Source organism: Cnephaeus nilssonii (assembly GCF_951640355.1).
Source record: "Cnephaeus nilssonii genome assembly, chromosome: 19".
In the NCBI taxonomy this organism is placed as follows: Eukaryota; Metazoa; Chordata; class Mammalia; order Chiroptera; family Vespertilionidae; genus Cnephaeus; species Cnephaeus nilssonii.
The window spans coordinates 2,612,789-2,679,087 of record NC_137090.1 but is presented as its reverse complement, the minus strand read 5'-3'; the positions used below and the strand labels follow the sequence as shown (position 1 = coordinate 2,679,087).

Here is a 66,299-nt window from a genome sequence, read left to right as displayed (position 1 = left end):
CGGGCCTGGGAGCGGAGGCGGCCATGCTGGAGGTCCGCGTCCCGCAGGTGCGTGCAGCGGCACCCGCCCGAAGGCGCTCCGGCCCTTGGCGCCCTGGCTTAGGAGCGGTTCTCAGCCCACCGAGGAGCCGGGGGCGGCGGGGGCTGTGGGTCCGGCTTCCTGCCTTTAGGATGGACCACAGAGCGAAAGGTTTGGTGTGAAGCCTTTGGCATGTTACGTCTTTCAGGAAGGAATCTGGGGACCCTGCCAGGAGGGAGCTAATCCACTCCGATTGTTTCTTGCCAGGAAGTGGCATTTAAAAAAAAATACATTTTATTGATTTTTTACAGAGAGGAAGGGAGAGGGACAGAGAGTTAGAAACATCGATCAGTTGCCTCCTGCACACCCCCCACTGGGGATGTGCCCGCAACCAAGGTACATGCCCTTGACCGGAATCGAACCTCGGACCCTTCAGTCCGCAGGCTGACCCTATCCTCTGAGCCAAACCGGTTTCGGCAAAAGTGGCATTTTTAACACCTAATATTTTCTTTGATCTCGTTGAAGGGCTTCTTAACTAAGCTTCATCCGGGAACGGGAGCTCCAACCCTCACTGACCAAGTAAAGTTTGGGGGTTGGCACTCATTTCCTTTCAGCTCACGAATGTCCCCAAACTCAGTAATTGTACCTTATATGCGTCCGGTTTTTCAAAGCATTTTCACGTTGCAGTCTTTCATTTGGTTTTTAACAGCAGCCTGTGACGTAGTAACCGTTTAAAGATGAAACACAGCCCTGACCGGTTTGGCTCAATGGATAGAGCGTTGGCCTGCGGACTCAAGGGTCTAAGATTCAATTCTGGTCAAGGGCATGTACCTTGGTTGCGGGCACATCCCCAGTAGGGGGTGTGCAGGAGGCGGCTGATCAATATTTCTCTCTCATTGATGTTTCTAACTCTCTATCCCTCTCCCTTCCTCTCTGTAAAAAATCAATAAAATATATTTTTAAAAATAGATGAAACACAGCTTAAGTGGAACCCATTCTGACAGTTGCTAATGCCTTCACGTTGAAATACCCATTTGGATTTCTTCCCAATTTTAGGAAGTGAACATATTCCCTGTGAGAATAGAGGCCCCCTTTTTTATTTTTTAATAGATTTTTATTGATTTCAGAGAGGAAGGGAAAGGTAGAAACATCAATGATGAGAGAGAATCATTGATCGGCTGTGTCCTGCACGCCCTCTACTGGGGATCCAGCCCGCAACCTGGGCATGTGCCCTTCACCGGAATCGAACCCGTGACCCTTCAGTCCCAGGCCAATGCTCTATCCACTGAGCAACCCCGACCGGGGCAGGGCCCCTTTTCTTTACACCCAAATCTGCACAACTCTGGTCAGAAATCCCCCATTGTCCTCCTGGGTAAAGTCTCCCGGGCAGGCGTTTTTGCTCTCATTCACCCTGCAGCCCTACAGGTAGGACAGGATCTGGCATGTTTCAGGCACTCACGTTTGTGGAGTGGATTCTGTTCAGACCTTAGTTCCTTCACCTTTGTCACTTTTACTTCAGCCCCTTTCTACCACCCCACTAGGGGCACCCTCTGCTCTAGGAGACAGACCTGCGGTGTTGCAGTGTTTAACGATAGCTAACTTGGCTTCTTTTGTGCCTGGCACTGTACTAAGTAGTTGGCATTGAATCTTCCTATTAACCCAGTGAGATAGTATTGTGTAATTGAGGAACCTGACCACAGACTTAATAACTTGAGTGAGGTCACACAGCTGGTAAAGTCCAGATCTGGAGTTGGAACTCGGGCAGACTCATTTCAGAGTTGTGAGCTATGTTATCTTGCCTCTCTAAATACCACACTCGCACAATTCTCTGCTTTTTCAAAGGCTTTGTAAGCTGCCCGCCTTCCCAACTCCTTCGAGGGGATATAAAACTGCCACATGGTAAGCACTCTTCACACGTTTATTCATTCAACAAGCATTTATTCAGAGACTCGTGGCCACTCAAACCTCTTCAAGGCTGTCTTCCTAGGACCACATTGTTTCTCATTAGCACACCAAGTTATGCCTGTGCTTAGAACCCTCCAATACCTTCTTGCATTTAAAAAAAAAAAAAGGGGGGGGGGAGCTACACTTCCTGTGGCCTGTAAGAGGGCAGAGTTTGGTCCTGCCTCCCGGTGACCTCTGCTTGCACTGCACAACCCTGCCTCCAACCCCTCCGCCTGTGCTCTCTGTTGTCCAGCAAGAGGCGTTAGTTCCTGGTTCCCGGCCTTTGAATCACCCTCTCTCCCTATCTAGTGCAGCCACCTTGTGGTCATTGTCGTCCCCACCCCCACCCCCATTACTCACATCACCGAGTTTGTGTGTTGTGCTTATAGGATTATCATGAACCAAAAATATCTTTGCTTACTTGCTGCCTGTCTCTCCCTAGTAGGGTACATATGCTCCATGAGTTACATCCTCAGCCTAGAAGTCATTAAGCTACGAGTCTGAATAAATGCTTGTTGAATGAATGAATGAAGAGTGCTTACCACATGGTATAGCAGTTTTATCCCCCCTTCCCCCCCAATAGGATGTGAATTGGAGAGCAGGGAAATGTCAGTCAGGGACTCAGTAATTGCTGTTAAGTATTCCAGTAGATGAGTTATTTTGTACAAAAATTCTTTTCAGGTCCTGCATCTTCAGTATGGAATGTATGTTTGGCCCTGTGCTGTAGTCCTGGCCCAGTACCTGTGGTTTCATAGAAGATCCCTGCCAGGCAAGGCTATCTTAGAGGTACATGTGTCTTTGAGGTTTCAAGCACGCTGTGTTCAGATGCTATGTTCAGATTGAAGTCTACATGCTTGATATTTTGGCTTTTGTTAAATACAGGGTGGGGCAAAGTAGGTTTACAGCTGGATGAAAAGTTTCTTCTTGTATTATTTTCCATACTGCAAACCTACTTTTGCCCCAGTATTTTAAAATCGGGGTAACTTGGCCAGCTTTTAAGGCATGCGAGAATGATTTTTACATTTGTAAGACTGTGTTTAAAAAAATGTGGCCCACCAAGACTAAAACATTTACTGCCTGGCCCTTTAGTTGCTGTGGGCCCTTATTCCGTGAAGCCCTATGACTAATTTGGCACGGAAGCAGTCATTAAGGACATCTTCCTAGGGTGTCCCAACTGGGTCATTTGGGCTCTAACACACCCATCCTCAAACTGGGAATGGGAAGCTTTTATTTCAATCAACGGGAGTGCAAAGACATTCCTTGGCATTGCTCCTGCTTTAAAATGTCACCTTAAACCAATCAGAAAATCCCCTTTTGTAGGAAGCCACATTGTAGTCCTGTCAGGCTTTATTCACATGAAAACAATTAAAATCAGTAACAACTGGCTGTGGGTGTAGTCACCCTGGAGCTTCTAGAGGCAGCAATCCCTACAATTAACTCCTTTGAGAACTGAAAACGACAGAGAAGTGCCCCAAGACTACTTCTCTGGGCATGTTAAGCAATGAAATGGCCTCACACACACATTGACTTTGGAAGCACTGGGTCAGTTGCAGAATACAGGGCCCTGTATGGGACTATAACTGCAATTTGACCCAATTAAGAGGAATCACACAGGCTCTTGCCACAAATTCAAAGCCTAAGGTTTCTACAGGTTAAGGCAGTGTTTGAATTATGGTATGTTTTATAGACATAAGCTCAAATACACACTGCTCACAAGGACGAAATGGAACTGTCTGCTAAGATCCAAATTCTTTGCAGTTCTAGGCAGAAACTTTGAAATGTCATCTTTTTAAACTTACTAGATTGGAGCTGGAGTGAGCCTTCCAGGAATTGTAGCTGCAAAATGTGGTGCCGAGGTAATACTGTCCGACAGTTCAGAGCTGCCTCACTGCCTAGAAATCTGTCAGCAAAGCTGCCAAATGAATAACCTGCCACAGGTGCGTGTTGTAGGACTCACGTGGGGCCACCTGTCTCTGGACCTTCTGGCTTTGCCACCCCAAGACATTATTCTTGCAGCTGATGTGTTCTTTGAACCAGAAGGTAACTTTTTTTCCTTAATAGCCAATGTGGCCTGATACACAATGTAAGTAGAAAGTCTATAATATTAATAAGCCCTTTCTTCCTAGACTTTGAAGACATTTTAACTACAGTCTACTTTCTGATGCAGAAGAACCCCAAGGTCCAATTGTGGTCTACTTACCAGGTAAGAAGGTAAGCCAAGCTAATCCTGGTTTAATTAAGCCTTAGTAACCCAATGCCAAAGGATAACATGAAAAAACATCTGAAGCCAAACAGGAAAATAATTTTAGAAAGTTTATTTTTCAGTGCTGACTGGTCACTTGAAGCTTTGATCTACAAGTGGGATATGAAATGTGTCCACATTCCTCTGGTGTCTTTTGATGCAGACAAGGAAGATATAGCAGAATCTGCCCTTCCAGGAAGACATACTGTTGAAATGCTGGTTATCTCCTTTGCAAAGGACAGTCTGTGAGTTACACCTACAAGCTGTTTTGGGACAATGTCGATACCGATTAGCAACCTGGCATGCCCGTGAGGATCCAGACCACTTCAGCCTGAGAGTATAAGCAATGGGTGTAAAGATGGTCAGATCTATTGGCCTTAAGACTGATGTGTCATTTAGACAGTACTTGTGGGATACATAGCCATGGAAACAAAAATTAAAACACCTATTAAGGACTCAAGTTGTTCCTAAGTCATTAAAATAGGGCATCAATTAGGTCATGAGAAAGGAGTAGCCACAACCTCAGTGTGCTACCATAGAGCATCAATTTTAGGGATAGTTGAACTGGCATTTAAAAAAAAAAATCAGCTAAGCATTTCACTTTGATACTATACAGTAACGTTCACAAGAAAATGGCACAGGTCTTTCAAACAAAGGGAGGAAAAAAGACCGAGACATATTCTGAGAAAAGCTAACACCAAGAAAACATTTTTAATTAAACTATAGAAACAATGGTTATAGTACAGAATATTTATGAGCAAAAAAAAAAAAAGATACACCATGTTTTAAGTACTTACAAAGTTACAAACCATTTGCTTCCTTAACATTTTTCATATTTCAAGTTCATACATGAAGATGATCATTTTTACCATTTGGTGGAGTGGGGGGTAGAAAAAAAAAAAGGGTGTATTTATCATCAGCTAGATGTGCTCACTGTATGCTCCGTTATCTATATGCAAGGCCCGGGTGACTGGAAGTGCAGTTGTCAGGCATTTTAATAAACTGGACAGCCATTTGTTTCTGCACGACAAGGCATCTTTACACAGGAGCAATCGGGAGAAAACAGGAAACAGCCAAGCACTCTGCACTGCAACACGCCACCTTAACAGCTAACCAGCATTACTCAACTGCTACACAACTGCGCCTAGTGCACAAAAATACATAAGAGAAGAGATTAGAATTGTGTTTGGTAAACAATCCTTTCAAAAAATCAAGTCTTTTCACCTGAAAAGTCTTTATACAAGTTTAGGTTCAGATTACCATTTAGATCTGAAGGTAAATAACATGCACAAATTTACACCAACTTTTGTAGGTTTTTAATTCTAAGGAATGAAGGCAATGCTGAGTCAATCTCTTGACAGCTTTAGGCTGTGCGTAATGGCTGCACGTTTCCTTAAAAGTCAGGAGGCCACAAATTAGGTTACCAATCTGTTTAATTTCAAACAAAAAAAGTCAGCACTATATAAACAAAAAGGAAATTTTACCTCAAATATCCAAGCCAATAATGAAATCTGAAGTCGTTCACCTTACTAAATTACAAGAAATTTGAATAACAGCAACAAAATGGCACATAAAATGAAGTTTGCCACCTGAGGCAAAGCTTAAAACAAGTAAAAAGTTAGACAAAATGTCACAAAATAACCTTTTCAATAGCCAGTTGCTTGTTCCAAGGCAGGACTCTTTGATGGACTGAGCATGTGGTCCTTTTCCTCCAGGTTTTCTGTTATGTTGCTTGCCGACACATCTAGGTTTGAAAAGAAATTAAGTTCAGTTTACCTTCCATTACTGCGAAGTCACCCAAAGCGCACATGGTTTCAATTTCAGGCATGTACTCACTAAGGCTCTGGTGAAACAAGTAGGTTACAGAAAGGTTCCACCCAGCCATTCTCACAAATTTTTAAGGCCCAAATTAGGAATTTTTTATATCAGCATTTACAAATTTGTGCATTTTGGCCAAATGACCAAGGTGAAAAATTGTTAAGGGGGGAGGGGGGAGAAAAGAAAAGGGGGGGAGGAAGGGGGGCTGTATCCAAACAAAACAACTTGAAATCAGAAAAGTAACCTATATTTTGAGATAAATTTAGTTTTCAAACAAAACATTTGGCAATTGAGAATAAGGCTTTAATATCTGAGCTACTCAGGGCCCTTCCTTTTAAAAAACAGGACCAAACAATTTGAGAGTTAAAGACACACTATCCTTTCCCCACCCAGCGCAATACCTGTAAACTTTTTGGGTTCCAAAAGTTCATTGCTGCTTTTTGCAATTCGTTTGCCACATCCACTAGAATAGTGAGTCCCAGTCAGCACAACAATAGTTGAGCTGATCGCTTTCTCTACGAGGATAGTGCATCTTTAACATTTAAAGACAAACCTGCTCCAATACACGCCCACAGAAACTGGTCCCTGGAGGATCAGCCAAATCAGTTAAAATCTGCAATACTGGCCAATATTCTTTTATCAAACAGGAGACCGCAGCTTTAAAGGGGAAAATGCAGACGTTGGATAAAAACAGCAAGAAATAGTCATTTTCATTAATAGGTCTCAAACAGTTTACGAAACAGCCACCATCATCTACGCTCACACACATCCTTCCTGCAGACCCCTCACTTCCGCTCACTCCCGGCGCCGAGCGCAGAGCGGCTCCTAACGAACTCGGGAGTCGCCCTCCGGCGAGCGCGGACGGAACCCTACTCACACCCCACCGAGCCGGGTCATGTGCCTCGGACCCCGTGGGCATTACCGTTTGCTTAAGAGGACACGGCTCCCTCCTCTTCAGGAGACTTGGGGGGGCTCTTGGACCGCGACCTGGACTTGGACTCCCTCTTGGACACGGGCGGGGGACTCCTGGACCGTGACCTGGACCGAGACCGCGAGCGGGATCTGGACACGGAGGACGACTTGGACTTGGATCTTCGCGCCGACCTGGACTTGGAGGTGGACCGAGACCTCGAGCGAGTGCGAGACCGAGACTTGGAGCGGCTGTAGCGAGATCGACTGCGGGACCGGGACCGGCTCCGACTCCGGGATCGGCTGCGGCGGCGCCGCCTGGGGCTGAGGGCGGAAGCGAGAGGCGCGTCAGGCCCCGCGATCCGGCCGCGCCCCGCCCGCCCGCCATTATCTCAACGCGCCGCCATTTCCCGGTCGCGAGCCGGGGTCGCCCAGGCCCGGGGCCGCCCGCCACCACGTGCCCCCGCGCACCTTTGTGAGTCAGCCCGGGGCCCCTCCCCAATTACCTGCGGCTCCGGCGTCCGTAGCCACCACCCCCGTACCTGCGGGGTGGCGGTCCCCGGCGGCTGTGGTGCGAGTCCGGCGGACGGCCGTAGCGCGCCATCTGCACGCGCAGCTCGCGGCCGTCCAGCACGGCCCCGTCCATGGCGTCCATGGCGTCTTCGGCGTCGCGCTTGTCGTGGAAGCGGACGAAGGCGAAGCCGCGGGACTCCTTAGTGTAGCGGTCCCGCGGGATGTACACGTCGCCGACGCGCCCGTACTTCTCGAAGACGCGCCTCAGGGTGTCGGGCGAGGTGCGGTAGGTCAGGTTGTCCACCTTGAGGGAGGTCATGCCCTCCACATCGGGAGGCGGGCGGCCGTAACTCATGGCCCTGGAGCGTCGGCCAGGCCCTGCGACTGCGCGCCGAGAAACGAACGCCCTGGGCGGGCCCGCGCGTTCCGCAGGGGCGGCGGCGGCTTCCTCAGACTAGCTCGGCTCCACGCCGCGCCTCTCCTCCGGCAATTGGCTTCCGCGTGGGACCGTTTCTGAGAAGCCGACAGACGGACCGAGCAACCACCCTCCGAAGCACAGAAGCAACTGGGCGAGTATGCGGCCCCAGTGCCCATTTATATTCCGCCTCACAAAATGGCGCCCGCGCCACCCAGAAATGAGCCCTCTGATTGGCTGGTCCCGCAACGTCCCTGCCGCGTGCGCCGGCCCTGCCCGGCGCGCCTGCGCAGAGCCCGGAAAAGCGCGGAGTCACTGCAGCTGGGAGGGGGCGTGGCTTCGGCCGGCAGTTGGAAAGCCCGCGAAACGCTTCTTCCGGCGGGGCGCTCTGGGGCAGGAGGAAGGGGAGGTGCTCCCCCCTGGGCTCCGCCTCCCTCTCCGTGCCAGTATCCGAGTTCCTCGCGGCTTTCCGGCTTAGGCCTCAGCCCCGCCTCTGTCGGAGGGCCTCCTCCTTCCCCCATCAGCCGCCCCAGACCCCGCCATGTGGTCCCAGGTCCCCTCCCGCTGGGTTCCGCTTTCCGCCCCGCCTTAGCCGGCCGCCGCGGGCCCGGCCCCGCTCCCTTCAGCGGGGAGGGAGGTCTCGCGAGGCGCCTGCCGGTCCCGGGCGGCGCGGGACTACATTTCCCAGCTGGCGGCCGGCGCCACGGCTGCGGTCAGGTGACCGGGCCGCCTGACCCGCACTGAGTCTGGGCCCGGCGGGCGGGCGGGCGGGGCCGCGCCGGCTCTGCAGCTCGTCCTTGGCTCCTGATCCCCCCTGGCGGGCCCCTCCACCCGGGCGACAGCCTTCTGGGCGCTCCGCCGGGTGCCGGGCTCTCCCTCCTCGCGCCGCACCCTAGGAATGTGCTAACTGTGCCCGCGGGGAGCGCTTCGCCCTCAGCCGGGACTCGGATGCGCGGACTGGAGGGTGACAGCCTGGCTCCCGGCTCCGGACCCGCCTCCGCTCACCACCCCTTCACCCCCAGGATCGGCAGGGGGTGCGCCCCGAGGAGAGCCGACCGCCCGGGGCTGCCGCCGCCGCGGGCCTCCGGCAGAGTGGAGCCAAAATGTCCCCGGAATCTAAAAAGCTCTTCAACATCATCATCTTGGGAATTGCCTTTATGTTTATGTTCACCGCCTTCCAGACTTGTGGAAATGTGGCGGTGAGTTGGGGCTGCTGTCCCGCCTGGGATGGAGGGCCTCATGGCGCGTCCCAGAAATGAGAATGAACCTTAATCGTATCCAAGAGCGCGCTCCAATTGCGCCTTTTACTTTCTCAGCCTTCCTCGTTGTTTTTTAATGATTAGGATTGATTTCACGTATCCAACATTTCTTCTGGGCATAAGGGGATGTGAAACATGGCCGTCGGTTTCTCTGTGTGATTCGGGGTGTGTGTGTTACCTGTTTATCTTACTTTCTGTCCGTGTTAAAGTCTGCCTTGTACTTGGAGATAAGGCAGAGTTTCCGCAGGCCCCCTCCCCCACCGCGCTTCCCTGACTTTGGTTTATCTCTTGTTCTGTAATCCTTTTTCTTCTCTCCGTCACTTCCAGTGTTAAGTATTGGGCATCTCCCATTTTTACTTTATTCCCAGTGCTTGGAGACTTTCCAGGGGGGAGAGGGGTTGCAAAAACGTTTCGTGTTGTTGATTCGTTTTGTCTTCCACACAGCAAACTGTCATCCGGAGTTTAAATAGCACCGACTTTCACGGCAGTGGATACACCAGGTATGGTTCTGTACCGTCAGTTTTACTTTACATATTCGGGGGGGGGGGCGGTTTGCTTAAATCCACATCAGAATCACGGGCAGTCGCCGGCCCCTGGAGCCGGGTGAGCCCTGGGCCCCGGGTCCGGGCGAGGCCGCCGGCCCCTGGGGCCGGGTGACCCCTGGGCCCCGGGTCCGGGCGAGGCCGCCGGCCCCTGGATCCGGGTGAGCCCTGGGCCCCGGGTCCGGGCGAGGCCGCGGGCCCCTGGATCCTGGTGAAGCAGTGCCCCTGGGTCCAGCCGAGACCAAACCAGAGGGAGTCGGACCTGCATTACCACCATTTGTCCACCATCCAGAGCTGAGGGGTCAGTGCCGACATGTACTCATAGGGAACCGGTGGACATTGATATTGGGTCTCAAAAGAACTGTTGGTCCAGAAAGAAACTCACTACAGACTGATTCATTTGCCTGTCAGCATAACTATTATTGCTCGTCGCACATTCAATTCTTATAAGTATATCTATAGTGACACATGATTTCGCTCATCTAGGGGAAATGATGAACAACATAGACTGATGAACAAGAACAGAACCAGAAACAAGGAGGCATCGATCGGACTATCGGGCCTCAGAAGGAGGATAGGGGAGGGTGGGGGGAGGGGGGAGAGATCAACCAAAGGTCTTGTGTGCATGCATATGAGCCTAACCAATGCTTAAGTTCAACAGAGGGTTGGGGCATCCAAGGGGAGGGGTGTGGGATGGGATTGGGGGGATGAGGACAAATATGTGACACCTTAATCAATAAAGAAATTTAAAAAAAAAAAAAAAAGAATCACGGGCAGTAAAATACAGGGAGTTCTTAGTGACTGCTGTTTCCTTCTCTGTATCTAGACTTTTGGGGAGAACGTCGTTGAATAAAGGCGATGAGTTTAGGTTTCATGTAGAAATTAGACACCAGATCTGAACTCCCGGCTTCATAGCCGAATTGCTGCATTGCCTTCCGGGTTTCCTCGCTCAGCTAGCGCCTGCCGAGCGCCGGGCACAGGACCTGGCATTTCATAAGCACTCAAGTATTGTCACTTTACGTCTTCCCAACCTTAAAACAGAGGCCGTTTTATATGACTCTTGAAACACTTGGTCTTTCTGCTTTTGCAATTCCATGAGGATTCATAGGCTGTCATCAGGAGCGTTTAGGTTTTCATTAGGGTTTTGAGTCCCAGTCTTGCACATGGCAAAAAGACCTGCGTAAGTCCCTGGTACACTGTGCCTGGAGCCGGGAACATAACGTGCGCGTGTATCCACACACAGATTTCTCCATCCGTAGGTATTAGATTGTGGCCAATACCAGTCTTGCGGGTCACCTCTCCCCACCCCCACCCCGTCTTATTTGGTTGTCACCTATCCTAAGCCTGACCTGTATGTGATATTTGAGAGTAAAGGGATATTTATGCCCATTTTTCTAAAGGATTCCCACAACGTAGTGCTTTGTATTCACTCATATTCTACGGAACAAGGAAAAGGACATTTGGTATTTGAGAGATTTGTAAAAGCCAAAGAATAATTTACTGTGGGCTTGTAAATAGTAAGTAAATCCAGGACCTTTGAAATGGTTTTAGTCCCACTTTGTCCCAAGACATAACGTACCAGGTAAGGCTGGGTCTGTAGTCGCTGAATAATGTTCAGTGAGACCATTAGGTTGAGCTACGTGAACTCTGGCTTAAGCAGGCTATAACTCCGCCTGTTATTTATAGCAGCAAAGGCGCTCGCACTTGCCAGGGGTTGTAGGCTGAGTCTGGAGAGCAGACTGGTTGACGGGGGCCTCGGGAGTCAGATGACCAGGTACGGGGCCTGGGCAGGCGACTTAGCCCTCCCGTGTTTCAGTTTCCTTCTCTGAAACGAGGACGCTAACAATACCTTCTTCACAGAGCTGGTGGGCTTAAGAGCAAAAACATGTAGAAAGTGCTTGGCATAGTGCCTGTTGGCTGTGGTTACAATTTACCAGGACATCAAACACCATATCGTCCAGGGCACACTTCCTCAAAGGAACATCGGATAAGACTTCAATATTTGGTACACGTGAGACCTTGAATATGGCGTTCGGTTTAAGGATATAATTATAAATGCCGCCTAAAGGAGAGGAATGTTCACTGCAAAACGTCCACAGACTAAGTAACCTTGAAGAGGGAACTTTTAAGACAGCTCTGTGTTGTTCTGTTTTTGTGTGTTCCGTGTCCAGCATGGCCATCATTTATGGAGTGTTCTCTGCTTCAAACCTGATCACGCCGTCCGTGGTTGCCATCGTCGGACCTCAGCTCTCCATGTTCGCCAGCGGTCTGTTTTACAGGTGAGTCGGGTACTTGTCTTTCTTTCGTTTTACTGGGAACACCTTCAGCATCTTTCAGGCACACAGCGAACGTGTAACAGGAACCTGCTGACTTGGGCTGAATAGAATAGATCCGTGGTTGGCAAACCGCGGCTCGCAAGCCACATGCGGCTCTTTGCCCCTGGAGTGTGGCTCTTCCACAAAACACCACGGCCTGGGCGAGTCTATTTTGAAGAAGTGGCGTTAGAAGAAGTCTAAGTTTAAAAAATTTGGCTCTCAAAAGAAATTTCAGTCGTTGTCCTGTTGATATTTGGCTCTGTTGACTGATCAGTTTGCCGACCACTGGAATAGATGAAGGCGATGTTTTAGGGGTTTGGCTGTCTTCTCTGTGCTCAGGGATACCACATCGTTTGAACGTGATTGGTCATGTGTATACTCGCTCTTGTTTTACTCTTAATGAGAACAGTACGCAAAAATCTCTTTCCACGAGAGTCGAAAAGAATTTCCGTGCAATAATCTTACTTGATATCAAGTTGGCTGACAGGAATTCAAATGAAAGAGCTCAACGTCCCTGGTGGGCTGGGAACTACAGTCCCTTCATGGGCTAAGCAGCTGGCAGAGACCAGCTGCACACCATCGTTCAGTGCCTGATTTTACACGTGAGAACCAGTAGACTAAGAAATGCGTAGGTCACGTCTGTCTCTTTTTGTTGTTGTTTTTTCCAACACTGGAGGAGTCCTTTACAGGTTGAATTTAATTTTTTTAAAACTTGGTTTTTATTGATTTTTAGAGAGGAAGGGAGAGAGAGAGACACACACATCCAGGATGAGAGAGAGAGTCATGGATCGGCTGCCCTCGGCACGCCCCCCACTGGGGATGGAGCCCGCAACCCTAGGCATGTGCTCTGACCGGGAACCGAACCGTGACCTCCTGGTTCATAGGTCGGCGCTCACCCACTGAGCCTCGCCGGCCGGGCTCCAGGTTGCCTTGAAGAGCGGAGAACCCTCAGAACTGACTCCCAGAAGGCATAAAGGCGCTCTGTGTCAGGTGTTGTTTGATGTAATACGTTGACCTGTTATATTTTAGCATGTACATTGCCGTTTTTATCCAGCCTTTCACGTGGTCCTTCTACACAGCCTCTGTGTTCCTCGGCATGGCAGCTGCTGGTGAGCATTTGGGGGTTTGTCTTCTTCGTTTCCCGGGCTTCCCTAAGAGTAGCATTTGTGCGTTTAGGACGTAAAGCGGCGTGATTTCACGCCCCCGATAACCTCTTGGTTTGGATTTTAGTGCTGTGGACAGCCCAAGGGAACTGCCTGACAATCAACTCAGACGAGCACACTATTGGGAGGAACAGTGGGATCTTCTGGGCACTCTTACAGTCCAGGTAACGATCCTTCGGAGCTCAGCCTTCCCTGCCATTTCTTGTCACATCGTTTTAGATCTTCGTTGTGTCGAAAACGCAGATTTCCCCACGTTGTATGACTTAAGTTCCTAGCCGCACACAGGTGAAAAAATTTCATAGAATTACTTAAAATGCATGGACCGACCTCAAATGCATTGGAAGGTTTGGTTAGTAAATAGGAACTGATATTAACCCTAATATATTTAGCACTGGCGATCTTTCAGGGACTCTTGGGGTCTTACTTAACTTTAATAATCCTCATGAGATAACATACCGATGAGAAAACAGGCTGAAAAGTTAAGTAGCTGGTCTGATTTAAACCATCATTCTCTGGACTCCAAAGGCCACGTCCTTCTGACCAAGCTACACTGGCAGGTAGCTATTAACAAATACGTATTTAAACTCAAAAGCCAGACGGAGTCGTTCCCAGAGTTCCAATAAACAATCACATGCCTTAATGTGAGTCAAGACCTCCTGAAGGCGGTGCTGAGTCAGGTGCCGGCCCGTGGAGGGGGGCGGGGGGGAGGGGGCGGCGGCCAGCTCCATCTGGGCCAGTTGAGTTTTTCAGAGTCAGGTGCGGTGGACACTTTCCAATGACCTAGGGCAGGCAGATACATTTAAACTTATGTACGCTTCCTGCTTTCTCTCTTTTTAACAAGTAATGGGAACATGGCTTAAAAAACTAGAAATACGAAAATAATTTCCCAACATTCTTTCTTCCCTTTTTTATTTTTTTTTAACCCCAGCTTGTTCTTTGGAAACCTCTACATATATTTTGCGTGGCAAGGGAAAACTCAAATATCAGGTTTGTGTCATTCATTTTGCTTTGTTCAGCTATGTGCAAAACGTAATGGCAGTTTCGCAAAATTACCCAGGGTTCCTTTGTTCAGAATGGTTCTGATGGACCTTGGTACCTTAAGGCCTCTCAGATTTTAGCTTTTAGTGACTTTTCCCCTGGGATTATGTTATTAAGCTAATGACTGCAAATAGCATCTGCAGGTGTGGGAGGGGGTTATGCTGTAAATGACCATATGAGTCGGTTGTCAGATTTTGGCATTCTTAATTGTTTTGTCTGTATGCTTCTTGGATTCAAAGGATAGGATTGAGTTCTTGTACCTTTTTTTTCTTTTTGCTTATTAGTATTTCTGTAACTGAAAAAGCAAAGGTGGAGATATCCTATTTTACTGTTGCCGTAAAGTACAAGTTGAATGAGGAAGGTTATAAACAAGCCCAAGATATCTACTTTCTTCTCCTTCCTCCCCCCCAGAGAGTGACCGGAGAACAGTGTTCATCGCCCTGACAGTGATCAGCCTGCTGGGGACAGTTCTGTTCTTCCTCATTCGGAAGCCGGCCTCCGAGAACATCCTGGGAGAAGATGAGTTTTCCGATGACCAGGACCTGGAAGTCAGCGAGTAAGACGTCGGACATGTTCCTCTCTACCAGAAAGTGTATTTGGAGTAGATGTAGTCCAGAGGTTACCAGCCTTTTTATAGCCCAGCTGATACCCGATCCCGGGCAGGCAGGAGGGGAAAGTTTTAAAGCAAGTGCGGGGAGGAAGGGAGGGCCCGGGTGGGAGGTGGCTTTGCCCCAGCCCGTGCCCACAGGACCTGGGGCTTTTTTCAGATTCTTGTACTAGACCTGGCCCACATTTTTAATCAATGAATTATACCTCACCCAGCCGTGAACCCAGATGGCGGGAGGTGTTGCTTTTGGAGCGTTTTAACGCTGAAGAACTTACTTTTTACGCAGTAGGAGTGGCGGGCAATTGAGCCAGCACACATTGTTTTCACGGGGTGAAAACAGCAGGGTGAGCCGTCAGGTCTGCAAAACACACGCATGAATGTGTTCAGCGCATCCAGCATGAAAGAATTCTGCTCCTGGTCAATTCCATAAAGAGCCACCAGGTGGCGCCGAGCCAGCTGCTGGGCAAGGCCAGCCTCCTGGAGCAGGGAGCAGCCAGGCGCCGGGCGTCCTGGCCAGGCCACGGGGACCTCAGGACCCTTGCAAGCTTCAGTGGAAGGGAGACAGTATTTTTGTTCTCTTTTCAGTTTTCAGGGGATAAAACGTTCCTGTCCTTTCTCTTTCTTTTACCAGGTCTCCCCGGAACAACCTGACCAAGGCCGTGGACGCGTTCAGTAAGTGTTTGCTGTGACTGACGTACGAGGACTGACTGTTCAGGAGCCACGTCAGCACGTGCCTCTCCCTTTCCCGTGGTGCCTGGGGGTGACGGTGCCCCAGTGTTTCCGTCTTTTTGGGTCTGCCGCTCTGAAGGCATGAGTCTTCTCCATAAACACATCTGGAACGGGGGATGTGAGGGATGGCGGTGATCCCACAACCTCACCCGAGTGGGGGTGTGGGAGGCGCGAGGGGGCGGCAGGGAACCCCGGAATTGGGGGGTTACAGGAGAAAGTGAGGACACAGGCCATCTCTCCAGGCATCCCTCCCCTCTCGGAGGGGGGCCGGAGCGCTGGTGACCGAGGGGTTTGAAAGAACAGTCACTCGCATCTGTTGGGCTCTTCCTGGCTAACCCTCTTTCTTGTGTTTCATTTTATTCTCACAATCCCAAGGCTTGTATAACATGTATGATATAGCCTGTAGACATGACCTGTCCTTATCTCCATTTTATAGAAGAGAAAACAGAGGGTCTCGGGTTCGATTCCTGGTCAAGGGCATGTACCTGGATTGCAGGTTTTGATCCCCGGCCCTGGTCAGGGCGTGTGGGAGGCAACCAACCGATGTGTTTCTCTCACATTGATGTTTCTCTCCCTCCCTTTCTCCCTTCCACTGTCTCTTTAAAAAAAAATCCTTGGGTGAGGATTAACAACAAAAGTACAGTTTTTAGAATGCATTTTCCATCGCAGATTTTAACTAATTTGAGCAGCATGAAAACAAACATTAAAGTGAGCGCAAGCAAGTGCGGAACTAAAGTTACCCTCAGACCCGAGCGAGCAGCTCAGGAAGTGTGTCCAGCGCCGTGTGGTCAGCGAGCCCCGGTGACTCCCCTCTGCGTCAGCCTGAAGGCTGCTCCGGGCGCTAATTCCCTCAGGAAGTGAGCACTTTGCCCGCTATCGACTCCCTTCATGGCCTAACCTTTAAACACCACTGTTAGGATGTTCTGTTGTTTGATTCCATTTTCTCCATTTCATGTGTCTTTTTTTTTAATTAGAGCAGGAAAATGCATTGGGGAAAACGCGACTCTAGAATATATTTGAGCAGTCGAAATGAGCATTTTATCTATAGAGCAAATAGTTCGTACCTTAAGCTTTTTGTTGTTGTTGTTAATCCTCACTCGATATTTTTTGCATTGGTTTTTCAGAGTGGAAGGGAGAGGGAGAGACAGAGAGAGAGAAACACAGATGTGGAAAAGACACATTGGTTGGTTGCCTCCCCCTGCACGTGCCCGACTGGGGCCAGGGATGGAGCCTGCAACCGAGGTACGTGCCCTTGACTGGAATAGAACCGGCATCCCTTTAGTCCCAGGGCCGGTGCTCTAACCATTGAGCAACCGGCCGGGCCATCCCTTAAGCATTTTAGTCTGAAATGTGGATCACCGAACTCTATCCCAGTGTATTTGTTTACTGGCATGTAATATGACCAAGGGGTGTTCTGGTGAACATATGTTTTAGAACATTCGTTCGATTCGTAGAAATTAAGTACCAGATTATTTTCTTTGGTTTTACAGAAAAGTCTCTTAAATTGTGTGTCACCAAGGAGATGCTCCTCCTCAGCGTTACCACGGCCTATACAGGTAGGCGCTCAGCAGGGAATAGGTGTCTTTTTCTGGTTTGCTTTCTGTCGCGGACTAATGACAACTGCCACCATGTCGTTCTTTCTCACAGTTCTGTGCACTGACTGGGCTCAGCGGAGGGGTGCTTGTGATGGTCCCAGTGGGGGTCTCTTGTGGGTGCTGTTAGGGGGCAGCTGGGCTAGAACATTCAGGATGGTTTCATTTGCTTTCGGAAGGCGTCAGATCCAGGCTGGGACTCTGCCTTCCCAGGTGTGCCTGGCCAGCTGCAGGCCCTCCCACGTGCCCCCTCCTCCCCTCCCTGCAGGATGCCACACTTCTTAGTGGCACGGGCTCCAAAAGGGGCAGCAGGAGAAAGGACCAGACCCTAAAGCTAGCCCGGCACCTGCCAGCGTCACCTCCACAGCACACAGGGCCAGCCCACATGCAGTATGGACGGGTCTACACTCGGGCTTATATCCGGGGCACGGGTCATTCCAGCCAGTGATTGTAGGGCAAAGCGGACCCTGTAGAAAATAACAGAGTAAATCTTTGTGACTTTGTATGGATTAAGGTCATTTTTTTAAAATATGATTTTTACTGATTGAAGGGAGAGAGGGATAGAAACATCAATGATGAGAGAGAATCATTGATCAGCTGCCTCCTGCACGCCCCCTACTGGAGATCAAACCCACAACCAGGGCAGGTGCCCTGACCAGGAATCTAACTGTGCTCTGGTTCATAGGTCAACGCTCAACCTCTGAGCCACACCGCTGGGCATTAAGAGCATTTCTGATGAAAAGGAATGAGTCTGGTGGCTTACTGCTGGTCACGTGATGTGATAATGGGTGGGGTGCTCTTACGTCTTAACAATCACAGGAAACTCATTTCCTCTTAAAAGGGCTGGAATGCGCCACTTGCTACTTTGCCCTTATCTGCCTCGTGGGTAGAAGCATCATTTTAGGAGAAAAAGAATAAATAGTAAGCATCTTCCAAAGTCAGTTAAGGTTTGTTTCTTTGAGGAATCAGGTCTTCAGCCAATCTGCCCTAATTTTACCCTTTTCACAGTTTCCTGGGGGAAAGGATTTAATTAAAATGTTACTGTGCAATAGTACCTGCTGGTTTCTGAATGATTCCTCTGTTGCCTTGGGAAGCTATTACAGATGTCCGTGAGCTCTGTCCTCTGCCCGTCCCCTGCATACACACGCAGTGACCGTTCTGAACAGAAGCTCGTCTTTGCTCCTCTGAGTTGTATATTTTAATCTGAAATATGCGACATCTGCCGTCAGGGGGCCAATCCCATTTCATCAGTGACACAGCATGAACACTCTCTGCCTGGGAGTAACGTTTCAGGCCGAATGAGTTTTTGTTGCTTGTGTGTGTTTGGTATGTGCGTGGCTCAGACCCTCCTAGGCACGGAGGAGAGCTGGGGAGGGGCAGGGGTGAGTGTCTCACTTAAACCCGATTGTTCCGGAAGGTCTGGAATTGACGTTCTTCTCCGGGGTGTATGGGACCTGCATCGGCGCCGTCAATAAGTTCGGAGCCGAAGAGAAGAGCCTCATCGGGCTGTCGGGCATTTTCATCGGCATCGGGGAGATCCTCGGTTAGTCAGGAGAGAAGCTTTGCATGAGACCTGTGTCAGTTACAGTTGAAACGTTAAGTGTGCTTTACAACTCTCTGTTCTTGAATTTCTATTTCCCTGTTTATTTTTCCCCAAATGGGCAGGTCTTTGTTTTTTTATTTATTATCACTGTTGTAAGGACATTTGCCAAATAATTCAGAGACAAACCGTAAACAGGAAAACACACGGTCTCTGAAGGTGCTCAGGTGAGGTGTCCGGGAATCCCCGGCTTTCTTGTTCTCCGATGCCAGCTGGGGTCCAAACCCCCCACCCCGGTTCGGACACTGCCTGCCCCCGTGAGCATCACACTCCCCAGGGTCAAGGGCGTCTGCCCTGACCTCAGACCCAGGAGGAAGCCCTGGGTCCCCAGTCTGCCCGCACTTCTGTCTCACTGGATTTCATTTCTTTTTTTTTTTTCAGATCGGTGTTTTGATTTATTAACCTGATCTCGGTCGTTCTGTTCTCGGTTTCGTTGACTTTATAGGTGGGAGCCTCTTTGGCCTCCTGAGCAAGAACAACCGCTTCGGGAGAAACCCGGTTGTGCTCCTGGGCACCCTCGTGCACTTCGTAGCTTTTTACCTAATATTCCTCAACATGCCCGGGGACGCCCCGATCGCCCCCCTCGAGGGCACGGACAGCAGCGCTTACATCAAATCCAGGTGAGGCGGCCTGCTTTCCTGGTAGGCAGGGGCGGGCGGGAGGTGACAGATGGGTGGCTCTTTAAAGCCGGGCAGGTGATCCTGCTCCGGGAAGCCCGGGACTTTATAATGCGTTTATGGAGCCAGGATGAGTTTAGGTAGAAGTCCATAGAGAACCCAGTTATTTTTGTAGTTGGTGCTAATCTTTTTCCACTAAATCTTTTTCTCGATCTACAAAGAAGCACATGAGCATCCGGTTTGAATGTTTTGCCTCTGCTTTTTTGAGCAGTGAAATCACTAGAAGTGAGGGCCTGGGGGAAGAACAGCGAGGAGCGGGTGGCCGTCCAGCTGGGCAGGGCGGTGGTCCTTTACTGACATTTAGGTCCCGAGCTCAGCCGCAGGGCGGTCCTGCCCAAACAGTGTTGCTTCCAGACACTCGGCAGCCCAGAGTTTGCTGGACTGTGAACATGCGTGCACTGGAGCACAAATTCTTCCTTTGAAAACTCCAGTATTTACTTACTCTTGTTTCACAGTGTTTAAAGCTTGGAAGGCAAAATGCTTTTGTGGGTGAGCCGCTTTTACATTGGAAATGGCTCTAGCAAATGTGGATACTCATTCTAAATCGATTTTTCTTTTATTCAGCAAAGAAGTGGCCATCTTCTGCAGCTTCCTGCTGGGTCTGGGAGACAGCTGCTTCAATACGCAGCTGCTCAGCATGCTGGGCTTTCTCTACTCCGAAGACAGCGCCCCCGCCTTCGCCGTCTTTAAGTTTGTCCAGGTAACCTCGTCGGCAGGTTGTGCATCCTTTGTTTTAGTGCTTTAACTGTTTTCTTATTAAATATATTTTTATTGATTTCAGAGAGGAAGGGAGCAGGAGAGAAATAGAAACATCAATTATGAGAATCATTGATCGGCTGCCTCCACGCCCCCTACTGGGGGTCCAGCTGGAAAATCCTGGCATGTGCCCTTGATCGGGAATTAAACTGTGACTTCCTGGTTCATAGGTCAACGCTCAACCACTGAGCCATGCCGGCTGGGCTAGCTTTGTTTCTTATAATGTCTACGATGACGTAGACGGTGACGATGGTTACCCGCTCTGGACGGGAGTTTCTGGTGCATGTTTGTGAGCGGGTGACGCGTGGAGCCTGTCGAGACACATGGAGAGCTCTGCCAGTCACGGAAAGCCGTGGGGGCGGGGCGGGGGGCTCGCTGTGAGCTCGGGCCACCGCGTGCATGCTGTGACCCGTCCTCTTTCCTCCTAGTCCATCTGTGCAGCCGTGGCGTTCTTCTACAGTAACTACCTTCTCCTCCACTGGCAACTCCTGCTCATGGTGATCTTCGGGTTTTTCGGAACCGTGTCCTTCTTCGCGGTGGAGTGGGAAGCCGCCGCCATCGTCGCCCGGGGCTCTGATTACCGAAGCATCTGATCCAGGGAGGCCGTGCGAGGAGGGAGGCCGAGCCTCCGCAGCAGCCGCACGGCCGAAGGACAGCGCGGGGAAGGGCCGCCGTCACTCCCGCGGGGCGGGGCTCAGTGGGGGAGAAGGAAGACGCAGGCCCGCCGGCGTCGGAGGCCGAGTTCACAGACGTTCGCCCTCTAAAGCAAGCGGCATGGGGAAGCTGGTTCTATTAGAATTGTTTAAAGATGTTGTTTTTCCACCCGCCTATCACGAGTTCTTTTAATCATGTTACCGAATGTAAATGTTCCCTCTCCCTCCTGTTTCCTGGAAAGAGCTTGCCTCGATCAGAGCACTGGCCATATGTCACGTGGAGACTCTCGCTGGGCCTCGAGGACGTGCTGCTGCGCAGTAATGGGGAGCATATGCTGCCCCGCGTGGGTCTGGGACGACATTTAAATAAATGGCAAGAGGCTGAAATGGAATCTCGTCTTTGAAAGGATTTTGCACTTTCTTCCTCTTGCAACGTCTTGTTTGATACGTTTTCTTACCTCGCAGTTCATAGCGAGGAGTGCCTGGTGGCTGGCGCCCAGCTGGGCAGGGCCTCTGAGATGAGCTGTGCCCCTGACTGTTCCAGAAAAGCCCCAGCGGGAGGCTCCCCGTGGTTCGGGGTTTGTGTGCGTTGGCAGGGCCCCGCTTCCGTGCTGAGGAGCACATACATGTACAGGGAGGGAGCTCTCCCTGGTCCTCAGAGACCCGCCAGCCGGGAGTCTCCTGTAGCCCAGCCGGGAGGTGTGTGCGGCCCGGCTGCCTGCGGTGCCTGGAGCGGGCGGCGGGCGAGCTGAGGTCGGGGCGGGGGTCAGGCTCTCCTGGCGGAGGACAGGCCTCGGGTTATACAACCCCACTTCGCAGAGCCCTTTCAAGTGCATTTGGCTCGAGCCCCCCAAGAGAGCACAGACGTTAGGAGAGGGATTAGCACCCCATCTGAGGCTCAGAACGGGGTGCAGAGACACGGGGAGGCGGCTCCGCCAGCTCAGAGCAGCCTCCTCCCCACGCACGTGCCCCGGTGCTCCCTCAGGTGCGGGGTCGGGTAGGGTTTTAGGAGGCGCATGGAGAGCCCGCGGCATCTTGCCCTTGGACCTGGCCCGGGAGACGTGGGTGCCGAGCGCTCGGGCGGGAGTGGCTCCCCGCGGTGAGGTCTGGCTGAAGGGCCGGTGGACTCTGGGGGCAGTGAGGGCGATGCGGAAGCATCCAGGAGGGAGTCCATGTGGACGCAGCCCGGGGCGGAGCCCAGAGCGGGCACGTCGGCCCCAGGCCCCCATCGGCCTCATCGTCCCTCTCTCCGGGTGACGCTCTGCGGTGCGGGGTTTTTTGTTTGTTTGTTTTGTTTTTACCGCTTGCCTTTCCGTGTTATTGGAAGCTGCCAGGTGTCCGCAGTGAAGCCAATTTAAACCCAGTGGAGCCTGCAAATAGGAACACTTAGGCTTGGGAATGGGGGAAAGGATGGAGCTGCAGGAGGGCCAGTGTCCCCGGGGTGAAGAGGCGAAAACCACCTCGGGGCCTGCAGAGTGGGTTTCATTTTATGCAAAGAAAAATGGGGGGGTGGGGCTGGCTGGTGCTGCTCAGTGATTAAAGCATTCCCCCTTCCATCCCTTCCCACCTCCCTCCCTCCTGTCACTCTCCCTGAAAAGCAATGGGAAAAATATCCCCAGGTGAGGATTAACACGCACACGCACACACACACGCACACGCACACACACACACAAGAAAAATGGGGAGGTTCCCGCAGAATACCCATCAGCCCTCCAGGTGTGCTCTTTCAGGGCCACGGGCTCCACGGACTCGTCTCCACTGAGCGGTCAGTGGCGGCCGGGGCTCCTCAGCCACGGCAGCTGGTCCTGGCCGAGGCCACCTGGTTCCGCTGCTTTTCTGAGCCTGAACTGCATTCCAGCCGAGGCCGACATGCTACCTGTAGGGAGCTGACTGCCCGGAGCCTCTCTCACCCTCAGACACCCCCCCATCACTGAGCAGCAGCGAGTCCCTGCCTGCAGAGCACAGCCCCCCAATTACCCAGCCTGACTTCAGTTTCTCTAATTATGGCTGAGGCCCCGCAGGCCTCCCCTAATCAGCTCAATGCAGACACACACTCCCCGCTCCCTGGCTTCTAACTCGCTCTCTGCTGTTGGGGTGAGGTTTTCTTTTAAAAAAAGATTTTATTATTATTATTATTATTGATTGATGAGAGGGAGAAAGAGATCAGTTTGTTGCTCCACTTATTTATGAATTCCTTGGTTGTTTCTTTTTAAAAAAATCCTCACCCAAGGATATTTTTCCATCGATCTTTAGAGAGAGTGGAAGGGAGGGAGGGAGGAGGGGGAGAAACATCGATGTGAGAGAGACACAGTGACTGGTGGCTTCCCCATGTGCCCTGACTGGGGCTGGAGATTGAACCTGCAACCAAGGTGCGTGGTTTTTTTTTTTAATGTAATTTTATTGATTTCAGAGAGAAAGGGAGAGGAAGAGAGACACATCCATGATGAGAGAGAATCACTGATCGGCTGCCTCCTGCACGCCCCACACTGGGGACCGAGCCCACAACCCGGGCATGTGGCCTGACCGGGAATTGAACCGTGACCTGCTGGTTTATAGATTGACACTCATCCACTGAGCCACGCCGGCCGGGCTGAAGTACATGATCTTGGCCGGGAATTGAACCTGCATGTGGCTCGGCCTGTGTTCACGGTCACCAACACCACCACCAAGACACAGCCCTTTCCCAGACGTCCTCGGTGAAATTGGCAAACGAAACGGCAATGTCTCGAGTGGGCCTCGTGGCGCTGTGGTGTGTGTCACACTGAAAGGCTCCCGCCGTACACATCCCTCGCCTCTGGCACCTTCTCTCCTGCGAACGCCCACGTCCGCTTGCGAATTTCACCTCCGCCCGGTGCTGCCCACGTCACCTCCAGGGACCTGATTCATGATGCAACTGGGCCTTTGCACCTTCTACCAACCGCTCCCTGCTTTCCCCGCCCCTCCCCCCGCCCCCGGCGTTACCTTTCTACTCTGTTTCTATGAGTTCGACTTTATCTTTTTTTAAAAAATATTTTTTTTATTGATCTCAGAGAGGAAGGGAGAGGGAGAGAGCTAGAAACATCCATGATGAGAGAATCATTGATCGGCTGCCTCCGGCACGCCCCACACTGGGGATCAAGCCTGCAACCCAGGCATGTGCCCTGACAGGAATCAAACCGTGACCTCCTGGTTCATGAGTGGATGTTCAACCACCGAGCCACGCCGGCCGGCCTATGGGTTCGACTTGAGATCCTACACAGAAGGGACCCCATGGAGGACTCGTCTTTCTCTGCCTGGCTTACCTCACTTGGCATAATGCCCTCCGGCTTCGTCCGGCCGAGGAGCAGGGCCAGGATTCTCCAGGCTTCCCACCGGGTTCCTAGACAGTTACACAAAACACCTCCTGCTCCAGGAAGCGGGGGAGCGAGCGGGGTGCAGTTCCGGGCGCACCCCCCCCCTCCACCCCGCCCCGGAGGTGGGCCAGACAGGCGAGGGGATGGGGTCCTGTAGGAGAGTTCCTGCAGAGGTGACCTGTCCCCAGAGGCGTCCACCTTTCCCTGGGCGGTACCTCCCCGAGCCGCCTCTTCTGCTGATATTCCTGAAGGAGACCCAATTCATTATCCTCCTAAAAACTGGTTTAAACAGAGAGCCCTCAGCTCAGCACTGCCGAGGCCTGGGATGACGGATGGCTTTATTAGCAGCTTCAACCGTGTGTTTATCAAATTAGACCAGCAGCCAGGGCCCTTCGTTAAGATTCCTTCTCATCAGTCGGAGGAGAGGAGATGGGGGGGGGGGGGGGGGAAGGGCCGGGGACTGTGTTCTATGGGGAAAGCTTTTTTATTTTTAATCTTTATTGTTGAAAGTATTGCATACATCCCCCTTTTGCCACACTGACCCCTTCTGGCCTGCACCCGCCCTAGGGGGGAAGTTTTATTTTTTTATTTTTTTATTTTTTAAATATATTTCATTGATGTTTTTACAGAGAGGAAGGGAGAGGGAGAGAGAGTTAGAAACATTGATGAGAGAGAAACATTGATCAGCTGCCTCCTGCACACCCCCCCACTGGGGATGTGCCCGAAACCAAGGTACATGCCTTTGACGGGAATCGAACCTGGGACCCTTCAGTCCACAGACTGACGCTCTATCCACTGAGCCAAACCGGTTAGGGCTGTTTTTACTTTTTTAAATGTATTTTTATTGACTTCAAAGAGGAAAGGACAGGGAGAGGGAGAAACGTCAATGATGAGAGAGAATCATTGATCGGCTGCCTCCTGCACGCCCCACACTGGAGATCGAGCCCGCAACCTGGGCCTGTGCCCCAACTGGGAATCAAACCGTGACCTCCTGGTTCATAGGTGGAGGATCAACCACTGAGCCACACCGGCCGGGCTACGGGGGAAAGTTTTAAATGCCCAAAATAGCATGCTAGAGGCCCTGCAGGGGGCGTAGCGGGTCACAGGCTGGAATAAGGGGCATCTTCACGCTGGGAACCTGGGGCCGGGCCCCCGTCCTGTGCCCCTTAAGCCTTGTCTCTCCTTTAAGCCTCTGCCCGTCAGCAAAGCAGCACTTACTCAGCGCCTGGTCCACGGGGCGCCTTGGTGCTGTGTGTGCAAATCCGTAAGGGCCCAGAGCAACGGGGAGTGAGGGGGCACGCTCCGAGGCAGGGTCTGGGCTCAAACCCGCTCTCCTCTATACTGACAAGTCCCCATGGGCAAGTGTCTTCATTGTTGAGACAGAATTCGGATCAAGTTTGCCCCTTTCGAGTGTACAATCCAGCAGGTTTTTTGTTTGTTTGTTTGTTTTTAAGAGAGAGAGGGAGAGAGAGAGAAACACCATGATGAGAGAGAATCATTGATTGGCTGCCTCCTGCTCGCCCCCTACTGGGGGGATCGAGGCCGCAACCCAGGCGTGTGCCCTTGGCCGCAATCAAACCCTAGACCCTTTAGTCCGCAGCCTGACGCTCTATCCACTGAGCCAAACCGGCTGGGGCCAGTCCAGCGGTGTTTAGAATCGTCATAAGGTTGTGCAAACGTCCCCATTATCCCGTCCTGGACATTTTCATCAGCCCAGAAAGAAGCCCCGCCCCAGAGCCCGCTCCCACTCCACTCCCGGCCCCTGGCAGCCGCCAGCCCACTTCCTGTCTGTATGGAACTGCCATTCTGGACATTTCTTAGGAATGGGGTCAGCCGGCCAGCGGGGCTCAGTGATTGAGCATCGACCTATGAACCGGGAGGTCACGGTTCAATTTCCGGTCAAGGGCACGTGCCGGAGTTGTGGGCTTGATCCCCAGTGGGGGACGTGCAGGAGGCAGCCAATCCATGGTTCTCTCATCATTGATGTTTCTCTCTTCTCTCTCTCTCCCTCTCCCTTCCTCTCTTTAATCAATAAAAATATATTTTTTAAAAAAGTTGCACCCTAGCTGGTGTGGCTCAGTGGGTAGAGCGTCATGACGCCTGCGGACTGAAGGGTCCCAGGTTCGATTCTGGTCAAGGGCACGTACCTCGGTTGCAGGCTCCTGGCCCTGGTTGGAGGCATGTGGGAGGCAACCAACTGACGTGTTTCTCTCACATCGGTGTTTCTCTCTGTCTCTCCCTCTCCTTTCCACTCTCTCTAAAAATCAATGGAAAAAATATCCTCGGGTGAGAATTAAAAAAAAAAAAGAAGTTGCCCCACTAAAGCACATTGAAATAAAGCAGCAAAGTAAACACGTGACATGGAGTCCTGGGCATTTCCTGGCGTGTAGTAGGTGCTCAGTAAATGGAACCGCAGGGTCTTGTTAAAGGAGGGGCTGGGATGGGGTCCACTGGGAGGGACCCCTGTCTGTCCTGTCCTGGCTTCCCTGCCCACCCATGAACACACACGCGCACACACACACACACACACACACACACGCACAGACACAGCAGCTGACGTCCCACAGCACAGGGCAAGTACAGTGGCTGCGCTCCCGGGGCCCACAAGCTGTGCGGCGGATGGCCTTCTGGGATAAATAAACGCCCCCCCTCCGCCCAGCTGAGCTGGGACTGGCCTGAGCTGTGAGACGGCGGAATAAGGGGTGCATTGGCCAGAGCTCTCCCTCGGGCTCCCAGCGGCTCGGCCGCGGCTCCGTGGGGGCCGCTGGTTCCGCCCGCCCGCCTGTGGGTGATCTGTGCGCGGTGTCAGTAAAGGCTGTTACCACATTATTTTTAAATATATATTTTATTGATTTTTTACAGAGAGGAAGGGAGAGGGATAGTTAGAAATATCGATCAGCTGCCTCCTGCACACCCCCGACTGGGGATGTGCCGCAACCAAGGTGCATGCCCTTGACCGGAATCGAACCCGGGACCCTTGAGTCCACAGGCCGACGCTCTATCCACTGAGCCAACCGGTCAGGGCTGTTATGACATTATTACGGCTCCGCACGCCAGCCAAGGACGGTGGCCTATCGCCTCTTAGTGCGTGTCTGCAGCCGAGGCCACAGCAGCAAACGGCTTGTTTCTTTCTGCCTCTTCCCTCCCCAGAAACAACCCCGCCGCCTGGGGAAGGGAGCGGCCGCAGCCAAGGCGCCCATGAGGGGAGACAGTGGGGACAGGGTGACCCCAGAGGCACCCGGGAGTGTTGACCCCCCGCCCCGGGGGCAGGGAGGTGTCTGTGCAGTGGAAGAGGGGGTGGGGGGGTTGGGCTTCAGGAAAGCCAGGACTTGCTGGGTGGGCGGGGCTGGTGGACCCCGGCTCTGCCCTCCTCACACCCACAGGGGACCCAGGTGGCTGACCTGCCATTGGATTGCATCACCTTGCACAAGGTTTTAAAAAACGGAGCCTACGTTTTAAAATCATGCGACTCCCCAGGAGAAGCCTAGACTTCCGACTCTTGAAATAGCGGTGCCCATGTTCACTGAAGGGTCCCAGGTTCGATACCAACCAAGGGCACAGGCCCGGGTTGTGGGCTCGATCCCCAGTCGGGGGGCATGCAGGAGGCAGCTGATCCATGATTCTCATCATTGATGTTTTTATTGATTTCAGAGAGGAAGGGAGAGGGAGAGAGAGATAGAAACATCAATGATGAGAGAATCATGGATCGGCTGCCTCCTGCATGCCCCCCGACTGGGGATCGAGCCCACAACCCGGGCCTGTGCCCTGACCGGGAATTGAACTGTGACCTCCTGGTTCAGAGGTCGATGCTCAACCACTGAGCCACGCCAGCCGGGCTCACCTTCTGAATTCCGGCTTCCGACAGAGGGAAGGCCACCTCTCAGACGACCCCCTGCAGATGGCTCTCCTTTGGGGGAGACCTGTCTTCTCCCCTCCCCTTTGGCCTAAAATGCCAGCCAACCGGGTGTGCATGCGCCCCTGAGCCTTCATGAGCGACACACACAACTGGAAGGGCCGTTTCAGCCTCCGGGGAGAGTGCCTGGGCCGTGACCCCGGGGATGGGACGACTGCTGTGGGGTCGATGAGGATGGCCAGGCGCGAGGTGTTCAGAGTCCAGGCCGGACCCTGCCCTCCGGCTCGGTAGCCAGCCTGCCGCCACGCTCACTTCTCCCGCCATCACTCCTCCCTCTTCCGCACGGAGGCCCGGCCCGCGTGTCCTTGTCCGGCGCCAATCTGTCACCTCCTGGAGCAGCTCGGTAGTCCGCCAACAGCCATTCATCATCGGTCTTCGCGTTCGCCGAGAGCGAGGCGATGAGATCATGGACCAGGGCCGGTGGGTTTTGATGGAGAATAAGCCGGAAAAGCAGGAGCATGAGTCGCTGATGGAGCAAAATGGCTCAGGAGCGGGCTGGCGGGGGGTGGGGGGGGTGGTAGTGGGCAGCTCAGGGGCTGGTTGGAGGGGACCAGGGCCCGGTGGACGAGAGTAAAGGCTTCCTCCTCCCCTAAGCCAGGCTGTAGGGTCCCTTCTGGGCTGGAGATGCCCTCAGGGTCATCCCGGGCCCGGCCTCCTCCCAGCCTGGGGCTTCCCAGTCTCCAGTGAAGCAGCGGAGGGGTGGGTGGGAGGAGGGCACAGGAGGCCTTTATGGAGATGGAGGGGCCTTAGTGCATTCCCAGTCACCCATTTCACAGCGGAGAAGCCGAGGACTGGGACCAGCCACCCAGCCATGGTTACTGGAGGGTCCGAGGTTAGAACTTGGGCCCACACAGCCGCCCCGCTTCCGGAAGAGCCTGTGGTCACAGGCGTGTTTGAACTTGGACCAGAAAGCCAAGGGGAGCCGAGCAGTGTCTGACCAGAGAGGGCCAGAGGGTGGGCGGAGGTTGCAAAGCAAAATCAGAGGGTGCGCAGGGCGGGTGTAGAGGCCACAGGGGAGACCGAGGCCGAGGCTGGAGGGAGGCCCGGCACCGGCCGAGCGGGCGTCTCTTCCCCGCGCCGGCTCCTCTGTGCCCGCAGCCCTGGGTCCTGGGGGCTGGCAGCGCCCGGATGCTTGGGGCCGCGGGGGCCGGTGCGGTGACCCCGGCCGCGGGCCTCTCGCCCCGCCCAGGCCCGGAGGGCGCGCTGCTGGGCCTCCGCCACGAGGTGGCGCCGACGCGCCGAGGAAGCCGGGCAGCGGGTCCGAGCCGCCTCCGAGGAAACAATGCGGCGCCTCCCCGCGTAGCGCGGCGCGGGCCGGACGCGGACACCCGAGCGCACGGGCGGCAGGGCGGGCAGGGCGCCGTCGCCGAGAGCCATGGGCGCCGAGCGGCGCCGGGTCGGGGAGCGGCGCGGGCCGGAGGCGCGGGGGGCCCGGGCGCGGGCCGGGGGCCGCCCGTAGCCGGCACCGAGGGCGCGGGCCCGGGATGAGGGCGCCCGCGGCGGGGAGCCCGTCTGCGCGCGGCGCCGTCCCGCCCAGCGAGCGAGCCCGAGCGGGCACACGCGCGGCCGGCGGCCTGGGGGCGCGCCGCCTCCCGGCTCCCAAAATGTGAGGCGGGGAGAGCGGAGACGCAGAGACGGCCCGGCCGGGCGCCCTCGCCGCCCCCGGCAGCCGCGCTCCCCTCCCCCGCCCGCCGACCCCGCCGCCCCGACCCCGCCTCGCTCGGACTCGGCTTCGCCCGCAGCGGGTTCGCGGCCCGGACGCGGCGGGACAGGCCCGGGACGGGGCGCGCGGCCTCGCCCGGGCTCCTCGCTCCCCGCCCGCGCGAGTTTGAACGATGATCACAGTCAACCCCGATGGGAAGATCATGGTCAGAAGATGCCTGGTCACCCTGAGACCGTTCCGGTAAAGTTCCCCGAGGGGCGCGGGGTCGGGGCGCGCGGGGTAGCGGTGCCCGGGGTCGGGGCGCGGGGTCAGCCCCGCCGGGGTGCGTGCCGGTGGCAGCGGGGCGGCCTGTGCGTCCAGCCCTGGAGGCGGCCGGTGGCGCTGGGGTTCGGTTCCCGCGGGGAGGGCTGTGCAATGCTGAGACGTGTCCGAGCGGGTCTGGTTTGGAGAGGGCTCCGGGTGCGAAGGCGGGGATGGCGCAGGGGGCCCCGGATTGTGGTCCTGGGCTCCTCCCCTCCCCTCCGGGCCCTGCCCCTCCTGGCGGACGCCCCACCCTGGCGTCGAAGTTCTTGGCCCTGCACCTCTCTCCTGGGCCCCCCTTCCCTCCCCCCGCTTCAGCGAGCACTCCCCTTCTCCAAGTGGGGTGTGGGCTGTCTCCAACAGGGGCCCCTGAGATTGGGGCAAGGACCCTCTCTAATGGGGATTCAACCCCCAATGCGGGCAGAGGAGAGGGGGGTCGGGGGAGCGCACTCCGGCCTGGGCCGCTGGTGAGGGTCCAGGAGCCTGCGGCTTGGGCTCTGGGAGGGGCTGAGTTTGAGGCCCCCCCCCTTGAGGTCTCCTGATGAGCAGACCTTGCTTCTTGGGGCTCCCGCCTCTCCTGCAGTTCATCCCTCCATCCCAGGCCTGTGTGCCGGCTGAGGGGACAGCCCTCTGGAAGGCAGGAGCCGCGGGTACCCCCACTGTCTGGGGGGTGCGGGAGGACCCTGAGGCTGGGGGACTGGAGGGCAGGGCCTTGAGCGGCGAAGGGGGCGTTCAGGAGCCCTGACCTGGGTTCCCAAGGGAAGCGGCACTCAGGAAGGGGTCTTGCTCCGCAGGAAACCCTCTGACCTCCAGCTGACCCGGGCTGTTGGGGGGGTCTTCACCCTGTCTCACCCCCACCCCCCACCCCGTCTGCCCTGCCGTCCAGCCGCTGACCCGAGCTTGACGAGCTGGCAGAGCTGAAAGGGGATCCCTCCCCCCCAGGCCAGGCTGAGGAACCCCGTCTCCCCGCTGCTTCCCTGGGGCCCTGCCCTGGTTCTTTGAAGCTGGGGGGGGTGCACAGGCTCCCTCCCCTTCACCTCAGGGTCTCCCTGGGCCAGAGACCCGCAGCCTCCGTGGCTCTGTGTGTCCCTTCAGACGGGGCAGCCTCCAGCCATGTCGCTCCCACATGCAGTCCCCAAGAGCAGGCGCGCTGGCCTCAGGCTGGGGTCTGGCAGAGACGCAGGCGAGGTGTGTGGGGAATTCTGGCTCAAGGCTAGATTCCTGCTCATGGCAGGTCTGTGGGCCCTGGCAGCTCAGGATCCCAGCTCCCAGGGCGGCCCATGGCCGGGGAAGGGAGCGGGGAGTGAGGGACGAGGAACCGGAGGGTCCAGCCTTGCCCTCAGGCTGGGAGGACCTTCCTGGGTGTGCGACCACCTCCTCTCGCACGGCCCCTCCGGCTGCGGGGGGATCCCAGGGCCTGGCCCCAGCGGGGCCTGGAGGGTGGACAGCGTGAAGCCGGGTCTCGCTGTCCTCCCTGTTGTCTCCGGGGAGGGGGGGAGCTCCAGGCCCCTCTGGGCGTCTGGGTGCTGCCCCTTCTCCCACTGAGTCTCAAGCAGCTTCCTTCAGCATGGGTGGGAATTCTGTGGCGCTTTTATTTTCTTCGGCAATGATGTGCTTTCTTTAATGGACCAGATTTTAATTAAACACTGCTCTGCCACTTTCCAACAATGAAGATTAAGATGCGTAACGCCAGTCCTGCACGGAGAGACAAACACACGCGGGACTTGTGGATGGGGTGGCGGTGAGCGGGCTGGAGGCCTCTGGGGTGATGGGGGGCTCCCCATGGTGAGCGTGGCTCCATGTGAGATGGGGTTCCTTAGCCTGGCCTGGGGGGGCGGGCGGAGGGATCCCCTTTCAGCTCTGTTAGTTCATCCAGTTCTTGGATCGATTTAAAGTCCCAGAGCAGCCGGTCAGCATGGCCCAGTTCAAGAGGTCACGGGTCGATTCCCGGTTTGATACCCAGGTTGTGGGCTCGATCCCCACTGGGGGGTGTGCAGGAGGCCGCTGATCAATGATTCTCTCTCATCATTGATGTCTCTCTCTCTTTCTCTCTCTCTCTCTCTCTCTTCTCCCTTCCTCTCTGAAACCAATAAAAAAAGTATATATATTTTAAAAAGATAAAATCCCAGAACAGCTGCCGCCTCTGGCCACCCCAGGACTATGCTGGGAGCGCAGTTCTCCTGTTTGGGCCCAGGACCTGGAACGGAAGCTGCAGGGGCCGGGGCTGGGGACCTGAGGGTGGCTCCCTACTGTCCCTGGCCCGACGTTGGTGCCGACGTTGGTGCTGGCACCGGGTAAATAGCCGGTCACTGGGTGTTGAGCACGAACAGCCGTCATTTTTCGGCCAGCTCTCCGGACCTCTGCGACAGCACACGCCCGCGTGACACCCACAAACAGGTGTTGGCTCACACTGACCAGGCCACGGCACAGGCTGACCAGCGACTGTGTGCCTGCCCGGTGACGATGCGGGGCAGGGAGAGTCTGGGCACAGAGGGCGCCACTCGGCCCTGCCCTTCTAGATCGTGCCGTCCGGTAGTGAGGGGGGCACACCCCGCCCCCTTGAACGGGATAAGGAGGTGGTCGCACACCCAGGACGGACTGCCGCGGCCAGGCCTGTGCCCAGGGCCGAGCGGGCCGGGCTGGATGGGCTCCGGGTGGGTTTCGCCTTGCCCTCTGGCTGGCCTCGGTCCGGCCGAACCCGTCTACACGATGGTTCTCAGACTTCAGCGGGTCTCAGCGTGGCCGAGAGCTCAGAAAGCACAGTGCCCCCCCCCGCCCCCCCCCTGCCCCCGCCCCGCGTGTCTGACCAGTAGCCCCAGGGGCAGCTCAAGGACTTAGCCTCTCGCGTCTCCACGCCGATGCCGTGGTCGGGACCACGCTCAGGGCCTTGGCGAAGGAGCCCGACCTCCGGCCTCGGTGTGCGTCCTTGGCCCTCACGGCGTGCGGCAGCTCCGCGGTTCCTCCTGGTGGAGCTGTCTCCTGTGCCGATGGGAGACCTGGCCGAGCTCGGCCCTGACCTGCCCCTCCCCCGGCCACCACCCCCTTCACGCAGCCAGTGGGGCGGCCTCACTGACGCCCTCTTCTCCCCGCAGGCTCTTCGTCCTGGGCATCGGCTTCTTCTCGCTCTGCTTCCTGATGGCGTCCCTGGGGGGCCAGTTCTCCGCCCGGCGCCCGGGGGACTCCCCGTTCACCATCCGCACAGAAGGTAGCTCCTGGGGAAGGGGCGTCGGGAGTCCGTGCGCGTGTTTGTGGGAGAGGACGGAGGCCTGCGAGCCTCGCCAGTGGACGTGTGGGGGAGAGGGGCCTCGGCTGGGGCTGTGGGACCCTCTGCCGCATGGACCCGGTCCCGGCTGCGGTCGCCCCGCTCCTCTCGCCCAGGCTCTCAGCCAGGGGAGGTCTCTGAGCCGCGTCGCCCAGTCACCCAGGCGTCGGAAGAGCTGCCTGTGTTGCTTCGTTAGTGGGAGGGGGAGGGGGAGGGGGAGGGGAGGGATGTGCCTCCCGCGTCTGAGGTCCACGCTCTCTGTGCCTGTGGCCCAGTCTGTGGCCACGACAGGGGGCAGAGGGCAGGCCCGTCGGGGCTCGCGTGCCCTCTCTCTGAGCTCCCGGGCACAGTCGGGGTCCCACGGCTCTTTGCCTGCGTGTTGCTTGCCAGGCAGTGGATGGAGGTTCAGAGCGTGGGCCTTGGGGATGGGGGACCCGGCTCGTACCCCGCTGGCCGTTCAGAGAGGAGAGCAATGGCCGTGTTCGGGTGGGGTGAGGGGGGCTCACGCGGCACGTGGTGCGATGGGTGGTGCCGGCAGCCTCCTCCCCAGACCGGCTGCTCCTTCCTCCTGTCCAGGGCGCCACGGCGGCCTCGGTCAGCCGCGGGAAAGGGGAACAGGGCCAGTGGGGAAACTGAGGCAAGTGGGCTTTCCCTGCCCCTCTGGGACGGCTCTCTTTTAAGAACATCCTCTCAACCCCCTCGCCCCCCCTCCGGCTCAGCTGACTGGCTCCCCTGTCCTGTCATCGAGGGGGTGCTCAGGGGGCACTCACTGTGCCTCTGTGCCCCCATTACACTCATCCCCTCGCTTCCATCCACCCCTTCATCCCGCCGCGGCCGGCCCGGCGGGAGTGTCAGGTGTATTAGCCATCCACGCCCGCGGGTAGTGAGTTGATCCCGCCTCCGGCTCGCAGAGACTGCTCCCCCCCCCCCCACCCCGCCTTCCTTCCCTCCCCCGATGGGGGGTGACACATCTGCTCCTGGGACTGAGCGAGGAGCGTTCAGAGTCCTGCCGAAGGGCCCAGCCGGCCGCTGCACCGGCTCCGGCACCAGCACCAGCCCCGGCACCAGCCCCGGGCACCTGCGGGCGGAGCTGAGTGTGAGGTGGGACGTTCAGACGAGGGGCCGAGGAGCTGCCGGGGTTTCTGTGCCGGAGATGCCAGGATCGCGGCGGGAAGGGCGGCCGGGCCAGCTGTGAGGGTGCTCTGGGGGAGAGCATGGGGGACACTGGAGGTGACATCACCTGATCCGCCCCCGGAAGGGCCCTCCTGCCTCCTCCCGCTCACCCCCTCCCCCAGAACATCAGGACCCCGACTCTAATACGCAGAGTCCCTCGCGCTGTTGACACGTTCTCTAGTCCGGGGAGGATGTGACAGACACCTCATCCCACGTTCCACACACTCACCAAGGCGTCGGGGCGCAGGGAGGAGGCTGCGGGAGCCGAGCTCGGGGGAGTCTAACCCGATTCCCGCGCTGCAGCCGGCCTGGCGGGGCCCAGGGCCGTGTCCTCCCTCCCAGCCCAGCCCCTCCCGTCTGCCTCCTGCCTCCGGCCCTTCGCCCGCTTAGGCATTCGCCTCCTGACGACAGGGGATGTGATGTGTCTGAGGCCCTTGTCTTACCTGCTGAGGGGCTCCTTCAGTTTCCAGGGGCACTGGGGAAGGTGGGGGGACGAGGGAGGACGGAGAGGCGGAGGAACAGAGCTCGTGTCTGGAGAGGAGGGCCGGGTGGGCAGTCACCCCGTGTGTGAGTGCGAGGGGCCCCGTGGACCTGGCGTCCCAGCTGCTCGTTACACGGAAATGGGGGACGTGTGAGCTCTGCCTGTGGCACTGGGGCCGCACAGTGAACGCCTTTCAATGTCACTGACGCCCAGCGCGGCGAGGCGACTCCGGGCAGCGCGCAGGCCTCGCTCTGCGGACAGCCCCGGTGGTGGCGTCCAGGGAGCCAGTCAGTGGGCGGGGAGGGCCGCCGGGCTGGCGGCATGAAGCCGGCTCCCCCTGCCTTGTCCGGAGCAGATCACGTGGGGGCTGCCTTCTGAGGCCTCAGGAGCTCCGGGGTCCCGCGCCATCGGCGGGCGGCGGGAGCGGCCCCTGGGCCCCAGCAGCTGGGGAGGGGGCTCGGGTCTGGGTCCCGGCGATGGGGGTGGCCTGGCAGACCCAGCGGCAGGAGAGGGGGCCTGTCTCTCGGTGCTCACACCCCTCCTCCCTCCCGATGCCCACGCCCATGGGCGGCCCTGCGGCTTGTGGGGCCTTTCTTGCCCCCCATGAGAGGACCGGAACGTGGCTGTCCTGGAGCACCCCTGGAGCGGGGACCGGCGGAGAGGGGGCGCACGTGGCCGGCCAGCTGCCTCACCCGCCAGGGGGACCCTGAGTCTGGTCCATACCTGCTGGTTCACCCTTTGTTTTGGGGTCTGCTTCTGAGGACCCCAGCCTGAGGTGCCCCCACCCTTCCCCGGAAACCCCAGAAGCTTCGGGGAGTCCACTGACGGCTCACTTGTCTCAAGAGACTCAGAGCGGGGTCCCTGGGGCCGCAGGGGGCCGAGGGGGAGCAGTGCCCGGAATGGGCGCCTGTGGGCCGCGTGGAGGGCGTGTCAGACCTTGGCAAGACTCGTTGAAAAGGAGGCGAGGCCTGCGCTCCCGCACGGGCACGTGTGGCGCTGACGGGAGGGGGCGGAGGGGGGTGATTAGGAAGGAAACTGCGGAGATATCCGGGTGGTGGATGCGATCTTGGTTGACGCACCTCATTTTCATTCATTTTATTCTTCGCAAGGTCTCCCCTGCCCCTCGGCCTTGGACTTGGACTTGGTCTTTGGGAACCCGGAGACCCGCCTGAGAGCCAGGACACGTTCTGGATGGTCCTGCAGGCGGTCTGGGAGCAGGCGGGAGGGATGCGGTCGGTGAGGCCAGCAGGAGAGCAGCCCCGAAGCCCTCGAGCCCGGCTCGCAGCCTCTCCTGTGCCTCTGAGCATGCGGGCAGCGAGGGGAGCGCGGGTCCTGGGCCCCACGTCCTAGAGGTTCGAGTGGCAGATGGAGACCAGGGCCCGGGAATGTGGAGGTTCAGGTGCGGGGTGCATGGAAGCCGGATCCACAAGTTCGTCTGGAGCTTGGCGTCGGGGACCTTTGAGGTACCTGCCCCACTCCTGGGCCTTCTCTGCCATCCCCCAGGCCGAGGTTACGGCTAAGCTCGATTCTGCTGAGGCCAAGCTGAGGCCCAGAGAGGCTGAAAGGTTTCCCAGTGCCACACAGCAGGGCTGGCTCCCGCCTGCAGGTGACGGGCGGGGCAGGCTCCCTCCCCTGACCCGTCCTCTTCCTGGGGAGACAGGAGTGGGGCTGGGGTCTGAGCCACCGCGGCCTGGAGACCAGGCGGCCTCAGGTGAGTGACCAGCCTGGGGCCTCCTCTGACGGACCCCCCTCTGCCCGCAGTGACGGGGGCGCTGGAGTCCCGGGGCGTCCTCCGCAAGATGAGCGACCTGCTGGAGCTGATGGTGAAGCGCGTGGACGCGCTGGCCAGGCTGGAGAACAGCAGCGAGCTGCACCGCGCGCACGGGCACGGGCACTTGGCCCTGGACAGGTGAGGGGCACGGAGCGGGGGAGGGTGGGCCCCGGTGTGCAGCCTCAAAACGCACTCCTAGAGCTCAGCGGGGGGGCGGGGGGAACGGGGCGGTCGGACACCCCCTTTTTTTTATTCTGGAGAAACTGTAAGAATACAGAGAGCCCCGCGGTCATGCAACCCAGGGCGCCTTTCTGCGTCCCCAGATTCGACAGCGTTCACGTCGTGTCACGTCGGTGCCTGTCTTTCCTCCTTTTTAAGAAAACGTCCCGGGTGGGAGCGGAAGGGCCCTTGAGCTGCTTCCCCGGAGGCGAGTGCTTTCCTGGACTCGGAGCCAGGCTTCCAGAACCTTCTAAGTGCTCTGCCCCTGCGTCTCGCACACCCGCGCTCCGGCACAGGGCGTGGGGTCTCGGTCCCCCCCACCCCCCCCCCCCGCGGCATCCCACCCGCACTTTTCCCCCAGCATGGCAGTTTGGAGCTCTGTCCATTTTTTTTTCTTTTTTTAAGTATTGTTTTATTGATTTCAGAGGGGAAGGAGGAGAGAGGGGGCGGGAACATCACCCCTGGGAGTCCTGCCCGCCCTCCCCCGGGTGCGGCTGTGGGGGAGGCGCTGGGCCGGCCACCCCCGGGGAGATGAGCGGCGCCCGACCGTTCCGCTCCTGGGAGGCGGGTTTGCCGTGTGTTCTCGCTGCTGGGGAATCACCGACACGGCGACGCCTTTGGGAAAAGCTATCCCTCAGCCGGTGTCATTTGCTGAAAGTGTTTTCCTGCTGAAAACTGTGTTTGAAATCCACACTTAGAGCAATTTGCAGCAAAGCTCCATCTCGGCCAGTGTGGTGATGTAAAAGCCAGAGTCCCAGGCATCTCCGAGGAGAGAGGCGGGAAGGGAGAGGGAGAGAGACGGAAACATCCATGAGAGAGAGAATCATCCACCGGCTGCCTCCTGCTCGCCCCCCTACAGGGATCGAGTCCGCAACATGGGCCTGTGCCCTGACCGGGAACCGAACCGTGACCTCCTGGTTCATAGGTCGACGCTCAACCCCTGAGCCACGCTGACCGGCCCGCCAGAGTCTTAGAAGTCTATGTAGAGGCACCTTCAGTGTGTGTCCGGGTTTCTTCCTGGCGGGCCTGCCCCTCCCTCCCTGCCTGCCCTCCATCTCCTGGGGGGGGGGGGGGGGAGCACATTTCCAGCTCCAGTCCGGGAAATAGCGACCATCCATCATGACCTGCAGAGCCCGCCGAGCCCCGCCGCAGAGCCGTACGTCTCAGGGACAGTTGCTCTGGCTCCGGAGAGAGGCAGCGGGAGGGTCCCGGGCTTGCTCCCTCCTCCCCGCATGGTGGCTGGGCTGCCTCTGGGACCCTGGGCGCCTCAACCCGGACGCCCGCTGCTGTGGGCGCAGGATCGGGAACACGGTCACACCCTCGACCTGGCAGTTCATCCCGGGACTCCGTCTTAGGAAGACTTCGCTCCAGGGCCAGTTCGTGACACAGAGCTCATTGTGGCCTGTGTAACAGCGCGAGGAAGTTTGAGCCCGACTTCGGTGAGGAGGCGGTTAGACACGGAGGGCACCTGCCTCGGGCGTAGGCAGCCTCGGCAGACAAGTGTGTTGATGGGGAAAGGCAGGGTTTTTTTTTCCTTTTTTAATCCTCACCAGAGGATATGTTTTTGTTGACTTTAGAGAGAGAGGAAGAGAGAGAGGGAGCGAGAGAAACATTGATGTGAGAGAAACATGGATCAGTTGCCGCTGTGAGGGCCCTGGCCGGCGATCAAACCCGCCACCTGCATATGTGCCCGCACTGGGAATTGAGCCCTCGCCTTTCGGTGTACGGGGACGGCGCTCCAACCGAGCCACCCGGCCAGGGCAGACATGCGGGGATTTTAATGGTAAGGGAACATGTGAAAAAGCAGTTATGTAATTATAGGGTTGGGTTATATAGTGTGTGAAACTGAATAAAAAGAAAACACTGCAGAGAAGGCGGCAGAAAGGAGATACGTCAAAATTCCTGTCTGTGGGGAATGAGATAAGGGTTTTGTTTGTTTTTAATGTATCTGTATTGATTTCAGAGAGGAAGGGAAAGGGAGAGATAGAAACGTCAATGATGAGAGAGAACCATTGATTGGCTGCCCCCTTCACGCCCCTCACTGGGGATTGAGCCCACAACCTGGGCATATGCCCTTGACCGGAATTGAACCCGGGACCCTCAGTCTGCAGGCCGACACTCTATCCACTGAGCCAAACTGGCTAAGGTGAGATAAGGGTTTTTCAAAAAAAAAAAAATTTTTGTTTTGAAAATAAGCTTTATTTAAAAACTCAAAAATTGCCAAAACCGGTTTGGCTCAGTGGATAGAGCGTCGGCCTGCGGACTGAAAGGTCCCAGGTTCGATTCTGGTCAGGGGCATGTACCTCGGTTGCGGGCACATCCCCAGTGGGGGGTGTGCAGGAAGCAGCTGATCGATGTTTCTATCCCTCTCCCTTCCTCTCTGTAAAAAATCAATAAAATATATTTAAAAAAACAACAACTCAAAAATACTTCTATACATCCACAGCCCCAACTCCAGCTCTGTTCCAACCAAAAGTGGGAAGATATCTATCATCTATCTATTATCTATTATCTATCTATCTATCTATCTATCTATCTATCTGTCTGTCTATCATCTATCTATTGTCTATCTATCTGTCTATCTATCTGTCTATCATCTATCTAGCATTTATCATCTGCCTACCATCTATCATTTGTCATCTATCTACCATCTATCTATCAACTACCTATTGCCTGTCTATCATCTATCTACCTGGCACATGTATGCATATTTCCTGGTGCGGACAGAGGAGTCATCTCGGTTCTTGCTGGGGGAGGGGCTGGCAGGCCCGTGGTCATCTGTCCGGAGCCCCCACAGCACCAGAGGCTCTGGATGGGGGTGAAGAAGGGCCGAGCAGGAGCAGTGAAAACACGGGGGAGGGGGGTTCCCTGTGTCTGCGGGCACCTGGGTGTCGGAGTCTCCGTGTTTTTAAAGGAAAGCGCTCAGTTTCATAATAAAATAACAACTCCCAGCAGGCGCGTTGGCCAGCTGTGCAGAAATCGATACCCCGTTAATTGAATGTAACCCTCGTAAATCATGGGAGGAGCTGGAATTTACCCCTCCTTCCCCGGGCGTCCTGGGCGCTAGCTCCTCCAGGGTCGGGAGGCCGGCTGGGTGGTGATTGCCTCGAGGGCTGGCCAGAGCCTGGCGTGGCTTTTCCTTTCCGAGCAAGAAGTGATGCTGGGGGGGCGGGTTCTGGTGCTTAGTAGGCGTGCAGAAAGCTCTCAGGCCCGGTCACAGACTGCTGTGCGGCTGCAGTGGGCGGAGCCGGCGGGCCCAGTTCCCTTCTACAGAAGGGGCGGGCCTGCAGGTCCTGAGGTCCCATCGAGCTCAGAGCGCCTGGGATTTGGGCGAGCTCCCTCCCGAACCCGGGCAGGTTCTCCAGGCTCCAGTGCCCCACGGAGGGCCGTGGGAAGGGTTCGGGCACAGCGAGGGGTGGGGCACCTGTTAGCCCTCTCCCCGTGGGGCGGGGCAGGGTGGCCTCCGAGGCGGGTGCCCACAGATCCCCAGCCGTGGCGTTCCCCCTCGAACCCCAGCCCGGGGCTGTTTGTAGGCCGCCGTGTCTCAGTCTGATTTGGGCCCTGGGGTGGGGGGGGGGCACCTTTATGGTAGAGAGGGGCCTCCCCAGGTCTGCGGTTCCCAGAGGAAGGACTGGGCTCCGGCAGGGGAAGGCCTGGCCCAGGACACGGAGCCGGAGGGGACCGAGCCCGGCCTGGTTGTCTGCACAGCCGGGTGGTACTGAGAGCCGGGCGACCTCGTGACCGCCATGTGGGGGGCCGGGGGAGGGTTGGGATAGCTGTGTGCCCCTGAGCCAGCCACTCAGCCTTGCTGCACCTTGCTTTCCTCATCTGTACAATGGGGCCATTGCAAGGAATCATGGTGTGAGGAGAACGGGCCCGGCCACGCAGCGCCCCCCCCCCCTTCCGGCTCTGTTACCGTCATCATCACGTCCTCCCCACAGTCTGGGGGAGCCCTGCCTCCCTGGGCTGCGTCCGGACCTCAGGGCCCCTCCCCTAGAAACACTGTTAAAAAGTGGATTTACCTTCCTGCGGCCGCTAAGCCTGAGACCAGGTGTGGGCAGGGCCGCGCGCCCTTTGCGGCTCTCAGCGTCTGTCCCAGGCCCCTGCCCTGGCCGCTGGGAGTTCCTGGGCTCAGGAGAGCACAGCTCCAGGCTGGCCCTGGCCTTCTCCCCGTGTGCGCGTCTCTGTCCAGACTCGCCCTTGTTAGAAGGACATGGTCATCCGGGAACCGGGCTCACCCCGCCCCAGGATGACCTCACGTGAACTCCCCTAATTTCATCGGAAGTGGCCCGGTTTTCACACACGGTCACAGTTTAAGGCACTGGGGGTTAGGGCTGCAACATGTAAATGGGAGGGGGCACCATTTAACCCCCAGCGAACAGTATTTTGTGGCTGTGTTGTTAGAAAGACAAACATATTAACATTACTTTTTTGTAGGTAATTCTTTAAGAAATATATTTTTATTGATTTCAGAGAGGAAGGGAGGAGAGGGAGATAGAAACATCAATGATGAGAGAGAATCGTGGATCGGCTGCCTCCTGCACGCCCCCTACTGGGATCAAGCCCGCAACTCAGGCCTGTGCCCTGACCGGGAATCGAACCCTGACCTTCTGGTTCATAGGCCAATGCTCAACCCCTGAGCCACACGGTCTGGGCTAACATTACATTTAAAAGGTTTCTTTGACCTACAGTTGCCCCCCTGATTGTTAAGGAAATGGAGACATTTGCATGGACCCCTGGAAGCATTGTGGGCCTTGGCACTGCCCCTCCCGGGCCTGATGGAGGAGGCAGCCCCCCGCCACCCTGACCCCACAGTGACCCCACCATGGCTCCGGGTTCCCCTGGGCCCCGACGGCTGGAGGCAGCTGCAGGCCGCCCCCCAACCCATCTCCCCTTTTTCTTTCCCACCGAGCCTCTCCCAGCCGTGGATGTGCTGTGGCTTGAGGTCTCACGGCATCGACTTTTATTCTCCCTCTCTCTCTCTCTCTCTTTTTTTTTTTTTTAAAAAAAGCTTCCCAGAGACAGAGCCTAATCATACTGTATGTGAAAATAGAAAGCTGCCCGCATGCTCCGTCCAGTGTAATAATAGCCACGCCGGGAATTCGTGTCGGACGAGCGGAACGTGTTCCATCAGACAGCTGCCATCTGCACTATTTAAAGCCCGAGCCACCGGGGTGCTTTGTGCAGAGGCCCTGTCGTAGGAAACTGCTGAGTCCCCCCAAAAAGAAAGGGCTCGGCTCCGCGGCTGGACTTATGCCCCAGTCTCTCGGGGGTGGGGGGTGGCGGCTGTAGGTGGGGCGTGGCAGCCTCTGTGGAGTGCCTGCTACTGCTGAGCATCTCACATTCCGCCCGAGGTCTCAGCCTTACGACCGCTCCTGGAGGTCGTTGAAGGCGTTCGGGGTTTCTAGGAGCCGGCCCCTGAGTTCAGAGAGGTTAGGTAACTTGCCCAAGGTCACACAGCTGTCCGGTGGAGTCAGGATTTGAATCCAGGACCTCTGACTCTGAGGCCCTCATTCTTTCCAGTACACCCCCGAATAACGTGCGAGTCACTGACCCCGGGCTTGGGCAGTCAGGGGCACCCCCTGCCCCAGCTGTTATTTCCCTCCAACGAGAGGGGCACAGGTCAGAGGAGTGGGAGGGGGGAACCCAAACTCACTTTTTGTGACGGATTAAAAGCCACTTTGTCTCTTCTCTCGTTCTTTGTTTTGTTTTTATATTTTTATTGATTTCAGAGAGGAAGGAAGAGGGAGATGGAGAGAGAAACACCAATGATGAGGGGGAATCATTGATTGGCTGCATCCTGCACGCCCCCCACTGGGGATGGAGCCCGCAACCCAGGCGTGTGCCCTGGGCAAGAGAAGCATTTGTCTTTTAACTCTCTTCTCGCTCTTGTTTGTAACTCACGGAGACTTGTGGGTTGAATTCTGTCTTCCAGAAAGTCACGTTGACGTCCGAACCCCCAATCCCTAGGGGTGGGATCTGATTTGGAAATAGGATCTTTGGCCCAGCCGGCGTGGCTCAGGGTTTGAGTGTCGACCTATGAACCAGGAGGTCACGGTTCGATTCCCAGTCAGGTCACATGCCCGGGTTGTGGGTTCCATCCCCAGAGGGGGGTGTGCAAGAGGCAGCCAATCAATGATTCTCTCTCATCATTGATGTTTCTCTCTCTCTCCCTCCCCCTTCTCTCTGAAATCAATATAAATACAGGGGGGAAAAGATAAAGGAAATAGGGTCTTTGCAGACGTCACTAAGTTAAGGCGAGGACGTCCTGGCTCTGGCTGGGCCGTGACCCAGTGACGGGTGTCTCTATCAGAGGAGGATGTTTGGGCACAGGAGGCCGAGTGAAGGTGGAGAGGGGGTGATGCAGCCACAGCCCAGGCGGCCGGGCGAGGCAGAGCGAGGGCTACCTCCGCGGGAGCGTTGGCGCTGAGATAAACGCTGTGCGCTGTCTGGGGCCCTTCTCAGAGCTCCGTCGTTGTCAACACGAGGAAATCAATTCTCCCCAGATAAAGGCCACGCGAGTTGCCTCCTAGAGGGTTAATAGCTGGCAAGTCCCCGGCGGCTTTGGGGGGTTTATCGTTTGGGGGGTTTTCTGGAGCTGGGAGGAGCCCAGGTGGACAAATCCTCCTTCATGGACGTAGGTCATTCCATTATGTGGGGCAATAAAGACCCAGTTCCTGTAAAGGGATAAGTAAGAGCTTCAATGCGGGGCCTGCCAAGCCGGAGGACAAGGTGAGAATCACAGGGAGCGGCGTTAACGGGCTCGGAGCGGCAGGCAGCTCCGGAAGAGGCCCCGGGTCTTCGCCGCACCGAGGCGGCGGCAGAGCGAGGGCTGTCTCCGCGGGGCGTTGGCGCTGAGATCAACGCTGCGCGCTGTCGGGTGCCCTTCTCAGCGCTCCGTCGTTGTCAACACGAGGAAATCAATTCTCCCCAGATAAAGGCCACGGAGTCTTGGTGGTGGGTGGAGGGCCGTGATGTTTGTGGCAGTAAGTACATTTAAGGCCCTGGGGAGTGTTCATTCCCGGGACCGGACAGTCGCCTCCTGGAGGGTTAATAGCCGGCAAGTCCCGGGCGACTCTGGGGGTTTATCGTGGCGAGAGGGTCCTTCGAGGGGGAGCTGCAGAGACTCAGGCAGCGGGCGCCTGGGAAGGGGCTGTCCCCAGGAGGCCTGGATGCTGCTGTCCTGTTTGTTTTTAAATTATTTTTTATTGATTTCAGAGAGGAAGGGAGAGGGGGAGAGAGAGAGAAACATCCATGATGAGAGTCATGGATCGGCTGCCTCTGCACGCCCCACACTGGGGATCGAGCCCGCACCCAGGCCTGTGCCCTGACCGGGAACGGAGCCTTGACCTCCTGGTTCATAGGTCGACGCTCAACCCCTGAGCCACGCCGTCCAGCTTGTCCTGGTTTTTGAAGGAATTTCTCAGGCTGCTTGGGCCTCGGGCACTGCCCTCTGACACACGGGCAGACGCGCCGGGCACAGGCGGGCTCGGCGTGTGATGCAGTGTCTGAGCACTGGGTGGTTAGGGGCTCCTCCAGCCGGGCTGGGTGGGCAGACGGCTCCGTGTCCGGGCCGGCCTCACCCGTCACCGCGTTCCCGTGCGTGGCAGGGTGGTGGCCTGTGAGCCCTGCAGTCCTGCCCTTTGCTCGCTGACAGCCGTCCTGGGCAGGTCACCCGGCAGGCTCCCCGCTCAGCCCGGGTGTCTCCCCGCAGGTGGCCCCCGGGCGCCGGCCTCATGGAGCGGATCCAGGCCATCGCGCAGAACGTCTCGGACATCGCCGTGAAGGTGGACCAGATCCTGCGCCACAGCCTCGTCCTGCACAGCAAGGGTGAGCCAGGGCCCCCTCCCCCACCCCTCCCCTCCCCTCCCCCTCCCCTCGGGGCCACGTACAGCCTCGTCCTGCACAGCAAGGGTGAGCCAGGCCACCCCTTCCCCGGGGCCAGTGTACGGTGGCCGGGATGGCCTCGGGGTCCCTGACTTCTCCCACAGGGCTCTCTAGGCTCTCCGCAGGGCGACATGGGGTTCACCCCCCCCCCCCCGACCTGCCATGAGGGTGCTGAGGACAGGTCCCTGGAGACTCAGGTGGCCCCCTCCATTCCCCTTGATGTGGGAGCATCAGTCTGGGGTGCAGGCCCCACCTCTGCCCCTGAGAAAGTGGGGGTACATTTGGGTGCATGAGGTCTGCCCATCCAGCCCCTCACTGGGTCTGAGCCCCCTGAGGAGGGTGGGAGCCGTGGCAGAGGGGCACACCTCCTGGCGGGTGGCCCTCAGGTGAGAAAACTCAGACAAGGCTGTGCCAGCTCCCGACGCCCCTCCCCGCCCAGACCCTCCGCTCCGCACGCCTCTCCCCTCCGGCCCGGCCCAGACCCAGGTCCTCAGCACGATGGCCTTCTCTCCCTAGTGTCCGAAGGCCGGCGGGACCAGTGTGAGGCGCCCAGTGACCCCAAGTTCCCTGACTGCTCAGGGAAGGTGGAGGTGAGGCCTGGGGCTGCCGCTGCGGGTGGGGGCGACCAGGAAGGGGCTCCTCCGTGGGGGCCACGCCCCAGACTGGCTCTGGGATTCCGCTGTTGGCAGGGCTATCCGCTAGCCAGGGCCTCTCTGCCCGGGCCCCTGCCCTGACCCTGGCACTGGCACTGGCTGGCAGGGGCCAACCTCTCAGAGTCACTGCTTCTCTGCGTGGCCACCGGCCTGGCCCACCCCACAGTCCCAGGCCGAGCCACGTCCCCGCACCTCTTATAGCACACGAGCTGTAAACACACGGGCGCTCCTCCAGCAGCCCGACTCCCAGCGAATTCTGACGAGGAGTGGACGTGGTCTCTCCTCACCCCTCGGGTTTAACCAGAAGCATGGACTCCCTCGGGCCCACCTCCTGGACCTACGGCTGCAGGAAGTCTGTCCATCGGGGCCCGCGCGTGGCCGTAAAAGCAGCTCCTCGCTGGTCTGGGCTCCCTGAGAGGGTGGGCGGGACCGCAGACCCTTCCCCGCGGGAGCACGGTGGGTGTCCTGCCCAGCCCCAGCCCTTGGGGCTGCTCCTGACCTTGGCCCCAGCGGACTGCGGCCAGGCCCGAGCTGCCACGCCGCCCGCCGTGTCCTGGCCTGGCGTTATTCCCCGGGGTCTCTTTCTGGACCTGGAGGATGGCGGTCCAGCCTGGCCCTCCCTGAGCTTCTCGGGCCGGGCCAGGGGCCTGGGGGCCCGGTTCAGTCTCTCTTCCCTGCTCTGTCCTTCGCTGCATCTATAGGGGGGCCCCAGAGGCCCCGTCCCCGTCCCGGTGGACCTCGGGGTCCCAGGGCCATGTGTGCAGGGGGGGCGCTGAGGGCGCGGGGGGCGGCCCGGCTCCCTGGCCCAGGCTGGCCTCTTTGCAGTGGATGCGCGCCCGCTGGACGTCGGACCCCTGCTACGCCTTCTTCGGGGTGGACGGCACCGAGTGCTCCTTCCTCATCTACCTCAGCGAGGTCGAGTGGTTCTGCCCCCCGCTGCCCTGGAGGAACCGGACGGCCCCCCACACGGCCCCCAAGCCCCTCCCCAAGGCCCAGGTAGGCTGGGAGTGAGTGGGCCCTGAGGGCGCGGTGGGCGGGTCATCTGGCCTCTCCAGGCTGGATACCCTGTGCCCCTGGCGAAACGAGGTGGCCAGCCCTGCCCGGTGGGCGGGCAGGTCCCAGCTCACCCTGCTGGACGGGAAGCCGGCCTGACAGTGCCCGCCCCACCTTCTGGGGGTGCCGCACACCTGGACCCACTTGGGGGGTGGCTGGGGCCCTGAGGCTCCCCCTTAATGGACCTCCTTGAGGGCCTCCTGTGTGCCAGGTACTTTGCACCTGAACCCCCCGGGGCCCTTATGTGATCGACTTTAGCAGATGACGGACTGGAGGTCCAGAGAGTTGAGCTAGTTCAGGGCACGGTCATGTGGCTCCACTGGAAGGCGGCCTGGCCTCCCTGGCCTTCCGGCCCTGCCCTGGCCACTACCCTCCTGCCTCCTGGCAGCACCTGGGTCCCTGGGGACTGTGACAGCCGAGCAGCTCCTGAGGGCTCCAGACAGGCCCTCGTGGCTGGTGTGTGTGTGGGGGAGGGACCCCCACTGTGGGGCCACTGGGCCTCTTAGAAAGGGCGGGAGAAGCTAGAGCCGGCCCAGCCTCGCAGGAGGTGCCAGCCCCGTCCCCAGGGCAGCAGGGGGTGGCGATGGCGCGGCTGTGGGTCTGAGAGTGAGAGCCAAGGACGGGGCTCCCCTCCAGGCAGTTTTCCGGAGCAACCTGTCTCACCTCCTGGACCTGATGGGCAGTGGGAAGGAGTCTCTAATCTTCATGAAGAAACGGACCCGGCGGCTCGCAGCCCAGTGGGCACTGGCCGCCCAGCGCCTGGCGCGGAAGCTGGGGGGCACCCAGAGGGACCAGAAGCAGGTACCTGACCTCTGTCCTGTTCAGGGAGCGGAGCTCAGACGTGTAGGAAGTGAGCACAGGGCCCCAGGGCCCCACGGGGACCCCGGGTGTGCCCTCAAAAGAGTTTTGTAGAATTTATTTGAATTTGAGCCGGAAGCGGGAGGGGAGGCAAAGTCAGGTTAGAGGCACATGGTGGCCTGGGGCCTTTTCAGGTTTGGGAAAGCCAAGCTCCTACCCCTTAAAGGCCCTTCATCTGTAGACATCTGGTTCTTGTTGGGCGGAATGTCATTGCCTTCGTCTGGAAGGATGTAGCCTGTTTGGGGAGGGTTCATTGGTCCATCCATCCATCCATCATCCGTCCATCCATACATCCATCCATACATACATCCATCTGTCATCCATGCATCTATCCATCCACCATCCATCATCCATCCATCCATCCATCCATCCATCCATCCATCCATCCATCTGTCATCCATGCATCTATCCAGCCACCATCCATCATCCATCCATCCATTACCCATCCATCCATCCATGCATCCATCCATCCATCACCCATCCATCCATTCATCCATGCATCCATCCATCCACCATCCATCATTCATCATCCACCCATCATCTATCCATCCATCCATGCATCCATGCATCCATCTATCCATCCATCATCCATCCATCCATTCATCCATCTATCCACCCATCCACCCATCATCCATCCAGTAAATACTTACCTGACTCTCCCATCATCCTGTCTGTTTCTTTCAGAGTCCCTATCATTTCATGAAATTCTCTCTTGTCTGTGTTCACTGTTGTCTCCTCTTCCATCTGGAACGTAAGCGCCGTGAGGGCAGGCTGTGACTGTCTTGTTCACCTGTAGCCCCAGTGCCCAGCACGGTCACTCTGCCTCTTGGCTCCCCCACCCCGTGCCCAGGCCCAGCTTGGAGACAGTGTCTGCTGCTGGCCGGGTCTCCCTGGGTGGCAGGGCTGTCTCTCCTCCGTGCTGACCCTCTGTGTCCCCCCAGATCCTCGTCCACATCGGCTTCCTGACGGAGGAGTCTGGGGACGTGTTCAGCCCGAGGGTGCTGAAGGGCGGGCCCCTGGGGGAGATGGTGCAGTGGGCGGACATCCTGGCCGCTCTCTACGTCCTGGGCCATGGCCTGCGGGTCACGGTGTCCCTGAAGGAGCTGCAGAGGTGAGTGCCGGGAGGGGAACCCGTCCCCCGGAACCCTGCTCTGTGCTCAGTCTGCCACCCCCTCCTCCTCCCCCCGGGGCACCCGGTCACGTGTGGGATGCGCCACGGAAGCGTGTTCACACGGTGCTGCTCACACGGTTGAATTTTCCGGTGACTCCTCCATCTCTGGGCCGCCCGGTGCCCGGTGTTGGTGCCCAGGGGCTGACAAACACTGGCCTGTGGGATGGAGCCGTGTGGTGGAAGCGGGGTCCCCTCTGCCTGCTGGTCTTGGGGAGACTCGCAGTGTCTCTTCCGGAACCGGGCTCCTTCCTGGGCCTGTCTGGGGGCTGGAGGCCAGGAAGGCCTGGAGGGTGTGAGCTGGGCTGGCGACGCCCACCCCTTCCCCAGTCCTGCCTTTCCAGGTCCCTGCGATGCTGAGGGAGGCGGGAGACGGGTGGTTAGAGGGGTGGGGCGGTGTGTGCCCTGAGGCACCTGTAAGTGAGGGTGGTGACGGGGACTGACCAGCTGCATCCCAGGTTCTGGGGCACAGAGTGCCGCCTGGAAATAGCACCTCCGCCCCATCTGGCCGAACAAACAAACGTCACCTTAGCTGGAAGGAGCTGGCAGGGAGCTGTCCCCAGGGCCGGTGCTGACCCTCAGACCAGCCACCCCGTGCTGGGAGAGGGAGCCAGCACGCCGCTCCCTCTGGCTTCTGCCTGCCCTGATGGCATTTTGTTGCCAAACCAAGCTGTTCACACCATGCATGCCACTTCAGAGCCAGGCGTGCCCACTCGCCGCCCACCAGCGCGCCGTCAGCACTGGAGCGGAGCTGCAGGGCAGCAAATGCCTGCCAAGCTCCCTCGGGAAAGGCCTGCGGGGAGGCATCTCCCTGCCCTCGGCGCTCCTGCAGGGAGTCAGATGGGGCGAGCGTGAGGGGAGGAGGGAGAAGAGGGACCGGTGTGTGGGCAGCCCAAGAAGTCGTGGGCAACTTGTGGATGGCACAGCCAGCGGCTCTGGGTAGCCACGGGCCAGAGCATGAAGATGGGGGAGCCCCTGAGAGCGAGGCCCTGCTGAAAAGTCCCACGATCTGAAATACCCCCCTGCTGCCATTTCTTTCTCTATACACGTGCACCCACATGCCCACACGTGTGCAGATGCATGCACGACACTGTGCACACCCACATACACACTCATGCATGTGCTCACATGTATGTGTATGTATATGCTGTGCATACCCTGTGCTTGTACACACAGGCACACCCATGCACACTTTTACATGCATCTACACACCTCCACACACATGCAACCCCCCATGCATGACATGCACCACACTGTGTGCACCCCCACAGGCACCCCATCAGGCACCCCCCACAGAAGATCCCTATCTTCCCACCGTCCCATCACTTCCTGCCCGGCTTTTGTGGGTCGGAAATTCCCAGAAGCTGGGGCTGTAGGGAGAGGCCCTCCCACCTCCGAGGCGCAGTCTGTGAGGCGGGCAGGCGCAGCGCAGGGCCCGGCGGCTCCGCCCTCGCTCGTGGGTGTAGGTGCAAACGCACGCCCTAACGCACGCCCTGGCTCAGACAGGGCAGGGTGCGTAAACAGCTCAGCGCCCTCGGGAAACGGCCTCAGGACGGTGTTTTTGGAGTCTGTTATCAGACATCATTTTAAAGCAACTAAAGTAATAAAAAGAAAGGACGTTAGACAGTTATGTGCACAGAACTCACAGCAGGGGTGCAGCAGAGCCGCGTGGAAAAACACGACGTTTGGGTCCCCCTCCTGGTGCCTCTGATTTCATGGGTCCAGGGTGGGACCCACGTATCAAGTTTCACAGCTCGCAGGTGACCTCATGAGCGATGAGGGTTGAGATGTGGGAAAGTCCAGGCTGTGGCTTCTCTAAGCAACCCCCTGCCCCCGTACACAGTCCGTGGGGGGATAGCTGTGGGGTTGGGACACTGTAACAGGTGGGAACTAGCCCCACGGCTTATTCAAAGAGCTGTCCTCTGTCCCCAGGGCAGGGCCTGAGGGACAGGACCGGGGCCTGGCGCGGGGGCTCAGGGTCCTAGAAGATGTGTAGAAAGAGTGCCGATCCCTCCCCAGCCCACATTTGCACACCCAAAGGCATCCCGATCCCCGGGGTTGCAGGGGTGGAGCCCAGCGGAGGGGGCAGGCCCAGGAGGCACCCTCGGAGGTGGCCCGGATAGCGGGGGCATCAGGGGACATGTGCTTTGGGCCATGCCCTTTCTGGGTTGTACGTTTTTCCTGTGACAGGTGTAGGCCGGGCTGTGAGCTCCTCCAGCTCATTCCTAGCCGGGACCACCCTCGCAATACAGGGCAGCCCTTTCCCCGCGGGGACTCCGGAGCAGTCTCGGAGGGCTGGCTGGAGCCGAGGACTCCAGACAGCAGCATTTACTGTCTCCGTCTGGAGGGGAGTCCGAGACGAGGGTGTCAGCTCAGCGCCAAGGTGTTGGCAGGGAGGGTTCCTTCCCAGGCTGTGCGGGGTCTGTCCAGGCCCCTCCCCCTGCTTCCGCGGTCCTTGGCGTTCACTGGTTTGTAGAAGCGTCACCGAGATCCCTGCCTTCATCCTCACATGGCCTTCTCCCTGTGCCTGTGTCTGTCTCCAAATTTCCTCTTTAAAAAAAAAAAAGGTTTTTTTAAAAAAATTGATTTCAGAGAGAGGAAGGGAAAGGGAGAGAGAGGTAGAAATGTTGATGAGAGAGAAACATCTATCAGCTGTCTTCTGCACGCTCGCTACTGGGGATCGAACCCGCGCATGTGCCCTGCCCGGGAATCGATCTGGTGACCTCCTGGTGCCACGGTTGACGCTCAACCACGGAGCCACGCAGGCCGGGCAGATTTCTGTTTCTTATAAGGATGCCGGCCATGGTGGACGAGGGCGCCCCCCTGGTGACCGCATGTCAACCTGGTGACCTCTGTAAAGACCTGCCTCCACATGAGGTCACATTCTGGGGTGCTGGGGGTTAGGGCTCCAACATATGGATTTGGGGGGGGGGGGACACAATGCAACCCATAGCAAGATGGTGGCCGTTGGAGCGGAAAGGCGTCTGGGACAGAGATAGCGTGGACTACGTGCATGGCGTTGCCGCGGGTTCTGCGGGAGGAGGAGGGGTTCCCGCAGCCTTGCCTCCCGGCCTCGGGGGAGCGTCACCGAGTTCATTTGAAAATAGGTCAGCGGGATGGGAGGTGATGTGAGTGCTGAGAGCTGCGGCTCGGCGTCTGCGACAGAGGCGTCTCCCGGGGCTGGGAAGAGGCCTGTGCGGGGACGGCGGGACGGACGCTGCGGGACATTTGCTGCCCTTTGTTCCCAGATGTTCACAGCAGACGTCTGGCCACTGCCGAGCGGGGGACGGGCCGCTTCCTCCCGCTTCCTCCGCTCCCGCGCTGCTGTGTTAATTAACCGGCTCACCGCAGGGACGTCGGGGCAGTACAGAGCCCGCCCTGGCTTTGCTGCTGCGGGAGGTTTCCGGGGCGAGAGCGGTGACGTCAGACCGCCCCTCCCGGGAGCCGCCTGCTCTCGGTGGGGATGAGGGGAGAAGCCAGAGCCCCTGTGGGCTGCACCCCAAGTTATCCTCATGAATGCCTGGTTCCACAGTGGGCATTTTTTAAAAAAAAACATTTTTATTGATTTCAGAGAGGAGAGAGATGGAAACATTAATGATGAGAATCATTGATCGGCTGCTTCCTCCTACATGCCCCCGACTGGGGATCGAGCCCGCAACCCGGGCACGTGCCCTGACCGGGAATGGAACTGTGACCTCCTGGTTCATGGGTTGATGCTCAACCACTGAGCCACGCCGGTCGGGCCACAGCGGGCATTTTAAAGTTAAGCTTTCCCTTTCCCGCCTGCCCAAATTTGGCTCTGCTCATCAATTTTATTTGCATAATTTCAAGCATCATTAATGGGACATGGCATGAGGAAAAATTACCAGGCTCTTCCTGCACCCATGAGTGAGCTTGGGTTGAGTGGGGAATTAGCCGACTCAACTGGCAAATGACGGGAGTGGAGAGCAGGATGTCTATAGGGGGGGGGGGGGGGCGGGACGGAGCGGAAACTGGGCTGTCAAGCTCGCGGCCCCATGGGAAGTCGGCGTCCTGGCCTTTTTGTTGTTCCATGTTCGCCCAAGGGAAGTCCCGGCGAGGGTCCCCAGAGAATGACGAAGGCAGGGACCCCATCCCGCCCAGCCCGGCTTGACTGAGCCGCCTCCGGCTCAACTCTCGGAAGAGCCGGCCGGGGCCAGGCCCGGGGTTTGAACCCACTCAGATGTGGCCGTGACCGGCTCGCCAGGCCGGAACCAGGCTGCACGAGCCAGCCCAGAGCAGCCGCCGGGCGACAGGGCGGCCATCCTCTGAGGTGGGAGAAGAGGAGCGCATGGGGAAGACCTTGAACTTGGGTGCTGAACGGGTTGGATTGGAGGTGCCCACGTGGAGGCAGCCGGGTGACGGGTCCAGGACTCAGAATGGAATCCCAGTGTCGGTGGAACTGCCGAGGGCCAGGAGGAACCTAAAGAAACAGCCGGGTTTCAAGGCCTCGTTGGTCCCACCCCCTCCCCAAATAGCTCATCTGATGCCCAGTGACCGTCCGGCGGCGCTTGGGGAGAGGCCGTGGCCTGCTGTCGTCACGGGCCGTGGGAGAGAGCCGGGCAGTGCCCTTGTGCTCGGGGGCCCGGGCAGGGCAGAGGGTCGGCAGTGGGCTCCCGAAATGAGACGGATCGGGGAGCCTCGGTGTGTTAGCACCTGGAGCCCAGGATCCCAGATCACTCTGTAAGAGTTCTTTTTAACGAGGCCCTTCCCACAGAGGAGAGGGGGGCGGACTCGCTTGTTCCAGAATTGGAGCGCTTCCTGGAGAGGTTATTTCCAGCCCCGGACCAAAGCACAGGGAGAAATAAAACGAGGGTTTTTAGCCTGGAGAGGCCCGTGGGGACCCGCCCAGGCACCGCGTGTGGGCAAGGAGGCGGACACGGGACATTCGGGTCCGCGCTGGCCCTCGGGCCCAGGCATGCTTTCCATGGGTCCCCAAAGGGGCTCCCGGGGGTTCTCATGCCGCCTTCCAGCGAGGCGTCTGGACCACAAAACGGGGGGGAGGCGGGCAGCTGTGCCCACGTCCTTCGGGCTCCAGTGAGACGACCCCACGGCTCTGGCGCCAGAGGCAGCTCCGTCCCAGATGAAAATGCTCACGTGAAGGAGCTGGCAGCCGGGGTGCCCTGCGGGCAGGGCCGGGCACCTCCGGGCCCAGGTGCCAGTCGGCAGCGCAGAATTATGGGGCAGACGGGGTGGGGGTGCGGGGCGCTTCAGCCCCAAACCCTGCGGCTGCCTGTGGCTCCTGGGGACGGTTGAGGGGCCGCCCTGGCGGACAGGCCTGCGGGGAGCACGCGTGTGGGGTGAGCAAAGGCGCCCCTGCCTCCGGGCCGGCTCCCGGGCCGGACCTCGGGCCCACCTGCCCCTCGTGGGAGTGGCCTGTGCCGGCGCCCAGCTCCCTCCCTGAGCCAGCGCCTCCTCCAGCGCCCTCCCTGCCCCTGTCTACCCTGGGCTGTGGGAACGGGGGCGCAGGAGGGGGGGGGTCCAGGTACTGCAGACCCAGGGCCGGATGGGAAGGTGGGTTTCTGCGGCCTGGGGGTCCCCTGGGGCTCAGACTCTGACGGGCTCTTCTCTCAGTAACTTAGGGGTGCCGCCGGGCCGGGGGAACTGCCCGCTCACCGTGCCCCTGCCCTTCGACCTCATCTACACCGACTACCACGGCCTGCAGCAGATGAAGCAGCACATGGGGCTGTCCTTCAGGAAGTACCGGTGAGGGCGGGTGGTGACCCGCACGGCACCCCCCAGCCCTGGAGAGCGCCTGGACCAGGTCTCCCTGTGCCTGTCCTCCCCTTCCCCCTCCCTCCTCCAAGGAGCCCTGCCCCCCCTTCAGCTGACCCGAGTGACAAGGAACCAGGGCTCGTGGCCCCGTGGCCCTCTGCCGCGTGGCGGGCTGCGGGAGGGGCAGAGAGGAAGTGCGGGGAGGGGGAGGGTGGGGGACAGTGCTCTGTGGCTGGGCCCTCTGTGGGGGGGCCCTCAGCACCCCCCGCCCCGGGGGGGGGAAGGCCGGTGCCATCGCTCGGTCTTGCAGACGGTGGGGCTCGGGTTTAACGCAGCGCAGGAGCCGCTCTGCATGACGTCTGCTCCGGCCTCGGGGACGGTCCCACGTGGTTTCATTAGGGAAACGTGACAGGCAGTGTTCCTGCTTTTATTATTAATGTGCCCGCCGCGCACCCGCTCCCCCCACCTTCTCCGGGCGGCGTGCCGACCTCAGCAGCCCGTGGCCCGTCCTGGGTCCCGCGGGCTCCTGGGCAGAGGGCTGTGGACTCGAACTCCCTGGAAAGTGCAGATTGTACAGGGGACCCCTGGGACCGCGTGGGGGACCCCGCCCCAGGCAGGGCCTCCCCTCCTAGGCGCCCTCAGGGCAGCCTAACAGCTGGCAGTGTGAGTTAGTGGTCCCACAGCCCCGAGATCCTTGGGCGGTTGTCATCCCGCTCGGGGGGATGATGGGATATTCCGTCCTTCCCCGGTGCTGGGGGCACATCCCCGAGAGGTCGGGGTGCCCGCCTGTGGTCACACCGCTGAGTCCGAGCCCATGCTCTCACCGCACATGGTACCACCCTCGGCTGGGCACCCCCGGCCCAGGGAGATGCTGAGGTGGCTGATTCTGGTTCCCCATCCCCGGGGGCAGGTGCCGGATCCGGGTCATCGACACCTTCGGGACGGAACCCGCGTACAACCACGAGGAGTACGCCACGCTGCACGGCTACCGGACCAACTGGGGCTACTGGAACCTCAACCCCAAGCAGTTCATGACCATGTTCCGTGAGTGTCCCGGCCGCGGGCGGGCGGGGCGATGGGGCCCCGTGGTTCCTGAGGTGGCATCCCAGGAGGCGGCTCCTCCTTCCCCCACATGCCAGGCCTCGGCCTCCTCCGGGAAAGCCTGGCCAGAAAGGCTGCCCCTGCTGGGGGCTGGGGCGCGGGGCGTGGGCAGGGAGCAGCCTGGGTTTGGGGACCCGCAGCGCCTGGCCTCGTCCTCCGGGGCCTTCCAGAGAGAGAGGCCACAAGGGCCTGGGTGAAGGGGCGGGGCAGCCAGGCTTTCCGGACGCAGTGACATGGACGTGGAAAGGCTGGGCAGGTTCTGGAATGCAAGGGCTCCGCCACCGGGCGTGACGGGCAGCGAGGCTGTGGCAGCGGCGGGGCCGTGGGTGGGAGCCCTCAGGTTGGGAGTCAGGCCACCCAGGCGAGGAGAGCTGAGCGGAGCTGTTTTTAATGAGTCGGAGACACAGACGCCCTGACGGCCCTCTTCAGTGCAGCCCGCGGGAAGGATTAACCTTTCCTTGACAGTCAGGGCCGTCCTCTGCCTGCCTGGGGGTGCGGGACTGGCCCTGCCCCTCCCCGCTGAGGGAAGGGGTGTTACTCCTGGCTGGGAGCTACTGGCTGTCACTGGCTCAGTGTCTGCCTCCAGCAGCGTCTCCCGGGTCTGATGTGCGGCTCGTGGAGGGCTCTGGGTCAGAGAGCCGGGCAGCGCCCTCGCCAGGACTGGTCTCCATTAAGAGCAAGCCGGGTTCTGAGCTGGGCCCCGAGGAACTTGCTAGAAGGAAAGCAGCTGGTCTTGATTTCTCTTGTCCAAAGGCGTCTCTTCCGCGTGCTGGGGGCCTTCCGGGGTGCCCTCCGGGTCCAGGCCGTGTTGTTAGAGGCAGGCGAGGTTTCTGGGTACATAGGCAATGGCTTGGTTGGATCCCACGAGGTTGGAAGGCGGGAGCGTTCCTTGGGGCCCAGATGAGGAAACTGAGGCCCGGAGCGGTGGAGCGTCCCAGCTGCGGTCACACAGACGCCTCCCCCCGGGCATTGCCAGGCTGCGGGGGGCTCATGGGAGAGAAGAGGGACTGTCCCACCAGGTCACCTGGGCAGGTTGGGCTCCCAGCATAGTGAGTGACGGGGTGGGGCGGGTCCCAAGGAGCAGATTTTGGAGGGAGAGGAAGTGGCGGAAACAGTGAAGGTGGCAGCCGAGAGCCCTAGGCAGTTCCTCCCTCAGAAGGGGAGCAGTGAGCAATGAGGCTGTAAGGGGGGGAGGGGCGCAGGAGGCCCTGGGTCAGAGGGGAGGGGCCTTTCAGCAGAGGTTCCTCGTTCACATTGGCTCCTGTAATCCCGGTTCCCTGTAGGCTCTTGAGCTAGGAAATGTCCTGGAGAAAGGGTTTTTGATTTTTTTAATTTAAAAAAATTTTTAAGTGATTTTAAAAATGGAGTTCAGAGAGAGGAAGGGAGAGGGAAAGAGAGATAGGAACATGAGTGATGAGAGAGAATCATTGATCAGCTGCCTCCTACACGCCCCCCACTGGGAATCGAGCCCACAACCCTGGCATGTGACCGGAACGGAACCATGGCCTCCTGGTTCATAGGTCGGTGCTCAACCACTGAGCCACACCGGCCGGGCGAGAAAAGGTTTTATGAGGCACATTAATTATTCTGGCTGACTTCCGATGACCCAAGGAGCAAAGGCAGATGAGGGGGAAGCAGGAGATGGGGTAAGAGGCTTCGTAATAATCCACACGGAGCCCTAGCCAGTTTGGCTCAGTGGATAGAGCGTCAGCCTGCGGACTGAAAGGTCCCAGGTTTGAGTCTGGTCAAGGGCATGTACCTTGGTTTCGGGCACATCCCCAGTGGGAGGTGTGCAGGAAGCAGCTGATCGATGTTTCTAACTCTCTAGCCCTCTCCCTTCCTCTCTGTAAAAAATCAATAAAATATATTTTTAAAAAATAATCCACACGGACAAAATAAGGACTTGTCCTGGGGTGGAGCCCTCTGGATGTGGAGGTCCAAACCTGGCAAACTCCTACTCATCCTCCAAAACCCCATGTTAAATGTTTCCTCTTTGCCATCACTTCCAGTGATCCCCTCGTCTCCTGTTCCAGGAAGAATGTTTTTATAACTCTTAAATACACCTCATTCAGTTAAAGCATATATTGAATTATGTGAGAGTTATTTGCAAGTACATTTACTCTCGCTGATAGATTATGAATCACTAAAAAAGGAGCCACTGGCTAATTTATCTTTATTTCCCTAAAGCCTCCTGAGGTCCTCAGAAAATGTTAATTGGTTGAATAAATTAAAGAGAGAAAAAACAAAACCCGGAGAGGCTTGCCGGCTTTAATGGCACACCACGTGCAGGAAGCCAGGCACAAGGAGCCCTCCTTCCCCATCGGGCCGGTCAGTTCCCTGTGAGCTCCGCCCTCCCCACACCCCCCACCCCGTACTCCTCCCCCGCCTGCCCCTTGCCCTGGCCTCACCCCTGCCTCATCCCCCGCCCCCCAGCTCCATGCTTAATCGTCCTGTTATTTTAATTGGTTGCAGTACTTCCTGTCCCCTGCCCACTTGGTTTGCCCATTGTGTCCTAAACCTGCCCCTCCTGGGGGAGGGGGCGGAATGAGGATTGAATAGGGAGGAGATGGCCACCAGGGAGAGGCCTGGGTGGCAGCCCGGCTGGAGCCAGAGGGGAGGGAGGGAGGGTGGGACTGGGCAGGCAATGGGGCCACCCTCCTGGGGCCACCCTCCTGGGGCCACCTTCCTGGGGCCGGGGCAGAGCCTCCTGAGAATCACAGAAATGACTCCAGGCCCCGCCTCCTGGTGGCTGACCTCCCGGGAGGAGCTGTGCTGTCCTGTAGCCAGCACACGCCCCACCTGACAGTGGTCGGAGGGTCGGAGGGTCGGTCGGAGCGTCGGCCCCAGGGTCCGTGGCTTTCTGGGCTCTTCGACAGCAAGCCATCCCTGCTCTCAGATGCACCAGATACTCATTACGCCCCTTTGTGGGGCGGGGGGTGAGGTTAGAGACACAACATTCCATCTGCACGTTTGATGGAAGTGTACCCCGTTCCCGAAACGCCAGCGTGTGACAGACGTGCATCTGAACCTACAACATGTCGCCTGCCCTGGGCTCTGGGCTCTGGGCTCGGGGACAGGGAAGTCAGAGCACGCTCCTCGCTCTAACAGACCTGACCACAGTGGGCGGGCCTCGGAGGGAGGGTCCCAGGCAGGCTCCTGGGAGAGGCCCTTGAGGCTGAGTAGCGTTTCTCACCCCAGAACAGGGAGGCGGGCACCCCAGGCAGAGGGACAGCAGGGCAGGGTGGCAGGTGTGACTGCGGGCAGGGTGGCAGGTGTGACAGCGGGCAGGGTGGCAGGTGTGACAGCGGGCAGGGTGGCAGGTGTGACAGCGGTCCGGGCAGGGCGGGTGACGGAGGTGCGGGAGGGATCCCCCGGGTCGCAGCTCTGCACGTGGAGAGGACTGGGAGGAGCCTAAGCTTCGGGCGGAGCGAACGGGAGGGCAGGGTCCTGGCTGCCCCGTCCTGAGCCTCAGTTTCCTCGTCTGGGAACCAGCAAGGGGCCTGGCGACCCCTCAGGGTTCCTCGCGCCCCAGGCTGGTGACCGTTTCTGGGAGAGGGAGAGGCCGGGGCCAGGGCACGGGTGGGTGCTCCCTCTCCCCCCAAGACCTCCCACCCCAGCCCCTCCCGTCCTGCCACGCGGCGGCCCTGGGAGACCTGGCGTGTCCTGGTGACGCCCCCCCGGCTGGGGTCTGGCTGCAGCTCACACCCCCGACAACTCCTTCATGGGCTTCGTGTCGGAGGAGCTGAACCAGACGGAGAAGCAGCGCATCAAGGCAGGCAAGGCCAGCAACATGGCCGTGGTGTACGGCAAGGAGGCCAGCATCTGGAAGGTGCGCCCGCCCGCCCCACCTGCCCCAGCACGCACGGAGGAGAGCGCCCCCCCCCCCCCCCCCGCTAGTGGGTCAGAAGAGAGGTCCCGACTGCCGTGGGGCATGCCCGGCTGGGCTGGCCCCTTGTCCCCCTCCCCGCCCCTGCTCTGCCCCAAACTCAGTGTCCTTGAGCGAGGCCGGTGACTCCACCCTCCACCCTCCACCCTCCCTGGGATGGGAAGGGGCTTAGGCGAGACTTGGGGGCTCTGTGGGACGGGGGGCCGTGGAGAAGGCGGGAGAGGACCAGGGATTGGAACCCCATTTTCAGGGCGGGGTCCCGGAGAAGTGCTGCCTGTGGGCAGGCTGCCTGCTCGCCGGGCACTGACCTGCTCTCTCCTCTTTTCTCTGCCCGCCCGGCCATGCGGCAGCTCCAGGTACGTGACTGTGCTGCGTGCTCCCTCCTCCTCCCGCCCCTCCTCCTGCTTACCACGTGGTCGTCTTATGGAAGGACCCTCACTCTGTAGTGGTTAGGGTTAGGTTCAGCGAACAGTGACTTAGATGATTGAGGGGCAGAGAGGAGAGGGGCTGTGCCCGGGGCCACACAGCTGGTTAGGGGCTGGCCGCTGGCCGCCCTAAGACTGGCCCACACCTCCCGGCTTCCAGACCACGGCGCTCTCCTGCTGGCCCCGCCTCCCGGGGTCGGGGCGGGGCGGGCTCCCACCTCCCCCTCATCCCCCAGGGGAAGGAGAAGGTCCTGAGCATCCTGAGCGAGCACATGGAGGTCCACGGCACAGTGTTCTACGAGAGCCAGCGGCCCCCCGAGGTCCCCGCCTTCGTCAAGAACCACGGGCTCTTGCCGCAGCCCGAGTTCCAGCAGCTGCTGCGCAAGGCGAAGGTGAGCCTGGCCGAGGGCACGGGAGGTGCCGCCATCCCCACGGCGCTCCCGGTGTGGACGGCCCGGCTGGCTCTGTGCTCACGGGTGTGCACACGTGTTGTTGGGGGAAGGGCGCCTTTGTGCAGCCAGCAACCTGGACAGCCGCCCGTGTCGATTCGGGAGTCAGCCCCGGGCGCACTCCTGGCAGGAGTTAGGTGCGGGGTTCGTGTTTGCGGGATGAACGGTCAGGGTCCTTTGAGGGCAGCTGAGGTGGGGTCTGACGCCTTTAGACTCCAGAGCCCACGGTTCCCCTCCCCTGCAGAGCCAGCCTGTTAGAGCAGCAATGCCACCGATGGCCTCCCTGCCTCCTCACTTCACAATGGGGCACCGAGGTCAGGGAGGGGAGGCATTTGCCGTGGCACCCAGCTAGGCTGGGCTGTCCTTTTTTATTTTTTAATTCAGAGAGGAAGGGAGAGGGAGAGAGAGAGAAACATCAATGATGAGAGAGAATCATTGATCGGCTGCCTCCTGCACGCCCCACGCTGGGGATCAAGCCCGTAACCTGGGCATGTGCCCTGACCAGGAATCGAACCGTGACCTCCTGGTTCATAGGTGGATGCTCAACCACTGAGCCACCCAGCTGGGCTGAGCTGTCTTTCCTCTGCCCCGCCTCCAACCCTCACCCCCATTGCCTCCTGTGAGCGAACGCCCCAACCCCAACCTCGCCCCTGCTTCCCGGGGTTGCGTGTGGTCCTGGCCTTCCCTGACCGCCACGCCACCTCGCTCTTCAGCTCTTCATAGGGTTCGGCTTCCCCTACGAGGGCCCCGCGCCCCTGGAGGCCATTGCCAACGGCTGTGTCTTCCTGCAGTCCCGCTTCAGCCCGCCCCACAGCTCCCTCAACCACGAGTTCTTCCGCGGCAAGCCCACCTCCAGGGAGGTGAGTGGGGGGACCCAGGCGCCAGAGCTGAGGGTCTGAGATGGGGACCCTGCAGGTCCTGGAAGAGGGAGGCCGAGGCGTGGAGCAAAGGGACGGCTGGGGCCGGTGGGCGGGGCGCTGGGACCGGTGGGCAGGGCGCTGGGGCCGGTGGGCGGGGCGCTGGGCCGGTGGGCGGGGACATCTGGGGCCGGTGGGCGGGGCGCTGGGCCGGTGGGCGGGGCGCTGGGGCCGGTGGGCGGGGCGCTGGGCCGGTGGGCGGGGCACCGCACACCCGCCTGCCCCTGCCCGCCAGGTGTTCTCGCAGCACCCGTACGCCGAGCGCTTCATCGGCAAGCCCCACGTGTGGACCGTGGACTACAACAACTCGGAGGAGTTTGAGGCCGCCATCAAGGCCATCATGAGGACCCAGGTGAGCCTCAGGCCCGTCAGACGGCAGCGCGTGCTGGGTCTCCACCAGGAAACCATGCCCTCCTGGGAGTTCTGACTCCCAGGCCGGGGTCAGCAGGTGTGACCGCGGATCCCCCTCACCAGCGCGTGTGAAGGTGAGGAGCACAGGTGAGGGAGACCTGAGGCCCCCAGCTCTGGGGGGGCCCTTCAGTCTCCTCTTGGCCTCAGTGGGTTTGCCTGTTGGCACCTGTCCGTCCAGGTGAGGCCATTCAAGGTGAGGGGACAGGAGGCTGTGCGGGCCCCTGCCTCCCGCCGCCTCCCCTCTCGCTGTCGCAGCCGATATTCCTGGCAGGACCGGCACCGGCCACACCGGTAATTACCCCGAGTGGGTGACGCTCCCAGGCTGTTGCCGCTCTGGCGGGAGGTTCGCAGCAGGTGGGACTCGGCTGGCGGGGCCTTTGCATCACCGTGTGGCACGGGTTTGCCGGGAGCAGGCAGAGCGTTTGGAGGGGAATCTCTTCTCTAAAAATCAGTGGGAAAAACATCCGTGGGAAGGAAGGGAGGGAGGGAGGAAGGAAGCGATGGAAACGATGACCCAGGCGCGGGGAGTCTGGGTGTCACAGAGGACAGTGGGCCTGGGCCTGGGCCTGGGCCAGGTGGGGTGGTGCTCGGGCGGCTTCCTGGAGGCGGTGTCGCCTGAGGGGAGGGTGGAGGGGCTGGGTTGGCTGTGGGAAGAGGCATCAGGGCCCACGACCGGATGGAGCGTTGACATGACTGAAAGGGGAGAAGCTCAGTGGGGCTGGGACCAGCGTGGGAGGGAGGTCCTGAGCCCCAGGGAGCCCCGGGGTACACGGAGGAGCAGGGGATCCGAGCAGAGGGGCCAGATCTCCGCTCCCAGTGCTGAGCATGGCCGGGCCCCGGGCACCAGGTCTCCTGCCCCATGTCTGCCTGTGTCCCCCAGGTAGAGCCCTACCTGCCCTATGAGTACACCTGCGAGGGGATGCTGGAGCGAATCCATGCCTACATCCAGCACCAGGTAGGGGCCTCTGCTCTCCCCCCGCCCCCCACCCCAAACCCCACCCGACCAGAGGAGGGCGCCGGGCCGGCACTGCCGGAGGAGGCCACCCTGTCCAGGGGCTGTGTCCGTTTGACTCCCTGTTGCTTCCCCAGTCCGTCCTTCTGTCCCCTTCCTTCCGGGCACAGCCGGTGGGGACGGGGGCCGAGGGGTGGGGTCAGTATTGCTGTCAGAGGCCAGGCCTGAGGCCCTGGGTGGGTTCCCTGACCTCGACCTCCGGGCCTCCCTCCCATCCTCCCTGGACACAGATCAGCGCCCCCGGGTGGGGCTGCTGCCGGGGGTAAATGAAATGACGCCGGAAAGCCACCCGGCATCAGCGAGCCCCGATGGTGATGCGAGTGAGATGATTGGGTTGCCACACCCACGTGTCAGCCGTGGCCCCCGTGGCCCACTGCCCTCTCACACTGCTCTCTCCTGGCAGGACTTCTGCGCAGCCCCAGGCCCCGCCCCACCGGGGGCTGGAGTCCCAAAGAGCCCCTTCGTCCTGGCCCCCAATGCCACCCACCTCGAGTGGGCCCGGAACGCCAGCCTGGCCCCCGGGGCCTGGCCCCCAGCGCACTCCCTCCGGGCCTGGCTGGCCGCCGCGGGCAGGGCCTGCACGGACGCCTGCCTGGACCGCGGGCTGGTCTGCGAGCCCTCCTTCTTCCCCTTCCTCAACAGCCAGGACGCCTTCCAGAAGTGAGTGAGCCGCGGCCCCTGCCGCCCAGCCAGGCTGTCCTGAACCCCGCCCAGCCTGCAGCAGTGGGGGAGGGGTGCCTTCAGTGGGTCAGGAAGGGACCGTCCAGGCCGGTGTCCATCAAAGCTTCACACTCCCTGCAAAGCCTCAGCCCCAAGCGCCAAGGGGAGCTCCCTGCCCAGTCCCTGCCCCCCCAGCATCTTCCCCAGGCTCTCCCTGATGGATCAGCCTGGCCCCCCCTCCTGCCCCCCCCCTCTCTGAGCAGTGGGAGAAGGTGCTGAGGGCCAGGGTCTGTCCTGGCACCTCCTAGAAAGTTCTTCCCCAGTTTGGGCTGGGTTGGGCCGGCCAGGGGGGGGGGGTGGGCAGGACCCGCTGGGCGTTCTGTGCCCGCTGAGTGCTGCCGCCCTGGTGCCCGCAGGCTGCAGGTGCCCTGTGACAGCACCGAGTGGGAGATGAACCACCTGTACCCGGCCTTCGCCCAGCCCGGCCGGGAGTGCCTCCTGCAGAAGGAGCCGCTGCTCTTCAGCTGCGCGGGCGCCAGCGCCAAGCACCGCCGGCTCTGCCCGTGCCGGGACTTCCGCCGGGGCCAGGTGGCCCTGTGCCGGGACTGCCTGTGAGGGCGCCCGCGGCCCTGCGCCGAGAAGCACCAGCAGATTCCGAGCTCCAGCGACCGCCCCCCCACCCCCAAGCTGGGCTTCCTCCCTCGGCCAGGGGTGGGCAGAGCAGGCGCGTGCCAGGCTGCAGGGAGGGCGGCTCCTCCCGGTGCCGGTGCCCACCCTGGGCAGGCTCCTCCTCCTCCTCCTCCCAGGGGCTCATGGCGGCAGCAAGGCCAACGGCTGTGGGGCTGCCAGAGGGGCCCCCTGGCCAGGAGCAGGGGCAGAGCCAGACCTGAAGGTGGAGAGAGGGTCCTGCCTCCCTGGGCCCAGGACGGGGCCTGCGCTGCACAGGGCGGGAGCAGGGGTCCGGGAGGGGGTCAGCCTTGTCCCTCTGGAGGAGTTTGGGGTGAGGCCAGAAAGGGCAGGGGGCTGGGGGAGGCCAGGCGGAAGGACCCAGTTCTTGCCTCTCCCCTTTCCCACATCCGCTCCCTGCTGCACGGCCCGCAGTTGGGGGCGAGGGGACCCCTCGGACGGCGGTGGAATTGTGTCCCCCTCCTGCTTGTTCCGCTCTCTTCACTCGGATTTCTCCAGAGCCCTCCTGGCATGGCTGCCATTCCAGACCACGGCTTTGCTCCCACAGCCTGCTTCCCCACCCACCCCCAGCCTCCGAGGACAGGTGCTGGTCGCTTCCCAGCATCCATTGCAGGCAAAGGCTCGGGCGGAGCTTCTGCCCCATCACATCCCGGGCCCGGGCCCAGGCCCCCAGGCCCCCACCCATCAGTGCTGTGTCTGTGTCCCTCCAGCTTCCAACCACCTCTGGATCAACTGTGCACCCCCGTGCAGCATGCCTGCCCCCCTCCCCCCCACACCCCTTCCTGCCCCCGCCCAGGCCCTCAGAAACACTGCCACCCCATCCTGTTTATAACCCCCTCCCACCTGGGCGACCCAGCCGCCCTCCTGGGCTGCCCCGCCCCCCGGCCATGGAGGCAGCCCCGGGCCCTGAGAGGCGGAGGAGGCAGGCGGCCTCTGGGCTGCAGCAGGTGCCTCCCACCCGGACCCTCCCCGGCCCCGCCGTCCTGCAGCCGCAGACACTCAAGTCACCAAGGACCTGACCTTCGGGGGAAAGCAATAGAGACTCTCTTTTCTCTCTTTTTTAAAGATTTATTTCTGGAAATAATAAATATTTTATTGGGATGTGAGGTGCAGAGGAGGAGCCTGCTGTTTCTCATCTTTTCTGGGGGAGCAAGGGGCTGGGAACGCCCAGGGGAGCCGTGGGGGCGGGCGTCTGGGGCCCCGGGGCCCTGCCCCAGTCGTAGAGGCTGGGGCTCTGCGTCAGGCTGCCCGGGGGAAGGGCCTGCAGGTGCCAGGCCCACAGGCCCTGCCGCTGCCCTGCGGCCACTCCAGGGACCCGCTAGGCCTCTGCTGTGGAGTGTGAGGTCCGAGAACACAAGGGCACTCACTATTCACGGGGCACCGGCTGTGCTGCGGACCCGGCTGGAACTGTCCCTTTGCATGTCCGCTGTCCTGGGGGCGGGTCCTGGCACCCCGCTGGCAGTGGAGACGCCTGAGGCGCAGAGTTTAAGGAACTTGCCCAAGGCCACAGCTGGGAAGCAGGGAGCGGGGATTTGCTATGAACGGGGGATCGGGTCCACGTTGCCGTGCCGATCGCATGAACCGAGAGAGGCAGCCGGCGTGGCGCCCTGGCCACAGGACGCGCTCAGGGTTTTACGTGCTCTGTGTCTGAGGCCCCCAGCCAGCGGCTTGCTTCTAGCCGGGGCTCTCGCTGGGGGAAGCCAGCCCCCGAGGACAGGGGCCCTGTCTGGGGGTAGTTCTGATGGTCACACCTGGGGGCGGGGAAGTAGCTGCTAGCATCTCTCGGGAAGAGGCCAGGGATGCTGGTCGGCACCCCCTGGTGCACAGGACGGTCCCACCGGCTCGGTCCCTGCCAGCACTGTCCCCCCCAGCTGGGTTCCCCCGCCCCAGCTCGGTCCCCGCCAGCACGGATGACCCTGCCCAGTGTCCGCAGCGTCGAGGTGGATGGAGAAACCCTGTTCTGGGCCCTGGTCTCAGGTCTGGGAAGTGCCGGGCACGTGGTTCTGAGCTTGTTAAGCACAGGTTGCTGGACCCCGGGTTCTAGTTCAGCGGTTCTGGGCGGAGCCTGGGAACTTGAGTCTTTAATAGGATGCTGCTTCTGCGGCCCAGGGCCCACGCAAGCCACGCGGAAGGCCACGTGGGTACCGGCAGGCATTTCAAGTGTTTCTTTTTTTTTTTTAAATATATTTTTATTGATTTTTTACAGAGAGGAAGAGAGAGGGATAGAGAGTTAGAAACATCGATGATAGAGAAACATCGATCAGCTGCCTCTTGCACAACCCCCACTGGGGATGTGCCCGCAACCAAGGTACATGCCCTTGACCGGAATCGAACCTGGGACCTTTTAGTCCGCAGGCCGACGCTCTATCCACTGAGCCAAACTGGTTTCGGTGTCAAGTGTTTCTAATTGGTTCCTTTGTCGTTCCCTGCTGACGGCACGTGGAGCATCCCACAAGCTCACTCGCGTCTGCCTGCCTTCCTTGTGAGGTGTCTGC

The 66,299-nt window shown here is 59.0% G+C and overlaps 4 protein-coding genes across 13 annotated transcripts in view; 3 read left to right on the top strand and 1 right to left on the bottom strand.

The window, feature by feature from the left end:
* The window catches only part of METTL23 (methyltransferase 23, arginine), a 40,892-nt gene extending 36,152 nt beyond the window's left edge, over positions 1-4,740 (top strand). For 3 of the 4 annotated variants that reach the window (XM_079798172.1, XM_079798174.1, XM_079798173.1), the window contains 4 exons: positions 2,644-2,748; positions 3,765-4,002; positions 4,089-4,173; positions 4,288-4,740. In XM_079798172.1, coding sequence (XP_079654298.1) covers positions 2,644-2,748; positions 3,765-4,002; positions 4,089-4,173; positions 4,288-4,453 — 594 coding nt within the window. In that variant the 3' untranslated portion in view covers positions 4,454-4,740. Of the gene's footprint in view, positions 48-2,643; positions 2,749-3,764; positions 4,003-4,088; positions 4,174-4,287 lie in introns of all 4 variants that reach the window. The other variant, XM_079798171.1, reaches the window with a different exon arrangement.
* Positions 4,741-4,939: 199 nt separating this feature from the next.
* SRSF2 (serine and arginine rich splicing factor 2) lies at positions 4,940-8,025 on the bottom strand. 6 transcript variants are annotated; one of them, XR_013815077.1, is made up of 4 exons: positions 7,438-8,025; positions 6,576-7,255; positions 5,847-5,948; positions 4,940-5,348 (listed from the first exon to the last, which is right to left on the bottom strand). XR_013815077.1 is itself a non-coding variant. In XM_079798177.1 (3 exons), the coding sequence occupies exons 1-2, from the start codon at positions 7,797-7,799 to the stop codon at positions 6,952-6,954; spliced, it is 666 nt and encodes a 221-aa protein (XP_079654303.1). In that variant the 5' UTR covers positions 7,800-8,025; the 3' UTR covers positions 5,620-6,679; positions 6,945-6,951. The 6 variants fall into 6 exon arrangements, 3 of the variants coding, with proteins under 3 accessions (XP_079654303.1, XP_079654302.1, XP_079654301.1); XR_013815078.1 differs by having other exon boundaries at positions 6,945-7,255; XR_013815079.1 differs by lacking the exon at positions 4,940-5,348 and having other exon boundaries at positions 5,620-5,948; positions 6,576-6,679; positions 6,945-7,255.
* Positions 8,026-8,412: 387 nt separating this feature from the next.
* MFSD11 (major facilitator superfamily domain containing 11) lies at positions 8,413-21,218 on the top strand. Of its 2 annotated transcripts, XM_079798164.1 has the most exons (13): positions 8,413-9,058; positions 9,563-9,618; positions 11,832-11,939; positions 13,005-13,084; positions 13,206-13,302; positions 14,067-14,125; positions 14,588-14,732; positions 15,415-15,455; positions 17,003-17,068; positions 18,522-18,647; positions 19,150-19,324; positions 19,946-20,081; positions 20,566-21,214. In XM_079798164.1, exons 1-13 carry the CDS (start codon positions 8,963-8,965, stop codon positions 20,728-20,730), a joined length of 1,350 nt encoding a protein of 449 aa, XP_079654290.1. In that variant the 5' UTR covers positions 8,413-8,962; the 3' UTR covers positions 20,731-21,214. The 2 variants fall into 2 exon arrangements, with proteins under 2 accessions (XP_079654290.1, XP_079654291.1); XM_079798165.1 differs by lacking the exons at positions 8,413-9,058; positions 9,563-9,618 and having other exon boundaries at positions 11,839-11,939; positions 13,030-13,084; positions 20,566-21,218.
* Positions 21,219-29,687: 8,469 nt separating this feature from the next.
* Positions 29,688-64,905, top strand: MGAT5B (alpha-1,6-mannosylglycoprotein 6-beta-N-acetylglucosaminyltransferase B). Its single transcript, XM_079797089.1, has 17 exons — positions 29,688-29,938; positions 33,091-33,203; positions 36,676-36,823; positions 44,619-44,734; positions 45,308-45,381; positions 46,270-46,440; positions 47,134-47,298; positions 48,297-48,466; positions 54,116-54,247; positions 55,167-55,300; positions 59,056-59,186; positions 59,905-60,060; positions 60,831-60,977; positions 61,270-61,386; positions 62,326-62,400; positions 62,861-63,117; positions 63,534-64,905. The coding sequence occupies exons 1-17, from the start codon at positions 29,871-29,873 to the stop codon at positions 63,730-63,732; spliced, it is 2,373 nt and encodes a 790-aa protein (XP_079653215.1). The 5' UTR covers positions 29,688-29,870; the 3' UTR covers positions 63,733-64,905.
* Positions 64,906-66,299: the final 1,394 nt, after the last annotated feature.

Excerpts from the sequence above, each read along its gene's own strand:
- SRSF2 (XM_079798175.1), bottom strand. The coding sequence starts at position 7,799 with ATGAGTTACGGCCGCCCGCCTCCCGATGTGGAGGGCATGACCTCCCTC. Across the intron at positions 7,256-7,437 it reads TACGGACGCCGGAGCCGCAG|CCCCAGGCGGCGCCGCCGCA; the intron begins GTAATTGGGGAG and ends TTCCGCCCTCAG.
- MFSD11 (XM_079798164.1), top strand. The coding sequence starts at position 8,963 with ATGTCCCCGGAATCTAAAAAGCTCTTCAACATCATCATCTTGGGAATT. Across the intron at positions 13,085-13,205 it reads CCTCGGCATGGCAGCTGCTG|TGCTGTGGACAGCCCAAGGG; the intron begins GTGAGCATTTGG and ends TTTGGATTTTAG. Across the intron at positions 17,069-18,521 it reads CGTTACCACGGCCTATACAG|GTCTGGAATTGACGTTCTTC; the intron begins GTAGGCGCTCAG and ends TTGTTCCGGAAG.
- MGAT5B (XM_079797089.1), top strand. The coding sequence starts at position 29,871 with ATGATCACAGTCAACCCCGATGGGAAGATCATGGTCAGAAGATGCCTG. Across the intron at positions 33,204-36,675 it reads GTTCACCATCCGCACAGAAG|TGACGGGGGCGCTGGAGTCC; the intron begins GTAGCTCCTGGG and ends CTCTGCCCGCAG. Across the intron at positions 45,382-46,269 it reads ACTGCTCAGGGAAGGTGGAG|TGGATGCGCGCCCGCTGGAC; the intron begins GTGAGGCCTGGG and ends GCCTCTTTGCAG.